Here is a 69404-nt window from a genome sequence, read left to right on the forward strand (position 1 = left end):
GCCCCTCTACTCTGTGCCCCTCTCCCGGCGCCCCTCTACTCTGTGCCCCTCTCCCGGCGCCCCTCTACTCTGCGCCCGTCTACTCTGCGCCCCGCTCCCGGCGCCCCTCTACTCTGTGCCCCTCTCCCGGCGCCCCTCTACTCTGCGCCCGTCTACTCTGCGCCCCGCTCCCGGCGCCCCTCTACTCTGTGCCCCTCTCCCGGCGCCCCTCTACTCTGTGCCCCTCTCCCGGCGCCCCTCTACTCTGTGCCCCTCTCCCGGCGCCCCTCTACTCTGTGCCCCTCTACTCTGCGCCCCGCTCCCGGCGCCCCTCTACTCTGCGCCTCTCTACTCTGTGCCCCTCTCCCGGCGCCCCTCTACTCTGTGCCCCTCTCCCGGCGCCCCTCCGCGCCTGGCGCCCTACGTGGACCCGCGGGGGTCCGGACATCTGCGCAGGGCGGCGCGCGGTCAACCGTGGGAACGGAGGCGGCCTCGCGCTGGGCTGGGCTCCGGGGCTCGGGCAACTTGTGTCTGGGCGGGCGGCGCCGCAGGGCCGCGGTGCTCTATGGACACTGCCGGCCTCAGGGAACGCGTCTGCAGCGGCTCGGAAGCCGGGCGGCTGGGAACGGAGCGGGTCTTCGGCGTCCCGCGCCCGCTCCCTGGAAACCATGCCCCTTTGCCGCGGCTCCTGGGAGCGGAGCCGCCTCCTCGGGCTTCCTGGGGCTGATGGGACGCGGAGGAATGTTAAACTCAAAATGTCACGAGACGCTGGAACTTAGAGTCCATTCAGAATAACTCCAAGACTGGCATCAGATTTATTATTATCTCTTGTTAAATATTTTCGATCTTTTCTGAGAACGTGGCCTACAAGGGCGCAGTAGTAGGTTTGCTTCCCGGTACATGCTTGGGCGGGTAGTGAAGAGAAGGAAGGAGAGGTGCGCACCGGGCCGGGCTCACATGCCAGTCCCACGTCGGGCGACGTGCAGAGAAAGGGGGAGGTCACGGGGACCACGAGGATGACGTCATACGTGCACTCAACGTTTCCCGGAGTAACGCGCACGGTGTGGGGGGAAGGGGCGGACGAGCAAACCTCTGCTCGCTGCGCGGCGCCTGTCCTGCAAGCGTCTTGTGGGGTGGGCTTGGAGGGTCGGGGTGGTGTCAGTCTCCGTGGTTCTAACGGGGACGAGGGTCTCTCTGGGTGGGCAGTGTGAGCTGGGATGGGGTCCTGAGCAGAATGGCCCCAGCCTTCAGGGGAGCTCGCTGCTGCTCCCCCGGAAGGGTGCCATGACCAGCCAGGGTGATGTCAGGCACAGGCCAGGAGAAGGCCAAAGCAGAGCCTCGAGAACGTCCACTGAGTGCGGGGTGGCACCGGGCAATGCTGGGTGGTCCTTTGTGCCAGCCCCAAGCCTTCCCGTGTGGATCCCATGGTGCTCACCTCTCGGGAGCTGGTTCATAGCTTGGGAGGGGCCGCAGGTGGCAGATCCAGGTTCTGAAGGGAGGAACCAGACCAGCAGCTCCAGACCCGGGTTCCTGGGAGTCTGGGCCAGGTGGGCAGAGCGGGAGGCCTTCTCCAGAGGCGGTGTCTGCCCTGCTGGCCCCGACCTGGGGCAGGGGCAAGAGTCATCTAGATTCAGGACGACTGTCCCTGGGCACCTTCCAGGCTGAATTTGGAAAGCAAATTCTTCACAGCAGCTAAAACAGTCTTGGAAGTTCTGTTGAGAAAGACCTGCTAAATGGCTCTCAACACCCAGGCCCAGGTGTGTGGGCGGCCTCTCTGTTGCGGGTTAGTCATATAGGCGGCCGCCTGGGGGGGGGGGGCTAATTAGCTGTTTGGTCAGGCCCTCCCTTGTTTTTCTGAGATGGAAACATGGCCCCTCCTTCCAACTGTGCAGGGGTGGGTGAGGCCAGCCAGCCCCAGGGGTAAGAGCAGCTGGTGCATGTGGAGGATGGGGCATTTGGGAGACATCGCTCCAGTCTGCCTTGACCTCCATCACTGTGTGACTGCCAGACCTACAGATTCCTCATCAGAAAATAGGGACCAGGCCACCACGCACTGTGATGAAAGGAGGTCATCAAAGAGACATTCCCATGGAAGTGCTAGCCCCAGGACCAGCACCTGTGGACACTGAACTAAATGACATCTGAATCTGAGGGGGAGGGGCTGGAGTGGCTGGAGGGTGGCCCTGGACAGGCGTGGTGACAGAATTCCGGGAGCCTTAGGCCTGGAGTTCTGCTCTTCCTAGCTGGGAAGCCTGCAGAGAGGGAAGAGGACACTCCCGTGCGGCCAGAGTGAAACCAGACGAGTTCCCAACCTGCCTCCAGCCCTCTGCCCACCCCACCGGGCCTGAACCCAAGTGCTGGGGCCCAGGGGCAGCACAGAGCAGGGGCCTTGTCCAGTGCTGCTTAGTAGCTGTTGTCTGTGAAGAAGGGCACGTGGGCAGACGGGGAGCAGGGGTCCTCGCTTGGCTCCAACAGCTCCCCATACTCGCTGTTGTAAAACACCTGGCCTCCTCGGGCCCCCCGGTCAGGCCGCCGCCTCCTCCCTTGGGAGTCAGGGTGTGCCCTGGTCACATCCACATTCTGGCCAGGTCCTTTACAACTGCCAAGACAGGGAAGGTGGTGTTAGTAAGAAAAGAAGTCCGGGCGCGGTGGTGCATGCCTGTAATCCCCGTGCTTTGGGAGCCCGAGGCAGGTGGATCGCTTGAGGCCAGGAGTTAGAGACCAGCCCTGGCAACATGGCGAAACCAAGTCTCTTCAAAAAATACAAAAATTAGCCAGGTGTGGTGGTGCATGCTGTGGTCCCAGCTAAGTGAAAGAACTGCTTGAGCCCACGAGGTGGAGGCTGCAGTGAGCCAAGATTGTGCCACTGAAAAACACGCACAAAACAAGGAGGGACTGGACCCCTGTAAGGGTCTTATGGGAACCACCAAGGACATAGCGGAGCATAAGACACGCTCAGACTTCGAAAAACACACACAGACTGGACTCGAACAGCAAAGCTGATTGATGTGACTCAGCACTCACTGGAGCTTTGTCCCTGGCCTGGACACGACTGCGAAGAATGTCCAACTTCATCCTCTAGCCCACCTCTACGGCCTTGCCCATCTCAGCGAATGGCACCAACATCCCCTCGGCTGCTCAAGCCAAGCACCCTGGGGTTCTCCCTGCTTCCTGCTTGCCCTCACTCTCCTTATCCCATCCGTCCAGAAGTCCTGTCCATTCTAACTCCAGAACACATCCGCACATCTCCATTCCTGCCCCTCCTGCGGAGCCAGCTGCGTCCCTGCCAGCTCTGTGACATCCCCCTGCGGACTGCTCTGCTTCCGCCCCGGCCTCCCCGTGGTCCAACCTTCAGGGAGGTCCTTCAAGTTACACTATGTCATTCTCCTGACACATCCTCCAACGGCTTCCCAACACTCCTGAAGGAAATCCAAGCTGCTCAACCCGGCACGGGAGGTGGTTCCTGTCACTGCTCTCCCCTGTGCGTGCCCCATCATGCACCACCCTCGGTGCTCACTTTCTTTGCATTTTTTGAAGATGTTGATTTATTGTTTGGTGCTTTGCATGGTGCTATTGAAAACTCCTGATCATAAGTTTAAAATATTAGTTCTCTTTTTTTTAAATTAGAGACAGAGTCTTGCTCTGTTCGTCAGGCTGGAGTACAGTGGCGACTGCAGCCTCCATCTCCCGGGTCCAAGCAATTCTCCTGCCTCAGCCTCCCAAGTAGCTGAGATTACAGGCGTGTGCCACCACACCCATCTAATTATTTAAATTACTATTTATAGAGACAGGGTCTCACTCTGTTGCCCAGGCTGGTCTCGAACGCCAGGCCTCAAGTGATCCTCCTGCCTCAGCCTCCCAAGGAGCTGCGATCACAGGTGAGAGCCACTGCCTGGCCAAATTTCTCTTTTCTTTCTTTCCTGAATTTAGTTGGCTCCCATTTGTATCTTCACATTGTCCATTTCTATTCTGAAATTTTGAATTTCAGATTCATGGTGCTGCTGCTTGTTTCATTATATGTGCAATTCATGTTGGAGCATTTTGTTCATTTTCCTGTTTCATTTAAACAATTTTCTACTGGGAAGTTTTAAGTCTAATGTTCGGTTTTAGTCCTATAACTTTGTATGGATAGTGCTTTTTGGGGGGTTCATGATTATTCATGTTGGGATTTCCTACACCAGAAATAGCCACTTATCCTGTGGATGGGATAGGGATTTTGGTGGCATCCTACGATTCTTCACTCAAAGTGCCACATCAAACCTGTATCTTTGGCATCATCTCAAGTTCCTTCGAGTGCATTCTTCCTTCTGAAGGCTCCAATCACGTCCTGTCTCATCCTGCTACCAGGGGCCAGCCAGTCTCTTACCCAGGAGAGCTGGGCCTTCCAATGGCACCATGCAGCCCCGCTGACCGGTCACAAGCCCAGCATTTCCCGATCTCCTTTCACCCACAGATGCAGATGAAAAGCCACATCTACAGGGCGTGGTCTCTGGCATCCTAAGTGGCCACTGAAGGCACTGGATGATGCGACCCAGGAGTGAGGAGGAGGTCACCCCCCGTGGGATGAGGCTGACCAGAGGCTAACAGGAGACAGCGAAGGACCAGGCAGACAGATTCCTCCTTCTTCCCCTCACAGACCCCCCGCCATGGAACAGTCTCTCCTTGCACCTGTTTGGAGAGCGTTCTGTACGCCAAGCAAATGCACTGGCCAGTGACCTGTGGCACCTCTTCGTGGCTCGTGATGAACAGAGGGCAAAGAACAGCGCCCTCTGCTGCCGCTATAGGGAGGTGCAGTTTCTCAGATGAACAAATCCATCACGTGTGCTCATCTGTCTTCTGGATACTATCCTGCTTCCTTAGGACCCTTCTCTTCTGGAATTTTCTTCTTCCTCCACCACTAAGCATCTGAGAGGCTGCACTCCCTTCTGGCTTGCTGCACTTTCAGAAGCAAGACGGCTGCCCAGTGCCTTGGACTTGACAGGGAACTTTGCTGTCCTCACAGCCCCGTCTCCTCCATCACCCCCGGTCTGTGTCGCCGCAGCCCCAAGGACCTTGTCACGCTCTCCTCTCACGGGACGGCCCTCATCTGACTCTGACGCAGGTTCAGCCGTGCTGGTCCTGGTGTTGAGTTTCCAACTCATGCTTACACGGAGTCTGTCTCCTGGGAGAGCCACAGGCATGGGCTGAGTGGCCTTCTTTGATCTCAAGGAGCTGTGCTGTTTTCCAAGGTGTGCAGAGGCTTGAATTAAAGTAGCAGTCACCCTCTGCTATACCTGTTACTTAATTACCTTGTTTTTTGAATGTCAAAATGCTGTTTGGTAAAGAAAAATTAGCCCAAAACTATTTCCATAAATGTAACCACCATGAATTTTTCAAAACCAGGTACTAACAGGAGTCACCTGATGAGCCAGGCATGGTGACTGGCGCCTGTAATCCCAGTACTCTGGGAGGCTGACGCGGGCAGATCACTTGAAGCCAGGAGTTCAAGACCAACCTGGCCAACGTGGTGAAATCCAGTCTCTACTAAGAATATAAAAATTAGCTGGGCATGGTGGGACACGTCTATAATCCCAGCTACTCAGGAGACTGAGGCAAGAGAATCGCTTGAACCTGGGAGGCAGAGGTTGCGGTGAGCTGAGATCACGCCACTGCACTCCAGCCTGGGTGACAGAGTAAGACCCTGTCTCAAAAATAAATAAATAAATAAATAAGTGAATCTTTTAAGTAGACACTAAAGTCTTCGTTTAATCTATACCCCTAAAAGTTTCAGTGTTCAAGTTGGCCAAAACTTTTCTCCCTTGGCTATCATGCTGAGCAAATGGAGTTCACTTTCTATCCAGGTCACCCTCTGGACAGGCATACGTGCGTATTTATTTCTCTGTTGCCATAAGATATCCCAGCCAGTTCAGATGACAGTATCTACCTGGCTTCTATGGCTACTGGATGAAGTTCAGGGGTTTTGGGGCTGGGGCACCCTACCCCGCCTAGAGAAGGGTGTGCGTGCCCAGGGCATGGTGGGTTACGTGTGGTGTCAGAAAGACGCAGCACCTGAGCTCTGTCAGATGACAGGGAGGTGTCGGGACCAGCACCCAGGTGCTCAGCATGTGACGAGGGGGGGCTCCTGTGGTGCTGGGTGAGAAGGGGTGTCTCAGAGCTGCTCACCTTGAACATACGAAAAGGTCATAGGGAGCCATGAAAGGTTCCAGGAAGAGGGCTAGGCCCATCCAGGCCCCAGCCTTCCTCCTCCAGGGGAGGGCAGTGCCCACGCTGCAGAGCAGGAGGCTCACGAAGCCCTTACCTGAAGCCGCTTTCTTGTCTATGCCTGCTCTCGATCTGCTCAAACTCCTCTGAGGCCAGCACCATCCCACTGTCCGTCTGGTTGTCCTGTGTGGAGGACAAGCCAGGCTTTGGGTCCTGCCTGAGGCCCTCCTGCAGGGCAGCCACCGCCAGCCAAGATATGCAGCATGACCTTGTGCCACTGCTGACCTAACACCTGTCCCCGGGAAACTGAGCTGGAAACGAGGCATCCATTCCATCCCAGGGTGAGGGTCACATGCCTCTGCCATGGAGGGAGACACTGAGATCAGGGGGCTGTGGCTGGCCCGTGGGAACTCCATGGTGTCTGAGCGTGTGCTCAGGGCGTGGTGGAGCTCTGGAAGAACCAGGGAGAGGGCCCAGAACCTGGCAGCTCATACTTCAAAAAAATGATCAGCTGCCTCCTGGTTTGAGGGGCTTTGTTACCCTTTGACTGTGGCTTGGCGTGGTTTTTATTTTGAATCACACGAGAGGGGAACTGTAATCTTTTCAGAGTCCCCCAGCATCTCCAAGTGGCCCTGGAGGCAGGAATCCAGATGCCTGTGCTCTGGCCAAGAGCTCGTAAGGGGCCCTTCTGCCCAGCGCTCACTGACCAGGCCCAGGGCCCCTGACCCTGATACCAAGGAGCAGCTGTCCTTCCACTGGGGTTTCTTCGCTGCTGAGGAGGGGAGGCCTTGGGTGGGGGTGATGAGGGCATAGGACAGACAGCAGCGATGACACGTGGCATCGCAGGAGGGCCCGAATGTGCCCAAGGCTCTCCCTGGACTTGCACTTTCGAGGGACAGTCTTCTCTGTTAAAGAGCTGCAACTGGATTCTGCCGCCTGCTTAGGAACTCTTGGTGCTGCCTCCCCTGAGGCGGCCCCGGTCCTGACCCGAGAGCACCGCCCCACCCTTCCTGTGAAGTACCACAGAGGCTTTGAAGGTCGTTGGGGTCATGGGGAATTCTTCAAATGTCTTCATCCTGGAGGAACCATGGGTCTGAGTCCCTCTGGCCAGGCACCCGGGAAAGGACACACAGTTGTAATACCTGTGGGGAGAAGTCAGAAGGTGCTAAGGAATGCAACCTTCCTCGAAGCTCTGTCCACTGTCCCTGTGGCCCCTCTTCCCCTGGGAAGGACCCCCAGCCTGGGGCAGGAGTACCGGGGCCTGGATCTGAGTGCTGGCGGGGGTCCTCGTCCTCCTCGGGCCTGGCCTCAGACGTCTGCCCCGCAGCCCCAGCAGCAGGGCCTGGGTGAGCACCCCCACCCTGGGCCATGCTTCCTCCCGAGTCCACTGCTGAGCTCTGCGATGGGAAGTGAGGGGATACCCAGCCCGGTGTGGCATGGAGCTCCTCAGAGCATGGGCCACCCTGGGCCAGGAGGACGGCCCTGGGGCTACGAGCCGCCGACTGCCCTGCCCCTACACGTGTGCACTAAGGCATGTGTTGCAAGGTTGGTGGAAGGAGCCTGGCCAAATCCAGCCCACTGTTCTTGTCCCCACAGGCCCGGCCCTGTCCTGTGCTGGGGCAGAGGGACAGGACACAGAGCCTGCATCTCAGCAAGGGTTCTGTCAATGTGGCGGCACAGCGTCCTGAGTGTGAACCGCCGGGGATAGGAGAGCCTGGGCAGAGTTCTGGGAATTAGGCTGCGTTCTCTTCCTGACCATGCCTCAGTGGGAGGCCTTCCCTGCTCCCAAGGACTCTGAGGACTCACCCCCAGACTCATCAGTGATTTAGCTCCTGGGAGGAATCTGGGCCCTGGGCCCAAACGCAGTCCACTGCACCTCTCCCTGTGAGAAAATGTGCCCTTGATGTTGGGGTGAGGGGACACCGGTGAGTGGACAGAAGGGACTCAGAACAGCATGTGGCCAGGTCACATGGCCTTGGAGGGGCCCTGCAGTGGGTCGTTTAAAGTCACTCTGCGCTCTGAGTTGGTGCACACTTGTCTCTGAAGTCGCATGGTTCGCTTTTCCCCGATGGCGCAGAGGATAAAATGCACCCTGTCCACACGGCTTTCTCCCGCCCCATTCCCGGACCGGAGGACAGCTGACCTGGCAGCCAGGCTGTGGTGCTGCAGGCTTGGCGGGCTGTCCTCAGCGTCAGCCTTGGTGATATGTAGGGCCGTGGTGGATGCCTGCGAGAAGCTGCCCTCTTCTGAGCTCTGAGAACCTCGAGGGGCCACGTGGGCCTCCTCCTCTTCCTGGCGGGAACAGGAGAGGCAGCCGGGCCAGGAACCACCAGGTACTGCCCTCAGCTCTCGCCCCTGCACTCGGGACTGCTTGGGCTCCTGACCCCTGAAATATGGTCCTAACAGGCCATGCTGGCACGTGAGCACTCCAAGGAGGAAACGAGCACATGCCAGGAGCCAGCACACTTCAGCCATCAAGGCAGGGGAGGGGCCACGGCAGCAGACTGCTGGCTGTGCCAGCTTCTCTAAATTCTCCAAACAGCCCTTCCAGGTACCTCATTTATGGATGAGGCAGGTGGGGCATGCCAGAGCTCAGCTGGATCCTCCTTCCTCCAGTCCCTGGCTGAGCCTGCAGCCTCAGGAACTAGGGCCAGCACTTCCCACCTTCTTCTTTGGATGGAACCAGACTCAAAGCACCCATCCCAGTCCCTAAGGTCTGGGCAACAGGCCGCTCCCTGGTCCCTCCTCCAGGCCCCACCTTGAGTTGGGTCACAAGCTGGCTCCATCCCCCACCCTGGAGGAGCACCAGGTGGGGAGGGAGATGTCAGGACACACAGGTCAAGGTCCATGTGCTCAGTGAAGTCGGGGACAGAAAAGGCACCAGGTGAAGGAATGCCTCATGATGATGCCAGGGAGACAGGGCTCCCTCGAAGGCTAGTGAGGACCAGCCTGGGATTCCCCTTGTGCAGGGACAGGCTCTGACCATCCACACAGCATCTGGAGCAGACACCGTGGGTATGGAGTGGGTGTGTGCTCAATAGAAAGACGCGAGGGTGTGGAAAGGAGGTGTGGGTAGGGGCCCAGGACCACACACCGTAGCCTAGCAGCTGAGAGGTGGGCAGAGCCCAGAGGGGAAGCCGGGGCCAGGGACACAGGGCAGGGGCCAAAGGGTGGGGAAGGGGCTCACTTGCAGGCCCCCGCCCTGGAGCAGGTCCCCCAGAATCTCCACCAGCTCCGAGAATGCAGGTCTCGCCTTGGGGTCTCCAGACCAGCAGCTCAGCATGACGCGGCGTCTGCAGGGGTCAAGCGGGCTGCTGGACTGCGTGCACCCCACCCCACCCCTGCACCTTCAGCTCCCCAGCCTTCCTGGACCCTCCCACCCACTCTGCCCTCCTCCTGACACACGCCCCACCTTTGTCCACCTGTCCTGGCTCTCCAGTCAAGTGTGAGTGCAGCGTCCCCTCCCGGTGATGCTTTCCCTGAGCACGTGGCTCTGTCTGTCCCTACAGCGCCCGGCCTCCCGCTTGGTGCCCGTCGCAGTTATGCTACAGACTACCCGTGTGCCTTGAGGGTGGTGTCCAGGCCTGTCCTGCTGGCCCTGGCCTCCGTGATGCTGCCTTCTTATGGCCACAACCCCCACAGCCCCCAGGCTTGCTGCCCCTAACACCTGCAGGGCTACAGGGAGGCTCACATGGCGGGAGTGGCCAGCTCTGGGGCCCTCATCCTCGTGCCGTCTCTCAGCTGCTGGCAGAACTCCTCATTGATCTGCACCCCAGGGTATGGGGAGGCCCCTGACAAGGAGAAGAGGAGTTGGGTGGGGAGCAAGCCACCTGCTGCTCAGCCCAGCGCCCCAAGTCACCCCGTCCTGTTCCTTCCCCCAACCCCGTGGTGGGGTGGAGACGGCTCACCCGACTATCTGGGGGCCTGGGCAAGTCACCGCCCTCCCAGCTCTAGTTCTTCATTTGGTCAAGCTGCCTGCTTGCTAGGGTTGCCAAGAGCACCCGCACGTTGGCGACACGGTAGACATCATGGCTCCTGGATCATCAGCGGCGGGGGAGCCGCCTGCGGTCAGTTTCAACAAAGCCTCTCTTGCCTCTCACTGCTCCTCCTGATGCTCCCCCTGTCCTGGACTGCTGCACTCGCTCCCTGGGCCCTCGGGCTTACCCAGGCTCCCACGCCTCCTGTACTCGGCCTGGACTGCTGCACTCGCTCCCTGGGCCCTCGGGCTTACCCAGGCTCCCACGCCTCCTGTACTCGGCCTGGACTGCTGCACTCGCTCCCTGGGCCCTCGGGCTTACCCAGGCTCCCACGCCTCCTGTACTCGGCCTGGACTGCTGCACTCGCTCCCTGGGCCCTCGGGCTTACCCAGGCTCCCACGCCTCCTGTACTCGGCCTGGACTGCTGCACTCGCTCCCCGGGCCCTCGGGCTTACCCAGGCTCCCACGCCTCCTGTACTCGGCCTGGACTGCTGCACTCGCTCCCTGGGCCCTCGGGCTTACCCAGGCTCCCACGCCTCCTGTACTCGGCCTGGACTGCTGCACTCGCTCCCCGGGCCCTCGGGCTTACCCAGGCTCCCACGCCTCCTGTACTCTGCCTGCTCCTTTAGCTTCCATAGCAGCATGTATCACTGTTGCCACGTGGTGACATTTTAACTTATTCAGGATCATTGCCCTATCCCGGCCTGGGGACTTCATCATGTTGGCAGTGGGGCCTGAGTTCCCACGTGGGACTCCCGTAGTAGGCATGCCCGCTGACCGAGCCCTGAGGTCCCTCTGGGACTCACATGCACGGGCTCAGCCCTGGCACACGCTTCAGCTTGCACTCCCCCCAAGAGGGTGGCCCACGTTGGAGGCAAAGTCCTCTTGGAGGTTGGGCCAAGCTGGGGAGGAGCGGGGTCTCTTGGTGGCCCACAAACCACCTGCTTCAGAATGATCCAGCACACACCTCCATGTGCCCAGTCCCTTGCTCCAGGAGGGCTGGTCGTGTAACCTGCAGCCGGCGACCTCGCCTCCTCTCCCCACCAGCACCCCATCCTGCACTCACCCAGAGAGAAGATCTCCCAGAGCAGCACCCCGAAGGACCACACGTCACTCTGCGTGGTGTACACCTTGTCAAAGATGCTTTCGGGGGCCATCCACTTCAGGGGCAGCCGGGCCTGGGCAGGTGGAGGGAAGAATGTCCCGCATGGATGGGAAGAGAGGGCCGAGGCCAGGAGCTCTGGCACCCCCTTTACAGGGCCCTCTGCCTGGATTGAAGGTGTCTCCCTGCTTCTGTTCTCCTGGGTCTGTCTGGGCCCCTCTCTTCTCCCGAGCTCTCTGGGGAGGGGTATCGGAGGAGACGGCATGCCTTCTTCCAGCCCTAGACCCTCAGCCCAGCCTCTGATAAAACTCATCCCTGCATACCCTCACCGTCTCCCCTGACAGGCACGCTCTATCCACTCACTGTCCCCACCCTAGAAGCCCAGCCATCACTCCTGACACCTTCCTCCTGGGCTCCTGAGGCATCTCTGCCACTGGCTGTCTCTCTCCTCCTCATGGCCTCCAACCTGGGAGCCCAGATGGCCAGGGCCCTTCTGGACTGGCCTCTATCTCCACCCCAGGACCCCCACTCCCTTCTCTTCCCAGTTTATGCCATCAGGGTGATTTCTGTAAATGCACACCTGACCCTTCTCTCCAACCAATGGCCACACTGGGCTGGATGGCCCATCATGCCCAGGCCCTGGGCCTGTGCTGCTCCCCACCCCCTTGACACTCTTCCTGCCTCTCCCAGGGGCAGAACCCTAACCCGCCCTGGGGGCTCATCCAGGCATCTGCTACCCTGCCTCATCTCCACTCAGAGACACACTCCGCCTCCTGAGTTCCACGTACTGCACCAAGCTGGTCCATCTCCAGGACAGGCGCCACACAACGCCTTGCACACACAGGCCCCACAGGGCAGGCCCTGGGAGTCAGGGCCCACTGCACAGACCAAGGCATTGGGCAAAGTGCAAGTTCCAGTTAGAGGACTGGGCCCCACTTGTCAACTCCCGTCTCTACTTCTTTGCCTCAGGATGTCTAAATATGGGGGGGTCCTAGGGTCCCCTGGGAAAAGGGAGTGAGTGCCCCAGCAGCGGGGCAGGTGGATGGCCAACCGGGGAGGTCACGCCACCCTGCACCGGCACTCCCTCTCCTGGACAGGCAGTCTGTGGTAGCACTCCCTTGCCTAGTGGGCCCCACATGCCCTCTCCTGGATGGCCGCACTCACACTGCCCTTGCGGACGTAGTCAGGGTCTTTGTAGATGTCCCGGGCAAGGCCAAAGTCACAGATCTTTACCACGTCGCTTTCTGACAGCAGAATGTTCCGAGCAGCCAGGTCTCTGTGGATGCACTGGGGTGCAGGAAGGTGGAAGGAGGGCTGTCAGTGCAGGCCCCTGGGGTAAAAGCCACAGCTGAAGTTCCAGGGTGCCCAAGCAGTGGGGACTCGTGGGGTGCCCTGCCTGAACTATGCTCCTTTGAGGAAAGATTTCTGTCCCTCTCTGGGACTCATCACGGAGAGGGCTTGTGGAATTGTGGGGACAGCATAGAAAGTTGTAGAATCAGACAGACTCTGCCGCTGAGCAGCCAAGAGGCCTTGGGAGGTCAACTCCATGCTTGGGGCAGAGTTTCCGCCTCTACAAAGTCAGAGAGACACTAACGGACCACAGAGCCTTTGCACGGTGAAGTCAGAACCAAGCACATCTTGGCAACTGGTGGGGTTGCACCCTTTTCTCCTCTTAAGGGCCTTCCAGGGAAGCTCACCTTTCGGGAAGCCAGGAACTCCATCCCTCTGGCCACCTGGAAGCTGTAACAGACAAGGTCTTCCATGGTCAGCGGGCTCAGCCACAGGTCCTCGGCTGCACAGTGGAGCAAGGTGGGCTCAGGAGGCGCCTCCTCCGTGGCCTCCATCTACCCAGCCCCAGGAAACGATTCTTTGCCCAACCCTGACTGCGTCCCTGCCACAGCTAACAAGCGTGTCAGCCCCTCTCCTGCCCCTCAGCCTCTGGGACACCCACGTCCTACTCCCAGAGCAATAAATCCTGTTGTCTGTCGGGGCTTGGCACCTGCTGCTTGGCCCTGGACTGCCTGCCTGGTCTGCAGGGCAATTTCCTATTCATCCTGTAATGATCAAGCCAATCATAAAACACTGGCATGGAAATCGTCCCCAGAGTGTCTTCCCTTCCTAAGGCAGAACCCATTCCACACTCCCCCATGAAAGCTCCCACCGAGGGCCCCAGGCTGGGTTATCCTAGGGTGCCTGATCATGGGATATAACCGGGCTTGTCAGGCACTGGGAAAGGGGAAGAAGCCAGGCTCTAACCTTCTCGGTCTGGAGAAGCCCGCCCTGCTCCGCCCTTGCCCGTTAGGAACCGTGCAAGGAGGGCCCCGTCGCTGCTCCCTGGCCTCCTCCGATCCGCCCTGGCGCCCTCCACCATGGCGCGGAAGCGTCTGCGCTGCTCAGGGGACTTCTCCTGCGGATGCATGAAGCTAGTTCGACGGCGCCCCGTCGTCCACGGCAGAGGCGCCTCCATTCCTCCGCCGCCCGCGGCGCCCCGCAGGCTTAGGAGCAGAGCTCGCGCCCCGGCGGCCGCCCACTCACTGCATAGGCGCTGAAGGTCTCCCGCTTGGCGCGCAGGAAGTTGGAGAGGTTGCCGTACTTGCAGTACTCCACGATCACCATGAGGGGGCCTGCGGCGGGACGGGGCAGGGGCCGCGCGCTCGGGACACTGCGCGCACCGAAGGCACGCCCCGCCCTCGCCCCCGCGCCCACGCGCGCCTCCCAGTCCCGGCCCTGCGCCCCTCCCTCCCGGAGCGCCCAGCCCCACCAGGCCTCGCCGTCCGCACGGGCCGCCCCGCTCCGTACCGTTGGGCTTGGTGCACGCCCCCAGGAGGTTGACCACGTTGAGGTGGTTGCCGATGTGAATTAGGATCTTGAGCTCCGACATCAGCGCACGGTGCTCGCTGGCTGTGGCGCCCTCTGGAGGAGACACAGGCCTGACGTCCGCCCCAATCCCGGGACGTCCCCGTCCCCTGCCACTGGCTGCTTAGCTAAGGCGCAGTCAGCGCTTCTGGGAGGGGAGGGGTGCCCAGGACATCCTGCTGGTCCCACGGAGGCAGGGGTTAAGGTGGGGGCTTGGCTCTGACTCCCGCAGCCTCCCTGTAGAACCTTGGATGAGACTGGCTTCCGGCCCGTTTTCCCTCCTGAATCGCCGTCCCACCGGCCCACCCGGAGCTGCTGCTCCTCGCCAGCTAGGCTGCCTCTTCCGCCCGCTGACCCCACACCTTTCAGCATTTTCACGGCCACGGTGTCACAGCTGCTGCCCTTGTTGATGCCGAAAGCGGAGGCTTCCACCACCTTCCCGAAGGCGCCGTGGCCGAGCACTCTCCCTGTAGGGGCAGGGAGCCAGCTGCAGGTGAGCTGTATGGGGTGAGGGTAGAGAAAGGTGGGCGGCAGGGGCGCCCCGTCCAGAGGTCCAAGAGGACAGGCTCGGCAGCAGGAGGAACGTGGGGAGCCTCTCTGCCAAACAGGAAGAGCGTGGGAGCCACAGCGGGAAGAGAGGGAGAGAGGAGGACAGGAAGCCGACCATCCTCTTGAGCAGGTGCGACAGATCCACCTTGCTCAGGGTGGCAGCAGGTGACCTCGGGGAGCCTAGGAACCGGGAAGCTTGGCTAAGGTTCTGGGTACCCAGGCCCAGAGGGACAGGTCAGGCCAGGCGGGCCTTCCTGGCACAAGTTCTGAGAACGGAGGGGTTCAGGCACTCCAGCCTGCAGCAGGTGGGTGGGGAAGGCTGGGTGCTGGCCTCACCCAGGTGCAGCCGTTCTCGGGGAAACTCCCACTGGCTGGCGTCGTAGGACAGGTATTCACATTGCTCCTCCAGAGGCACTTCCCCGGGATCCATGATGATGGACAGGTAGCCGGTTTTGATGTCTGCGTGGGCCGGCTGCGGGGCAGGACAGGGAGGAGTGGGGCAGCTTATTGATTCCGCCACACCACTGTGGCTTGGGCAGAACTTTGCCCAAGACAGATGGCATTTCCTGCTGGGCTCTCAGTCAAGGAGGGGGCAGAGTAAGAGGTGGACAACCTCTGCGGGGATGGAGCCCAGGGTGAAGGACTGGGAGGCTTCCCAGGAGACAAGGCTGCCAGGTGAACTGGGCTGGCACCTTGTTCTTTATTTTAAGGGTGGCTAGTGGGGGGAAGGCCTGACAGAGACCCTATCAGGAGCAGGGAAGGGGCACTCACCCTCCTCATGTTACAGAAGATGAGGAGGAGGAGGACCCAGAAGAAGACAGCGATGACCCCAGTACCAACAAGGATCACGATCTCCATGTTGCCTTTATCCTCGGAGCCTGCGTGGGCAGAAGGGGGCTGGCGTGTGTGTGTGGAAGAGGGTGCACCTGCAGGCAGTTCCCCTTCTGGTGGGCACGACTTGCCCGAGGTGGCCACAAGAAGGCGCTAATTGGGGGCGGGAAGGGGGTTGAGAGGTGCAGGCTGAGGCCAGACCTTCCACGGCCACACTGGCTGAGGAGTTGACACAGCCCTTGGCGTTGCACACGCTGCACAGATAGCGTCCCGCGTCCTCCTCGCGCACGCGCTGGATGCTCAGCTTCTGGTTGGAGTCCGCCAAGTCGACTCCTGCAGGGGTGGGGTGGAGGGGGGGTCCACCTGGGTTTGGGGTCCTTGGCGTCGCGGGCCTCTGGACCGCCCTTCGCCTGGGCCACCCTCCCTACCAGACTTTTCCTCCAGCGGCCTCTCGTCTTTGTACCACATAATGCTGGGCACGTGCGCTCCGGCCACCAAGCACTGCATCTCCAGGGAGTCACTCACGTTCACCAGGAGGTCAGTCAAGTTCTGTGTGAGTCGAGGGGCTTCCAGGGCTGGGGGCAGGGGTGGAGAGGGAGCTAAGTGGAGCTGCACTTAGCAGGAGGGCCCTCTCTGGTCTGGAAGCAGAGGTGGGGAAGGATCCCTGGAAGCCCGACTAAGGGTTTGTGTGAGGGGCAGGAGGCAGATAGTCAGGAGAGGGTGTTCCCGCAGACCAGGGCTGCGAATGGACCTCCCAGGGGCGCGCTCTGCCTCGGCAAAGTCGCAGGCAGTCACAGCCAGAAGGGCGCACAGTCCTCCCCGCGGCGGCCTCACCCTGCACCGACAGGTACTTCTTCTGGCAGTGCTTGTCGTGGTTGCGCCGGTCCTGCACCTCGCACACATAGTGGCCCTCATGCTCGGGCGCCACGCGGGGGATGCTCAGGTTGAGCGTGGCATGGCCTGGCGCCACCTCCTCCAGGCTGGCGGCCAGGGGCGTGGCGAACAGGTGCAGGTTCTTGCAGTCGAGCAGCAGCGGGTTCCCGTGCGCGTCGTGCAGCGTGGACAGGTTGAGGCGGTACCAGCGCAGATGCTCGTACTTGTAGCTGTCGGCTTGGCAGCTCAGGAGCACCGGCTGGCCCTCTAGCAGCTCCTCGGATGGCTTGGATTCGATGCTGAAGCCGTCGGGGATGGCTGTGAAGGGAGGAGGAAGCCTGGTGACATTGCTCACCCATCCACCTGCTGCGGTGGGCCCTCTGAGTCAGTCCTGGGGTCTCCTCCTGCCTCCCTCCTTCTCTTTCTCTCTTGTAGGAGCCCTAGCTGGACTGCTTGCCCCCACCCCTCCCAGAAACCCAGGTCATCTAGAGTTCCTCGTCACCACTCAGTGGGACTTCAGTCCTCATTCTCTCTTGAAGCTTGCCACATCCCACCCCGTGCTCAGCTTGAAACAATGTCTGCACTGGCTTTTGCCATGCGCCCATTTTCCTTTGTCTCTGATCACTTCTGGTCAGGCTCCTGTGGCCTCCCCAGCCACCAGGTGTTCTCTTGGGCTCCATCTCTCTGCTGGCACCCTGACCTACATTCTGGGACCCAGTGATGTCTGCTCCTGGGCTCAGCTCTCCTGAGGTCACCAGCACATTTGATAATCTGAGTAAACCACAGACCTTCTCCCCAGGGCAAAATTCACAGGTGAGGCACAAGGTCCCAGGGCTTGGGAAAGCGGGGTTGGGAGTGAGGATAGCTAGGAGGAGCTGCAGTGAGCCAAGGGCAGCCTGGGGCAGGAGCCTCAGGACTGGGGACAGAGAATGCCATTCCATCCCAGTGCACCAGCACCCAGGCCCTATGCGGGTGGCCCTCAAAGCTATTTTTCCTTCCCACAACTGGTGGGCCTTGCATCTCTCTCCTGGGTGCCCCACGGACCCTGGAAACTCAATGAGCCCAAACCTGCCCCCTCCTGACCCTGTACCCAGGCCTGCCCGCCCTGGTCTGGTCACTCACTGGTCACATAGAAGTAGATGAGCCGCTCGTCCTGGCCCACCTTGTTGGAGACCACGCACTTGTACATGGCGGACACATTGGCATTCTGGATCACCAGCTTGCTCACGGTCTAGGGGAGCACAGGCACGGGGATCCATTTCCTGCCCAAGTTCTTCCAACCTGGGCCTTCCCTTTCTGCAAGGAGGTCGCTGTGCCCACGAGTCAGGGGGAAACTGAGGCTTTGGGCTAGAGAAGACTAAAACTCACAGGACCAGGGATGGCGAGGCAGGGAAGAGAAGGCCCCCGGGCAGCAGCGAGAGGCAGCTGCCCGGAGGAGTCAAGGGATAGTGTATGGACTGCTGGCATAGGCTGTGGTGACGTCAGAGGGTAGCCTTTGGCAGGACCAGAGAGACCTCTGGCTGTGGCTGGGCTCAGTCTGGCTATGTTGAGGGGGCACCAGGGTGAGTCCAAGCCAGGCTTAGAATTCAGGCTCTGGTCACAGCAAAGGCCAGTCACTTCTGGATGGGGTCAGGCCCAATCCAGTCGCTGCTTGCTGAGATCCTCATGAGATGCCTCCTCGGCCCAGGCCTGTCCACAGCAGCTCTCCCTAGGCTTGGTGATTGCGAGGGGTGGGGATGGCTCCCAGAAGGACCGAGGCCTCAGGGAGTAGGAAGCCCGAGACACAGCGTAGGAGAGAGGGCCCCAGGCCCTGCTTACCATCCATAGACCCCCCACCCCCACCCCACCCCCAGCCGGGCACTTCCTGTCCAGGACTGGAACAGGAAGAGGCTCTGGAGGTGTGTAGGAAAACAGGAAGTGACCGTAGGAAGTAGGTGCCTTTGTTCAGTACCCCCCTTCTCGGCGTTGCCCCCAGGCCGCGCCAGCCGCTCAGCAGCCCTCTGTGCAGACCTCGTCAGTCTCCAGTCCTGTCCCCTCCTGGCCCTGGAGTCTGTGGGCCGCAGGGGCTCGTGCCTGGCCAGGTGGCCTTGGATCTTAGCTTCCTTGTCTGGGAAGCCGCTGGAGGTCTGCCCTCCATCACAAAGCTGGAGGCTGGCCCTCTGACCTTTCTGCAGGCAGGGTGGCTGAGGCCTGAGGACTGCGGGGAGGCTACTCGCTCTCGGCCGCCCTGCCCAGCACTCTGGAAGCCAGGTGGAAATCAGAGGACAGGAGTGGCCTCTCTCTCCTCCCTTCTCCTTCTCCCCGGGCACTCAGGGACATGGCTGGCCCGTACCTTATTCTTCCCCTCCACAAACTCGGTCCAAGTGTCCAGGCTCTCGATGGGGTTCACGGCGTCCTGCGTGGTCACCTCCTTCCAGTCGCCGCACTGTGGCATGAGGTCTTGCTGCCGCCGCCGCCGCCGCTGGCTGCCGTGACCAGAAGAGGCAAGGGCAGGTCAGGGATACAGGCAGGAAGGGCCACTTGGGGGGGTGGGGTCAAGCCCTCGTCATACTCAGTCACCTTCTCATACTGGCTAGTGGGCGAGGCTGGCCCTCGGGCCTGGATGAAGGAGAAGGGGAGGGGGCCTTGTTTCTGGAGGGCTGCCCCCTGCCCTTCAGGCTCAGGGCCTGGCAACCCATCCTACACAGGCTGCCGACACCACCTTCCTGTGCCCACTGTCCCCCACGCGCATGTGCACGGCTGTCCTGCTTCTCTGTGCTCCTTCCTGCAGAGGCCACCTGGGACCTGCCCACATGGCTGCAGGGGCAGCACAGGCCCATTCTGCCCCAGGAGGCGTCTCTGCCCAGCCTCTCCCTCTCTCCCACTTTGGGAGCTGCTGCCTCCCTATGGGCTGGGTGTGCATCCCCAGCAACCTTGGCCTCCTGCCAGGATTGGGGGGCTGGTCTCAGGGCCCTAAGGGAGGCTCCTGTCTTCCCCTCTGGAGGAGCCAAGCAGGGATGCCCCAAGGGCTCCATCACTTGGCACAGAGCATAAAGGTGGCACACCCAGAGGGAAGGACATTTGGAGGTACTGGCAGTGAGCTGCAGGCCACGTGATCTAGAAGAATACCTATGAACCTTGGACATCTGGGGCTGACACAGGCCACCCTTACTGACCACACCTCAGCCACAGCCTGTGGGGTTGCCCTCATCACCTGCCTAGGTTCCCAGCTCCCACTCCTCCCCAGCTCAACACCGGGATCTCTTGCTAAAAGGCAAACCTGAGCCATGTCTCCACTGTTCAACAGCCTTTGCTGGCTCCCTGGTGCCTTCAAGCCCTGTCTACCTGGGCACCCTCCCCTCATCCCCTGCTTCTCTGTGTCCTGTGATGCCTGTCTGTCCTGCTGGCATCCTGCTCAGTGGAGGGGAACATGGCTCAGCAGGGGGGTGGGTTCTGTTGCTTACAGCTGTGACCCTGGGAAAGCCACCTCCCTTCTCTGACCCTCTTTCCGTCTATAAGTGGGTGATGTGAGTGCTGCACAGATGAGCTGGGGCACGTGAGCATGCGTGGTGTGCCATGGGGCTCAGTGCAACCATCCCAGGGGCTCAGATGACACCCTCGCAGGACCCTGCCCCGCCAGGTGTCCTGCTGGGTGCCCAGAGGCACACGCTTCCGTCTCCCTCCAGATGATGCAGTTACGTGTCCAGAGGTCTTCACTCTTGAGGGAGGTGGGTGGGGGCGGGACCCATCCTGTGTCCAGCCTGACCAGCTGGTGGAGGACTAGTGCAAGGGAGGCTCTGAGCCTCAGTCAGCGAGGCGAGCCCAGGGATTGGCTATAGCTGAAGGTAGGGTTCAAGTTCAGGGCCCTGGGGAGGCATACAGGGAAGGCCTGGGCTGGAAAGGGGGTCCCTGACGGCTGAGGTTGGGGGCTGCTGCTGTACTCACAGACTGCGCTGGGCAAACATCTTGCAGGGTGTCCAGGGCCGCCAGTGCCACTGGACACTGAGAGGCGGGGGCACCCCGTAGGCCGTGCAGGTGAGGGCCTGGCGGCTGTGGCGCGAGTAGATGCTTGGGGAGGAGGCCTCCTTCTCGTGTATGTGGGGGGGCACTGGGGGCACAGCAGATGGCCGGTCAGCTGGCCCCCAAAGCCATGCCACCCACCTGTGTACTCTCCCGTCCCTGGTCCCTGGCCGTACCATTCACCACCAGCTCCAGGCTGATGTTGCACCTCAGGCCAGCAGCGGAGTTCCACAAGGCGAGGGTGTAGATGCCCGTGCTGGCCTCTGTCACCTCCTTGAGCACCAGGGCATGTGGACTGTGGCGCCCAGACACCGCCTTTCCATCCTTGTACCTGGCCAAGGAAGGGTGGTCAGGGCCCATACGAATCCCACCTCAGCCCCCTGCTAGAATACACTGTCAGGAGGAGGTGGGGGCTGGCAGAGTACAGTGGGGATTCGGGGGATACTGGTCTGCAAAGGGACAGCCTAAGTCCCTGGAGATGGTCTCCAGGCCGCATCGGCCAGGTGTGACAACCCTGTCAGGTGGCTGGCTCAGGAGCATCAGTCACTGAGGTGTGCAGTAACACCTCTTGCCTTGCCACAAAGCCTCTGTGGTCTCTCCACAAGTAGCGAGATGACCACGTCACTGCTAGGGCAGCTGCCTTCTCTCTCCCCGCCTGTGGCTGCAGACTTTGGCCAGGCTTGCCCAGCCCAACCCAGGAGGGTCCTGCACACCTCTGGCTCCTCCACCCAGCTCGGCATGGCGTGGAGACCCCGTCAAGCTTCCTTTTTTTTTTTTTTTTTTTATGAATGAGAGGGTCTCATATTGCCCAGCTTGGCCTTGAACGCATAGCCTCGCCTCCTCAAGCGCCAGGACAACTGGCCGGAGCCACCGCGGCTCCCCTCAGCTTCCTTACAGACATTTGAAGGAGTGGAGGTGCAGTCCCTGCAAGCAGTCTGGCTCCTGCTGTGTGTGGGCCCCTCCAGACACATGGGTTTCCTGCTGCCTGCCCCCTGCCCCAACGCCTTGCTCTCACTGCCTGCCTCACCTGGACACTCATTTCTGTAGCCAGGAATCTGCAGGGTTCCCTGCCTCCTTCATTTGGGTGGGGGTGTGCCACCTTCCTGCCTGTTCTATGCCGTGGCCTGGCCCTGCCTTGCTGTGTCTGTTGACCGCCCATCTTCCCCCTGGGCTGGGAGCCCCTCAAGGGAAGGGCTGATTTCTGTAGAGTTGCGGCCAGCTCCCTACACGTCTGCTGCACACATGAGGAAGCAGATGTCTCAGCCCCAGAGGGTATGCTGGGGCTCCCTCAGACACCTGCCTCTGTGCCTGGACTCTGTATGGAGATGCTCCTCCTTCGGACAGGTGCCTACCCTGGTGCTGGGTATGGCAGGCCAGAGAGACACTGCGGTGTGGCCCAGGAGAGGCATGTTCCTCAGGCAGAGACCAGCAGAGAAGGGGATACAGGGACCCATTCTCAACTGGGACACCACAGTGGGGACCACCTGCCTGGCCTGGGGTCACAGCATGAGGCAGGGCATGACAGGGGTGGAACTGAGGTGGTGCCGTCTGTGTGACTGTGGTCCTGAGTCTGCCACTTGCCAGATCTCAGACTCTAGGCAAAACCCCTTCACTGCTCCAGGCCTCAGTGGAGATGACGCACCTTGCAGTTGTCGTGAAGTTAACCCAGACAGTGCCAGCAGCATGCTGCACACACTACGGGTGCTTCGGAACCCACGGACCAGCCTGTCTGTGTTTGCTAGACCATCTACCCCGTCACTGCTCCCTGTCATCTTGTGATGGTGCCATAGGAAGGGTGGGCACTCGAGCCCCTCTTGGAGGCAGGGCTTGGCCAAGTGGGAAGAGGGCCAGATGTGGCAGGTGTGATCCAGTGGAAAGCTGCTCTGAGAGGCAGCTGCCTGAGAATCAGGTCGACTCTGGATGCAACAGAGCTGCCACCTGCCGAAGGCAGGCTCGGTCCTGCTGGCATTGGAGGAAGGGTACAGGGCCCAGGCATCTCCAAGAGCTGCACCTATGAGTGGGGCTCCAGGATCTACCGGAGCCCCAAGGGCTTTGGCACTGACTAGGTGCCTTGGATGGACCCCAAAGTCTGTGCCCTCAGTGGGAGGGTCACACTGGGCTCAGGGCCAGGACACCCTGGACCTTTGCAGGAGACTAGCCCCCAGCTAGTTCAGGGGACCCTGGCTGAGGACACCCTGAGCCTCTGCTTGCCCAGCTCCAGGAAAAGTTGCCCTGTCAGGAGAGAGGTGCCAGGCTGAGAAGGAGGAGGCTCCTGGGCTAGCTGGAAAAGCACAGAGCAGAGACCCCCTCCTGGGGACTTAGGGCTCAGGTAGGAATACCCTTCTCCTTTCCTGGCCCTTGCTTCCTATGCAATGGGGACTCAGACTAGAGTGTGACCGACCATGCATGAGCCATGTGGGCTACTCAGACGGCCTGAGGATGTGTTTGTGGTGGGTGCTGTGTCCCCCAGAACCTGCAGGGAGCAGCCAGCAGAGGCAGAGCCACCCCTGGGCCTTGGCACATCCAGCTTGCCAACTGGGGGTCTGCAGGGGCTCCGGCAGCCTGTGGACCTCCTAGAAGCTCTCTCCGCTCACTGCCATATAGCACAGGCCCAGCCCGGGCAATCTGTCAGTTCCCTGTGGCACCGCCACATCTCTGGACAGGAGGGTCCTGGGAGAGGCAGCCTCGTTGGAAGGAGGCACGGGGAACCCTAAGACATTGCTGCAGGGCAGGCCCTGGAGATTCGGTCCAGCTGTCAGGAGGCAGTTAGGAAAAGCCCCTTGCTGTGCCCACCACACCCACACATAACAGAAGGCCGGTATTGAAACCTTTCACGGTTTGGCAGGAACACAGGTTGACCTTCCATCTGAAATACCGCATTATATGTGGGCTCCTCAGAGAGGCCCCTGCCATGCCCGGACTGCGTGCAGGCCCCGATAGGGAGGACGCTGCGTTTCTTCCCCCATGATCTTTTCTTCCTCTGGGCTTGGCAGGGTAGCAGTGGAGTTGGGGGAGCCAGGGCTGTTACCATTGGAACTCAGGCAGGGGGTACGCTGCCAGCTTCACGGGCAGCTTCACCAGTTCATCTCCTGCCGTGGCCTCCAGAATGGGTCCTTTGAGCCACTCGACGCTGATGAAGGGCTTTTCTGCCAGACAGGAGAAGTCAGTGTAAACTCAGGGCTGGCTGACTCATCACTGACAGACCAGGGATTCCCACCATGGCTCCCGCAGCCCCGGCACCCGGACACCTGCGGACTGGGGCTGGCCATGCCGCCCCGGTGCAGGAGCTGGGCAGCTCCTCTGCTCATGGCCCTCCCTTCCCTCTGGCTGGACTCCCAACTGCTCAAGTGCACCATGACCTCTGGGCCCAGGCCCACATGGCACAAGGACTCTTGTTTCCCAGGCTTGATGGCACCTGACCCACCCCAGGCCATACCATGCACAATGACATCAGTGCTGTCCCGAAATTTCTCGATGCCGTTGTTGGCCTCACACACATACGAGCCCAGGTCGTGCTGGCTGACGTTGTGGATGGTCAGGATGCTGGAGAGCTCTGTGTGGGTCTGCTGGGAGCGTCGTTCGGGCACCCACTTACCCCGCTCTGCCTGCCCGCACCCAGGGAAGCCCCACGTCAGCAGGCGGGCCCCTGCACAGCTACCCCACCAAAGGCGCACCTCCCACCCGGGCCAGCCAGAAGCCTTGGACCCAGACCCTGAGTTTTCTTTGGGTGGAAAACTTGCCCATCAGACTGGGGCCTCACCTGCTTCCCGGGGTAGTCCCAATCGAAAGTGACACCTGAGTCGAACTCAGCCCACACGGTGCAGTTCAGGAGCAGCTTCTCCCCTGCTAGCAGCTCCAGTGACTTCTTGGGGAACAGCTGGATGTCATAGAGCTCGTTGCCTGGTGACACATGAACAGTGACTCCCACGCCCTCACAGGACAGCACCCAATGAGGCCAGCGAGGCAGTGACAGCCCCGTTACTGTGAATGGGGTGCTGGAAGCAGCCCCTACCTGTGATGTGCACGAGGAAGGGGTTGGAAAGGAAGTCCTGGTCCCCCCAGGTGGTCTGGCACTGCAGGTACAGGGCATCACGCAGCAGCTGTGTGGGCACCCGCATGCCCCGCCGGTCGTCCCACACCACCTCCTGCCCGTCTGGCCACAGCACCGAGCTTTGCTGGAGGGACAAGGCCACCATCAGCGCCCAGCTGCCCCCTTGCTCCTGGCCAGACGGGTGGCTGCCTTTCCCAGGGGTGGGCTGGGAGGGCTGGATCCTGGGGTGGGGGTGGGGCCGTACCGAGCGCAGAGTGATGTTGAGGCCGGGGATGGACACCAGACAGGGCACCCACATGGCGTCCTTCTTGTTGACCAGGAGTGTGTCAGCCTTGTTGATGAATGGCTGCTTGAAGTCTATGGAGAAGGAGTGAGGTGTTGGGGAAGGGACGCAGAGGCCAGGCTGGGGCAGGGCTCCACGGGCCTGGGCGGTGCTGGTCCTAAATCGGCTGCTTGCTGGAGCAGGAAGGGCCCCATCCTCTCCTCCTGCCAGCCCAGGGTCCACAGGCTGGGGGCGGCGTGGGCCCCCCGTCTCCAGGTCTCACCTCTCACGAACACATAGGAGCTGGCGGCCGTGGTGCCCTCGACGCGGGCCTTGATGTACTTGTAGTAGCAGAGGTAGCAGCCCGTGTTGTTGGCGTGCACCGCTTCCAGCAGCAGCACCTTGCAGTAGGGCCTGGCTTCTGTGCCCTCGCAGTCTTGCACCACGCCGGTGTCCTCGCTGTCCTTGTCCCCAGTGGCTGGTGCCGCCTGAGCTCCTGGCCAGGCCCACTCGAGGGGGTGCTGTCCCCTGGCAGAGGACAGGAGAGGTCAGGGCGGCCCCAGCGGCACCCCATGGGGATTATCCCTGAGGAGCCTCCCTCCGGCTGAGCCGGAGCAGGTGACTGCCTAGGTTTTGGGCGCACACTACGGACCTTGCCCGGGCCAGGGTGCTCCTGGACCCCCTGGCCTCTACCAGGCTCCCAGGGCTGGGTGTGACAGGCTGGCCTGCAGAGAAGCACAGGCCTTAGATCACAGCTGGGAAGCTGGGGAGGGTGCCATCTCTGGAGCCCCAGAGGGAGGGCCTGGGGTCAGTGATGGGTGGCTGGGAGTGGGTGCAGGTGACCTGTGAGGTGCCCTGGGGTCAGTGTGAGGTGTCTGGAGTGGGGTACAGGGTGATGGTGCCCCATATGAAATGCCAATGGGGATGTGTGGGTGAAGCTGAGCTGGGGAAGGCCAAAGTCACCCACAGCCCAGAAGACCACACAGCCCCGAAGCCACTCTGCCCTGGGGGGGCTGCCGTCTGGGCCCTCAGCCACCACTTCCTGCCGGGCTTCTGTAGCCTTCCTGGCCTGCCAGGTGGGAGAGGGACCCAGTACCTGCAGGAGATGGACAGGCTGTCACCGGTGTCAATGACGTATGACTCCTCTGTGATGTTCAAGGTCGGGGGGGTCATGGAGTAGCCACTCGCCAGGCCTGGGGTGGGAGACAGGGTCAGAGTGGTGCTGGGTGGTGAGTTCACATGACGTTAACCTGGCATGGTTGGGCCTTCCACATCATGAGAGCAGAGCCCCTGCAGGGCTGGAGCAGCCCAGGTACTCAGCCAGCACCTCGTGGCCTGGCCTCACATTTGCACTGTGAACAGCACCAGTCCCCAGGCTCCAAGACAGCTGGGAACCTCTTCCACAGGCTCACCCTGCCTTGCCCCACAGCCTCCATCCTCGCCTACACACCGCCCCTGGGCCAAACCCCGACCTCTGACCATGGTGAGCCGAGCTGCTGGCCTGAAGGAGCAGGGGGAGGGGTGCCGGAGCATGTCACCTCCGCACCACAGCCCTGCGGTGCTGCTGCCCCAGGCCTCACTCCTGCATTGCAGACCCACACCTGCTGCTTCCCAGGGGCCCTGCACATCCCAGGCCCCCCACACATGCAGGCCTTGGCCCTCATGCCTGCGCTCTGCCAGTGACCTCGCCCCCTCCCAGCCCACATGGTGTTATCTCACAGGTGTCTTTGGGTCCTTAGCTTCTCGCCCCCTCGCAGGCCCGGGCTGCTGCCCCAGCTTCCTCTGGGCTCTCCCTGCCCAGGCCTCCCTAGACACCCCAGCCCTCGTACAGGGCTCTTCCTCAGACACACAAATAAACCCGCCTCACCTGGCTGAAACCGACCCTCAGCCAGAGACTGCAGGCTGGCCGAGCTGGCCCTTCTGTGCTGCAGGACCCAGGGTGTGGGCCGCTCCCACACCCTCCTCCCAGTGAGGTGGGGGGTGTGTGTGTGTTCCCCCATGTGCGTCTGTAACTGCAGGCCTGGGTGTGTGAGTCTGTGCGTACCTATGTCTGAGTGGTGTGGCTTTGTGTGCATGTGCAAGCATGCATGTTTGTGTGTCTCTGACATGCTAGTGTGGGTACACACATGGGTGTGTATGTGGTGGGATCCCGGTGTGGGTGGTAGCAGGCCCGGGGGGTGTCTGGGCCTGGAACTCTGGCAGATGCATCCTGCCGGGACCGTCCTGAGACAACAGGAAGGGAGGGCTGCATGGCCGGAGGCCCAGGGCCGTGTCCTGTCCCTCCCCCAAGTCCCTGTCCTGCTGGGGGCACAGCCCACTATTCTGCCACCAGGCCCCTCCAGTCCTGCAGGTCCTGGGGGTTTGGGGCAGCAGTAGTCTAGCTCTCCTGCCCTCCCCAGGACAGCTCCCTGAGGCCCCAGAGTCCCGCCCTGAAGCTAATGGGGGTGGGGTGGAGCCCAGGGAATCCTTGAACCCAAGCTGCCCTAGGAAGCGGCACCAGGGTCTCATTTCTTCTGCACACGAAGATCTCATTTCAGTATCACATGGACAATACAGTCACCAGTCAATGACCTCTCGTCTCTCCCTTCTATTCCTTTCTCCTGGCCAAACCCTTCCAGACACCACTTCACTATGGGTACAGAACAGGAAGGGCTTTAAGCCATGAATCTAGACCCACTGTGCAGACTGGCACACTGGGGCCCTCCAGCCACCTTCAGAAGGTAGCGTCTCACCTGTCCGCTGCTGTGACTGTCACCAAATCTTTGCTTTGCCAACCCTCCCTTGGGGCCCCGAGGTGGAAGGGGGTTGTGGGCTCTGCAGCCCTTTCCCCTTGGGTGGTGCCGGGCCTTCATGTGCACAGCAGCAGGGCCTGGGCACTACCAGCCCCTGCCTTGCACCCCTGGGGCTGCTATGAGAGGAGTCTGGGCCAGGAGCTGGGGGATCCCTGCAGAGAAGAGGCTCCCTCAGGTGGTGGGGGGCTAAGAAGGAATCCCTGGGACGGTACCTCTGAGCTGGGCTTTGATGGAGGGGGATTTTTTCCCAGGTAGTGGAAAGTGAGTAAGTCCATGCCAGGAAGACAGCTGGGCATGTACGAGGGCACCAGAGTGGGTGGTGGTCTGTCCTCAGAGCTAAGAGAAGGGAAGATGATGAGCATGGGGCTAGACCTATTGGGATGAGTAGACTCCGCCTTCCCAGTGAGTGGTCAGGAGGAGACCAGGCTTGAGACCAGTGCCCACCTGCCCAGCCTGATGCACGCCCTTACTGAGGGAAAGAGAACACTCCCCACACCCACTGAGGTCTGGAGTGTTGAGCTGGTGACTCCCCCTTCTCAAGAGTGCACATCCAGCACACCCCTGTCAGATGCACCGTGTGGCAGCTGTCACCCAGATTCCCTGGATGGCTCCCCTCCGTTCCCAAGACAAAGCAGGGCGAGCTGGGCCTCTGCCCTCTAGCAGCTCCCTCTCTCCAGCTTCTCTCCTGGGAGGCATGGCCCTCCTCCTCCTGTCCTCCCAAAGTGCCTGCTGTTTTCCTATCTTGAACATTGTCCTTTTTCCTGGGACATCCCCCTCCTCCCTTCTTTCCTTCCTGAGGGCCTCCCTCTTTAGGGTCTAGTCCTCATGACTCAGGCATCACCCACCGCCTCCTCCTCAAGCGCCTGCTAGAACACGATCAGACTGAACTGTGGTTTTGTGATCACATCTGAACAGAGGCTTGATTCTATTCATCTTCCTAAGCCCAAGACAGAGGAGGTGTGCAAAGGAGGTTCAAAAGGTGGATCCATCCGAGGAATCAAGATGGATGGATGATTGATGGAAACGGGATGGATGAATGATGGATCACCAGATGAATAAATGGACAGATTTATTCAGACAGATGGGTAGGTGGGTGGGTGGGTGGATGGATGGATGGATGCAAGTATGGGTGGGTGGGTGAGTGGATGGACGGAAGTCTGGGTGGATGGGTGGTTAAGCTGGTGGACAGATGGATGGGTGGGTGGAGGAGTGGGTGGACGGGTGAAGGGTAGGCGCTTCCTTCTGAGGCACCGTACCACCAAAGGAAGCAGCTGCATCACTGCTAAGTGGGACCGTCCATCGTGCTTGCCAACCCTTTTTGCCCAACTATGCAAGCTCTCCTTTGTCGTGACATGCCCTGACTTACTCCAGTGCCCCCCTCTGCCTTCACCAACTTTCCACTGTGCCCTGTGTGATCAGCACACTTTCCTGTAGACCTCACTGTCCACTCCAAATGTCCCTTCCTATCTTACCTGAAGCCTAGCTTTCTGGCCACACCACTGCCCCCGGGTGGTTACTGCTCTCTGCCCCACACGCCTGAGGGCAGAACTCCTTGCAGCCACCTGCCCCCCCCAGCAGTCCCTTTGGGGGTCTCGCTCTTCGGCAGCACCGCCCTCTTCCCCACTAAAGCTGTCATCAGCTGCACCCCCCATCACTTCCCCTCATTCTCTGCTGACCATAGCTCCTGGCTCACCATCCCCGCCCCACCCCAGCTCCTGTCCTTCTCCATGACTTCACCTTCCACAGGGCTGACTCACAGCACTCTGGCCTCTGGGACCCCCCTGCACGGTCCTCCCCTCTGCTCCTCAGTCACTCAGTTCTGTGGGCGCACCCTGGACCTGCTCATCACCAGAGGCCGAGCCATCCCGGAATGCCCGTCTCCTACGTCTCTCTCTCCTCTTCCTCTGTTCTTGCTCCGCAGCAGCCACATCCTTCAGCCTCATCAAAGCCCCCACCGCTTCCTCCCCAGCCCTCGGTGCCCTCCTGGTGCTGCCCTGTCCTGGTGCATGGAGCCCGCAGCCTCCCTCTCTGCTTGTCCTCCATCCAACCCAGAGACAGCATGCGTCCCGGACAGCACGACGTGGCAGCACAAAGCCCCTCTGCACGGGCTTCTCCCCCTCATTTTCCTGGGTGTGCACAGTTCAGGGTGCTTCTCCTCTCTCACTCTCAGCATCGACAGGGCAAAACTAAGAGACGGAAACACCCTATCTTCCCACATCCCAACCTATACTGCCAGCCAGGGCCTCAGAAACCCTCTGACATGCCTGCCCCCAAACCAGGCCCTCTATCATGCCCAGGGTCCACCCGCCACAGATTCTCTTCTGATCATCAATCTTTCTGTATGCAATCATCTTCCATCTTAAAAACAAAACAAAATAATTCCTTGGTTCCACACTCTCTTCCAGCCACTGCCCCTTTTCCTATCCCCCTTCATGGCCACAGCTGTTCACTGTCCCCACTGCTGGTATCCCCTCATCCACCCATGGGGTGCAGCTCCTCCACTTCATGGAGCCATTGGGCGGGGCCTCCCATGACCTCCATACTGCAGACCTCGTGGGCACACAGGGCAGGGAGCACGCATCCTCTCCCCTGGGCAGTATCTGGGACCCACCTCTCCCCACCTCCCCTCTGCCCAACACGCAGTGCTGGCCCTGGCCACCACCCTCTCTCGAGTCCAGACACCTCCCAGGTCTCTAGACCCAGCCAGGACGACGACTGTTTGCAACTTCAGCTTTAAGCATCCAGCTGCCCACTGGACTCGGACACCCACAGACACGCCGAGGTCTGCGTTTCCAATGCCAAACTCCAGACTCGCACCAAAGGCTCCTCCCTCGATAGCTCGCTCTCCGCAGATCCTCTCCCAGCCCATCCATTGACCAGACCACTGAAGCCTGTTAGGCTGAACGCACCTTAGGGCCTGCCCCTGCTCTCCCACGGGGGCCAGCACAGCTGCACTCACCCCAAAGTGGCTTCCTGGGCCTGCTCCTGTCCTCCTCCAGGCCTGCCTCTGGGCCCCCCCCCCGCAGTAGTGATGTTTTACAAAGCGCAGGCCTGATCACACTTGTGCTTCAATCTCGTCAGTGACTTCCCTTGTGATTTCAAGAAAATCCACACTCCTGGTCTTTGCTTCTCTCTCCACACCCTTGTGGTTCATCCCCTTCATGTTCACGTCCTCCAGTCACCGTAGCCTCCAGACTGTTCTGTGCCCTCAGGCTGGCTTCTCACACTCAGGACTCAGCTTAGACATGGCCTCCTCACCCCTTCAAAAAGGCTCCATCCTAACCTCCTGGCTGCTTACGGCATCCTTCCTGTCACAACTTGGAATTATTTGTTTATGTGTTTGTTTAAGTTATGTCTGTCCATGTCCTCTACTAGGCAGTAAGTTTCAATGGGGTAAGGACCAAGATAGCTCTTTTTTACCCCACCCCATGCTTCCCTGATTAAATGAAAAAAAAAAAAAAAGGAGGGATGGAAGAAGTGTGGATGGATAAATGGATGGATGGATGGATGGATGGATGGATGGATAGGTAGGTGGGTGGATGGGTGGATGGGTGGGTGTGTGGATGGATGGATGGATGGCTGGATGAGTAGATGGGTGGGTGGTGGATGGGTGGATGGGTGGGTGTGTGGATGGATGGATGGATGGCTGGATGAGTAGATGGCTGGGTGGTGGATGGGTGGATGTGTGGATGGATGGATGGATGGCTGGATGAGTAGATGGGTGGGTGGGTGAATAGGTCAAAGGGTGGATGGATAGGTGGAGAAGTGGATGGGTGGGTGGATGGATGGGTGAGTAGAAGGGTGGATGAGAGATAAATGGATGGATGGACAGGTAGATGAGTGGATGGATAGATGGATAGATGGGTAGATGGATGAGTGAGTGGAAAGATGGATCAACAGATGGAAGGATGCATGGATGGGTAGATGAACAGAAGGACAGATGGATGGATGGGCAGATGGAAGGATGGGTGAATGGCTGAATAGAAGGATGGATGGATGGTGGAAAGGTGGGTGCATGGTGAAGGGTGGATGGGTGGATGGTTAGATGGTCGGATGGATGGATAGATGGATAGAAAGAAGAATAGATGGATGGATGGCTAAACAGACCTCTGAGACCTCAGAGACTCTTGTCAGACCTGGTTGTTCCTTTGGAAAACATGCTTCCTGTTTTATAGAATGGGCTCCCCTGGGCAGCTTCAGGACTGCAGGCTGCCACTTCCAGAGGCTCCACGACTGCCCAGCCCCCACCTGCAGCCCTGAAGAGGGCGCATCCTTCCTGCCTGGCTGTTGTCTGTCTCTGCTGTCCTTCCCTTCCCGCAGCAGGAAGCGCTGTCATCCTGGCCTCTGCCGCGCTCCCCCTGCCTTCCTGTTCCTGGCCCGGGAACTGGCTTCTTCCTTCCCTGAGGCCCCGCAAAGCCCTGGCCCCCAAGCCTGCAGCAGCACGGTTGGGGAAGGCACCGGGCCAAGGTCAGCAAGGCCAGAGTGCACACCTCCTCTTCTCTGTGCTGTCAGCAGCCCCAGGATACCCTCCGGCCTTGGACCATGGGGCCCTGGCGTCAGTCACAGGCGTGGTGGACGTGGGAGCAGCGCAGGAGGGACCCGCACCTCCCCTGGGCAGTGCTGGCACCCCTCTGTGAGGGCCAGGCGGGGTAAGGGAACGTCCCATGGGTTAGGTGCCAGCAACGAGCCAGGCAGCAGAGAGCCGGCGGCTGCGACTGCCTCATTTGATCCTCACAACAGCCTGGGAGAGAGGGCTCAACAGTCAGGTCAGCGAGGGAGGAAACTGAGGCTCCAGGCCTCACAGCAGCAGGTGGCCATGCGGGAGCCCAGTCAGGTTGAGTCCAGGACGGTCCCTGCCCCAGGCCCAGGCTTCTGTCCAAAGGCTGGGGGCAGAGGTTCAGGCCAGACCCCAGCCCGGCCTTCCTCCTAGTCCGCTAGCCTGAAGCCTCAGAGACCCCTGCAGGCAGGAAGGCCCACTAGGAGGCATGTGGCTACCTGGGCCTGCACCCCCAGTGGCCTCCAGGACGCCCCTCCTTGGGGCCTGCACCCCAGTCGCCTCCAGGACGCCCCTCCTTGGGGCCTGCACCCCAGTGGCCTCCAGGATGCCCCTCCTTGGGGCCTGCACCCCAGTGGCCTCCAGGACGCCCCTCCTTGGGGCCTGCACCCCAGTGGCCTCCAGGACGCCCCTCCTTGGGGCCTGCACCCCAGTGGCCTCCAGGACGCCCCTCCTTGGGGCCTGCACCCCAGTGGCCTCCAGGACGCCCCTCCTTGGGGCCTGGCCTCCATGCGGCCTCCAGGACGCCCCTCCTTGGGGCCTGGCCTCCATGCGGCCTCCAGGACGCCCCTCCTTGGGGCCTGGCCTCCATGCGGCCTCCAGGACGCCCCTCCTTGGGGCCTGGCCTCCATGCGGCCTCCAGGACGCCCCTCCTTGGGGCCTGGCCTCCATGCGGCCTCCAGGACGCCCCTCCTTGGGGCCTGGCCTCCATGCGGCCTCCAGGACGCCCCTCCTTGGGGCCTGGCCTCCATGCGGCCTCCAGGACGCCCCTCCTTGGGGCCTGGCCTCCATGTGGCCTCCAGGACGCCCCTCCTTGGGGCCTGCACCCCAGTGGCCTCCAGGACGCCCCTCCTTGGGGCCTGCACCCCAGTGGCCTCCAGGACGCCCCTCCTTGGGGCCTGGCCTCCATGTGGCCTCCAGGACGCCCCTCCTTGGGGCCTGGCCTCCATGCGGCCTCCAGGACGCCCCTCCTTGGGGCCTGGCCTCCATGCGGCCTCCAGGACGCCCCTCCTTGGGGCCTGGCCTCCATGTGGCCTCCAGGACGCCCCTCCTTGGGGCCTGGCCTCCATGTGGCCTCCAGGACGCCCCTCCTTGGGGCCTGGCCTCCATGTGGCCTCCAGGACGCCCCTCCTCGGGGCCTGGCCTCCATGTGGCTCCACGCTCTAATTGGCTGCAGGCAAAGCCCTTTAAGCCAATGATGCGTTTTTTTTTTTTTTTTTTTTTTCTTCCAAAAGCTTCTTTCCTGAGAAACGGAGGGAAAACCAGCCCAGCCCAGTGAAAGCTGCTGGGAGAGCCAGGCTTGCCTTCCTCCCATGATACGTGAGTCAGTCCCTCCCTCGGCTCCACACCTGCGTGTCCTGTGTCCCTTGCTTCGTACAGAATCCATGTTTTCGCATCAAATCCTCTCTGGGCCCACCAGGATGGGAGTGAGGTGGGCCGGCTGTGTCACATCCTGATGAGACAGGGTCCCGGCCCTCTCTGCAGGGCAGTGTGGGTGAGAGTTGGCCTTAGCTGGTATCTGGGAGCTGCCCTCAGACTGATGTCTGAATCCACAGGGCATGGCTGGGCCCAGGTCCCGGTGCAGAGGTGAGGGGGCCGGCATGAGAGAGTGAGGGTAAAACCAGCTGCTTCTTTGTAGCCGTGCCCCATGCTCGTCCTGCCGTCTCTCTTAACCACCACCCTGAGCGCCAGCCTCCCGGACTCCTGCTCTCCAGCAGCCTCCTCCCTGCCCGGCTGGACTGAGCCCCTGTCCTCCCTCTCCCTCTCTGCCTGGCAAAGTGCTGCCCCAGCTCCCGGGCTTGTGTGGCTTGCCCTGCAGCCCGCAGCTGAGCATGTCATCCCCACTGTGGCCCTGACCTACAGTACGTGGAGGGTCTGTGTCATCAAGCAGATCCTCAGTGGGGGTGTCATCAGCTCATGGCTCTGTCCTCAGGCCCAGCACGGCTGGCACAAGGATGGCACCGGGAATATCCGTGAGCTTGGGCCCCCCTCCGCGTTGGCAGAGAGCATGGCTCTGCTGTGGCCACCCCGGGTGCAGCTCTTTTTCTCCCTCTCCCTGGGCTGCTTGGGAAGACGGGGGCTGTGTGGCGGGCCTACCAGCTGGACACACACGCTCTGGGCAGCTGAGCCCAGGAGGACAAAGGCAGCCAGGAGCCAGGCTACAGACTGGAGGGAGCTGGCGGGGAGCAAAGGGGCTGCTGCTGGGCTTGGGCTGGGCAGAGGGGGTCACCTGCACCCTCTCTCTTCACTCCTGGGGCCGGGCCTCTGCAGAGACCTGGGGGGAGGTGGCAGGAGTGTTCTGCCTGATGGCACCCCTAACCTGGCCTGCAGCCCCTGTGCCTCCAGAGATTAAGGGGCTGTCGGTCCTCACTGCACATCCTGCGGGCCTGAGAAAGCTGAGCCTGCATGTCCTGCTGGGCACCCCACACGTCCTGCTGGGCACCCCACACGTCCTGCTGGGCACCTCACACGTCCTGCTGGGCGCCCCACACTGCTGCTCTCTGCTGTGTGGTCTTGGGCAAATCACTTCCGCTCTCTCCAAGCCCCAGTTTTCCCACTTGGGAGATGTGGACTGGTCCTAGGATCACTAAGAACTACAGCCCACAGGCTGGGCGCGGTGGCTCACACCTGTAATCCCAGCACTTTGGGAGGCTGAGGCGATGGATCACAAGGTCAGGAGTTCGAGACCAGCCTGGGCAACATCGTGAAATCCCGTCTCTGCTAAAAAATACAAAAATTAGCTGAGCATGGTGGCATGCACCTGTAGTCCCAGCTATTCGGGAGGCTGAGGCAGGAGAATTGCTTAAACCCGGGAGGTGGGGGTTGCAGTGAGCCAAGATCACGCCACTGCACTCCAGCCTGGGTGACAGAGCGAGACCCTGTCTCAAAAATAAATAAATAAATGAACGGTTGGCCGGGTGTGGTGGCTCACGCCTGTAATCTCAGCACTTTGGGAGGCCAAAGTGGGAGGATCACCTGAGGTCAGGAGTTCAAGACCAGCCTGGCCGACATGGTGAAAATCCATGTCTACTAAAAATACAAAAAATTATCCGGGCCTGGTGGCAGGCACCTATAATCCCACCTACTCAGGAGGCTGAGGCAGGAGAATCACTTGAACCTGGGGCGGGCAGAGATTTCAGTAAGCAGAGATCACGCCATTGCACTCCAGCCTGGGTGACAAGAGTGAAATTCCGTCTCAGAAATAAAAACAAACAAGAAGAATAAACGGTCTGGCTCATGCACACGGAGCCCTCTGCTGTCACCTGCCTCCTGAATGCTTGGTTTGCTACAGCTGCTGTCTCACTGTGACCCTGTGTTATCGTCACAGCACAGGGGGCAAGCCTCAGTGGTGGGAGGGGATGCATATGAGCTGAAAGGGGCATTGTAGACTGAGCAGGAGCTTGCTGGCCCAGGAGGAGGGCACACAGGCCAGAGCCAGTGACTTTGGGCCCTCAGATAGATGGGACAGATGGAGCATCGTGTGGGCGATGAGGCCGTGGAAGCAGGCTCAGGTCCCCACCCGCCTCAGGCCCCGGTCCTGCTCCCTGGATGTACTCTCTCTCGATGGTGGCACACCGAGAGCTTCAACCCCACTCTGTGCTCCCACCCTTCCTGACAGCTCTTCTGGGCTCCAGTCCCGGGGGACCCCAGCCCTCAAGCCCAGCCCACATCCAACACTGGGGAGGATGACTGGAACCACGGAGCTCACAACCGTACACCTGCCAGAGAAGCAAGAACCACAAAGAATGAGAATTCCCAGCACTGGCAAGGATGTGACAGTAATGACAGACAGCGTCCAGACACCGGTGGCGAATCCTCCTTTCTCAGTACCTCCGGCTACAACAGGAACAGCAAGCGTGCACTTCACTGTCTGTGAGAGCACAGTCATGCACACGTGCATTCCACGTGCCTTCACACCCCTGTGGTAGGTTCCCTATTGCCACTGTACAGATAGAAAGCTAGCATACAGAGGTTAATGTGCTCCAAAACACACGACCATTAAGAGATTGTCTTGGGAAGACAGGATTATGGGAAGCTACTATTTATTCTACGGATGTCTGTATAATTTGCATTTCTGCATTTTATAAAATGTAATCCTCTTTCTTCCATCAGCCCTGGAAACACTGCTCTCCCTCCTCCTAGGTTGGCTGTCCAAGTGATTCTCACCCCCACCAGACGCTCCTGACCCTACTCATCCCCCACAGCCAGTTGGTCACCGAGTGGCCTCCATTCTCAGAGCTGAAATGGGCTTTGCAGACTGAGTAGGAGCTGCTGGTCTAGGAGGAGGTTACCAAGGGTGGGGTGGCTGGGAGTCCCAGGCCCCTGCCCCCACCTCTCCTCACCATCCTGCCAAGTACTCTGCATCCTTGCCGTGGACACCTTCTGGCTGCAGAGCCCTTCCTGGGCATTCCAGGGCTGCTTTCCCTCCACCCGTCCTCCTCCCCACCCCACTGCTGGCCAGCCTCAACGGCTCTCCCCTGGATCACAATACCAGTGTCTCCCCACTGGCCCAGTCCTTGCTCAGGGGTCAGACTATCTTTCTAGAACGCAAGTCCCTCTCCTGCTTAAAACCGTCTCCTACCTCTTTGCTGCTCTGGGCAGAATCTGGAGCCTCCTCGGCCTCCCCGCCACTCAGCCGGTGCGGCTCCAGACCTCCATGGGCCGATGACCTGGAACACTCCCTCCCCACCTCTGACATTTGAGCTCCTGTGCGGCTTCCCCAGCCTCTCACGCCAAGGCTTCCCACCCGGGACTCCTGCACTTTTCCATAGCTTCGTGGAGCAGCTGCTCATTATCACTTTTTTTTTTTTCGAGACCCAGTTTCGCTCTGTTTCTCTGTGTAGTGGCGCGATCTTGGCTCACTACAACCTCCGCCTCCTGGGTTCAAGCAATTCTCCTGCCTCAGCCTCCCAAGTAGCTGGGACTACAGGCACCTGCCACCACGCCTGGCTAATTTTTTGTATTTTGAGTAAAGCCAAGGTTTCACTATGTTGGTCAGGCTGGTCTCGACCTCCTAACCTCATGGCCTCAGCCTCCCAAAGTGCTGAGATTTACAGGCATGAGCCACTGTGCCGGGCCTCATTACCACTTTTGACAGTTCTTTAGTTCGAGACAAGGGCTTCTGTTTGTCCTTTCATAGTGGCATTCGCAGCATTGGACTTGGCCGGCAATCTACCTGTGACTGGCTTTGAGGATCCAAGGTACAGAAAGACACCATAGAATATGTGGGCAGGGCCCGGCGCGGTGGCTCACACCCCTAATCCCAGCACTTTGGGAGGCCGAGGCGGGCGGATCACGAAGTCAAGAGATCAAGACCATCCTGGCCGACATAGTGAAACACCATCTCTACTAAAAATACAAAAGTTAGCTGGGTGTGGTGGCGCGAGCCTGTAGTCCCAGCTACTCGGGAGGCTGAGGCAGGAGAATCGCTTGAACCCAGGAGGTGGAGGTTGCAGTGAGCTGAGATGTTGCCACTGCACTCCAGCCTGGTGACAGAGCAAGACTTTTGTCTCAAAAAAAAAAAAAAAAAAGAATGTGTGGGCAGGTGTGGGGGTGAGGGGAAGAGAGACACAGGGTACCAGGAGGGTGAAGAGGCTGTGCACGGAGGGAAATGCCGGGCGAGCGGTGGACCCTAGGGGAGCTGTCTGGGACATGCTGCTTTGGAAAGGTCTCTGGGACAGCAAAGTAAAAACGGCGCCAAGGTACCCAGAAATGGAAGATTTCACCTGGCCAGCCCTCTAGGGCATTTCCTGGGGAATGTGGACAATGGCTTGTGTGCCTGTCCTTCTTTCCCACTTGGCCTCCATGCTGTTTGAAACCAGATACCAGACACCTATTACCTCCCTGAAATGAGCCATCTATCATCTAGAGGGCCGTTTCACCCTTCTGGCCTTAATTTCCTAATCTCCAAAACAAGCACGATAAGGTCTGTGTCGTAAAGTTAAAACCTGTACATGCCGTGCTGTGAAGCAATTTAAGAAACCATTTTACACTGAGGCATGGCTCACTGCCGGACACTGCGCATCTGTGCGTGTGCGTGTGCATGCATGTGCCAGTGCACGCTTGCTACTTAACACAAATCAACCTCCAGTAGAATTTAGGGTGGCTTTGAAGCTACTGTGTTGAGTGGGTGATGATAAGGGCTTCCCCTAAATCCACCTGAAAGTCTGAATTTTGTCCTCCAACAGGAAGGGCCTGTACCACTAGCCCAAGAAGCTCGTGCTTATATTGCGGGTGGGTGGGTGGGGGGTGCTGAAGGCTCAGATCCTGTATTTTATAGCAGTACCTTTGGGGCAGAATGGAGACAAATTTCTGGAAGATGCTGGAAGCAGGGAATGGTGATGAGGTTGAGAGGGGCTGGACCTGCTGGGAGCATGGGCTGCCTGAGTACCCCCAGCGGGTGGAGACCGGGAGGATGGGGCCTGAGCAGATGCTAAGCTCCTAGCACAGGGCTGCCGTAGGACAGCCAGCTGTGCCAGGCAGTCTTCCTGGCTTCTGTGGGGTCAGGGCTCTGCTTGCTGGCCGGCAGGACGAGCGGTGTTATCAGACAGCCCAGCTGGCGCAGAGGTGGCCCCCCAGTGCTGCTAAATTGGGGCCACCAGCTCCTGTCGCAGGAAGAGGGAAATGCAGGCAGGATGTCCTCTTCTGTGGCCGACAAGTCCTTTCCCATGAACCCCTGCTGACCTTGCCGGCCACGTGGCGGGGTTCCCGTACTCGCCACCTGGATCTGCCCAGGCCTGGCCGAGGGCAAGGGTGGAGTGGGCCTCAGACAGGCCCCGGGGGTGTGCCTGCTGTTTGCCCCGTGCAGCCCGGCCACGGCTGGTGCCGTGCACCTCCTCCGGCAACGAATGCCCGAACCTTCCCGCTCCCAGACTTGTCTCCTCAGTGTAACCGGAAAACCCAGATTCCAGAGGAAGCCAGTGTCTGAAAAGGAATCCCTGGCTCCAGCTGGACACATGGACTGAATCTTGCTCTGAGTCTACGGGGTGTGAGAGGCTCTCCAGACCCCTCTCCCTGCCCACCCCCAACTCCGAGGGGCATCTCAGAGGGACGTGGGACACAGGCCTTGGTGCAGAGAAAACTGCCCTGTGGAGGAAAATACCCAAACTACAGCAGGACGGTGTAAGCCAGACGCAGAGAAGAACCTCCCTTTCGCAGCCGATTGCACTTAATTTCCCTGGGTTCCCCAATTCCCCTCTGCCCCATCACACTAGAGTGCTCCCAACTCTCCTCCTTCCTTATCTGGCTGGTTGTATCAGCGGGGGTCTCCCAGGAAATCCCATTCGACACCTCCAGCCTGAGTCCCTGCTCCTCTCCCAGGGTCTCCCTCTGAAAAACTGTTCTTGAAGCCAGAGACCTGGGACCTCCCCCATCCCCACCATCCCCAGCTTCGACCTGCCTCCACCCCAGTTTATCCCCTGGGTTAATCTACTTGCAGTTCCCGGCTCCTGTCTCCCCGGACACCAGCCTCCTTGCTGCTGGCGCTGCCCCGTCTCCAGCCTCGTCTCCCGCTACCTCCCATCCACTCCTCCCAGACGCTACCCTCGCCGGACCACTCATTCGTCCACATTCACCATCTGGACTTTCCTGTCTCGCGGCCTCTGCAGGGTTCTTCGCCCTGCTTGGAATTCCCTGTCCTGGAGTTCTGCAGACCTCTCCAAGAAACTTTTAGCTGGAAGCAACACTGCCTTCCTGTGCAGCTTCCAGCCACCAGCTGTGCCTCACCAGGGCCCCTGGGCACTTTTCATCCCTGGGTGATAGACATCTGATGCCATGTCTGTGTCCCCGCAAGGCACAGGAAACCCCTGTGAGATGAGGCCAAGTCCAGATCCTCCCCGGGCCACCTGAGCAGACACTATGCTGCAGTCTTGCATAGACCTGCAGGCTCCTTCCCTAGGGAGGGGCGCCACTGCTGGGGGTCACAGTGGAGAATTCACCAGACAGACCACATGTTATACCTCATACCCTGTCTGGGCCCAGACATGCGGGCCCTATGCTCTGGGAGGGCACAGGACCCCTTCGGCCACACTGGCTCCGTACTGCAGACCTGGTGGCTGAGGAAACAGCACCTGCATTTGAGTCCCCAGAGCCCTGAGCTGAAGAAGAAGGTCCCCAGGTCCAAGTAAGGTGGGTCTGGCACCCACATCCTGCCTGCACTGACTTGCGTCCCTGGGCCACACACCTGTCCATATCCGGGTGTGTGACTCAGCCCATAGAAAGGGCAAAGGTCCTGAGACCAGGCCACTCCACATTCCCAGCAGTTCCTGCTCCTGCGTGTGTCTGAGCTGGTGGCAAGGGTGCCAATGGCCTCTCTCTAGACTAAGCCCCAAGAGACATCGGCGACCTACCCTCTCCACCCGGGGAAGCTGTGGAACTGGAGCAGGAAAGTGGGTCTTGGAGTCCAGCCCAAGCACACACAACCCCTTGTCAGCTTGTGCCATGGCTATGCTTGGGGAAACTGAGGTGCAGGGAGCAGAAAGGAGGGGACTCAGGTCACACAGAAAGGATTTTAGGGGAAGAGGCAGGACAAGAGTCTGGTTCTATGACCAACAGCACACTTTTAAGGGGTCAGCTTCAGGGTGCTCGGGCTTGAGGCCTGCTCCTACCCCCGGCTGCAGCTGAGGGACTGTGCTCCCGCCGTGAAATCCCGTCAGGCTGGGAAGTCCCAGGGTCTTCAGCTTAGCAGGAGGTAGGGCAAAGCGCACGGCTCAGGGAGGGATGACCTCTGTCTCCACTGCCATCTCCCCACCAGCCAAACCCAGGTCCAGCCCCGGACACCCTGCTCCATGGGCCCCCCAGCTAACATCCTCTCTCCACCTCTTCATAACTGGGTGGGAGTCACTGCACTTAGCGGAGGGAATGGCCTCATCTCCCTTCACCCCAAAACCATGTGGGAGCACCAGGATACTGGCCTCGCCTGGTTCTCCTTATACCTGCAGAATGTTCCCTGGATCCCTGGAAGCCCCCTGGCCCTCTGGCCCCCTCCCCCAGGGTCCCCTCCTGGGTCTGTCTTCTGCTTCCTCTCCAGCTACTCAGCCCAGCCGCAGACACTGCACCCAGGGGCCTGTCCCATGTTTCCTCCAGGTTAAGTGTCTCTCATTCTACAGCCCTGTCAGCCACTCAACAAACACATATTGAGCCCTTGTGAGAGCCTGGACCTGGGCTGGGTACAGGAAGGTCAAGGGCAGTGCTCTGATCAGACCTGTCAGACTCAGAGGCCCAGACCGATGTTCTCCTCCCTACTCCCCTGGTTGAGCCAGACCTGCCCCTCCCCTGCCCTCTGCTCTTCCGCCAGCGGATGTACAGGTGGTAGACAGAAGGCAGGCTTTGTCAGGCTTTCTTTGGGCCTCCTGGGGACCTTGGGGGAGTGACCCATGTCCTTGGTCTAAGTTTCTCCATGTGTCAAATGGGTCTGACACTCCCTGTGAGAACTTAAGCATGTAAAGCCACTGTTTACTTCCTATGGGGTGCAGAAATGTTGAGGTCCCCATCGCTGGCCTCAGGGCTCCCGGCACTCCCCGCTCAGACACTGGGAAACCCTGACCCCGCCCTTCCACCTTTAGATATGCAGGGACACCAGCTCCGTGTGGACTCGCAGCTCGTCCTCTCAGCTTCCTTCCTGACATCTCTATCCAGCTCGTCTCCCCCACCTCATCCCCCCAGTCCCTCTCTCCAGCCCTTTCGCCTTTGCCTTAGGTCTGGGTCTCTCCCCGCCAGCCACAGCGGCTGGAACACAACACAACCCGAACCCTGCCTCTCTTGTGCAGGGGACCCTCCCGTGGGGGCCTCGGCTCCCCGGCAGGCCTTCAAGGCCCCCGTCCCCTCAGATCCGGAGAGCCCCGGCCTTCCGCCCCTTCTGCGGCGCTGATAGCCCTCGACTCGCCTCCTGAAGATTCGCCTTCAGTTGCAGCGTGCACCTGCACCCGTCCGCCCCAGCCCCTGCCCCCGAAGTCCCCGGCCCCGGGAAGGTGGAGGCCCATCTTGAGCGCCCTCTGGGGGACCGACCGCGAGCGCGGACGCCGGGCGTCGGGAAGTGCGCACCCAGGTCTGGGGCCGGGCCGGGATGGCCGGGATGGCCGGGATCTCCGGTGCGCGTGGGTCGGTACCAAGGGGCGCGCCGCGGGGATTCCGCGGGGAAGCGAGTGAGGGCACGAAGGATCCAGGCCCAGGGCGCAGCCCGACGGGGCCCGGCTCCGAGGACGCCGAGCCACCTACAGAGAAGCGGATTCGGGGCTGGGAAGGCTACCCCTGCGCCGAGGCGCGGCCCTGCCGCCCTGGCCTGACCCGGCTGCAGTCCCCGCCCGCCTTTTCCTCATCCCGAGGTCCCGGGCCCCGAGCGTCGTGCTCCCTCCGGCGACCGCGCTCCCGGGCCACCGTGTCCCCTGCCCGTGCCCCGGTCGGTGCGGTCGCAGCGCCCGCCCCGGGCGCGCGGTACCCGTCCCGCGGCCAGCCCCGCTCTCGGGCGGACGGCCAGCTCGCCGCGCTCACCGTCCAGGAGTCCCAGGCAGAGCCACAGTCGCAGGCACGGCGCGGCGCCCCGCTGCATCTCCGGCCGCTGCGCGCAGGTCCGACCTGAGCGGCCGCGGTTGAGGCTGAGACTGTCCGCGCGGGCGCGGGCGCGGGCGGGCCCGGGACGGGGCGGGGCGGGGTTCCGGGGAGGCGGGACAGGGATTCAGGCCGCCCCCCGCGCCCCTCAGTCCCTCCCAGCCCTCCGCGGGGCGTCCGGCCCACCCGAGCAGCGTGCGCACGGCACCGCGGCGTCCGGGCCCCCTCCAGGCCGCTCCCGGCGCGGGGACGCGGGGAACGCAGACGGCCTCGGTGTGCGCTGCAGACAGAGTGGAGCCTGGTGGGCAAGGAGGGGACGAAATGCGGCACGCGCTCTTTTCTGCCCTTTCCATCAATAAAAACTGGCTTAGAGTAAGCAAAAAGCGATACATGTAAAAATAGCAGTATGTTAAATCTTTGAAAACTTTGGCACCAGCCTGGGCAACATAGGGAGACCCAGTCTCAAAAATAAATAAGCAAAAAATAAATAAATAAAAATAAAAAAATAAATAAATAAAAAAATCCGAGCTTGGTTGTGCGCGCCTATAATCCCAGCTACTTGGGAGACTGAGGCAGGAGAATCGCCTGAACCCGGGAGGCGGAGGTTGCAGTGAGCTGAGATGTTGCCGCTGCACTCCAGCCTGGGAGGCAGAGTGAGACTCCAGCTCAAAAAAACAAAAACAAACGCAAAAACAAACAAACAAAAGCCATTCAGCAGTCTTTAACTACCTGCACAGTGTGGGTGGAAGCTGCACCCTATCCCGGGTCCCCCACCCTGCAGGCCTGGCCTCCGCTGTAGGAACCCATCAGGACGGCGGCCCCCGCCCCGCTCCGCCCCAGCTTTTTAATAAAGCGACAATTTACTTTTGCTTTCTGACTTGGCAACGCTCTGTCAGACTTCCGTTCTCTTCTCAGTTTGTCTCTAGAATTTTCCTGTTTAATAACAAGTCCCATGACGATGACCGTCTCATCGTCCCTCCCCGCTTTTTGTTTCATTCACATTTTCTGTCCCCCTTACCTCCACCCCACAAAGCACATTCATCCTCGCAAAAACCGAGTAGACTTTTGATAACCACTATCAGCTCTCTCAAATCCAAGTAAGAATTGGCTACATTATTAAGTTGGAATCACAAATCAGTGAGAATAGTTTAGATAATTTAATAAATAAGGTTGAAGAAACTAGGTAATCAAATGATACATGAAGTTAGGTATTTATCAATCATGTATTTATTTTCTTCTTTGGCCTTGAAAGATCTATTGTGAGATGTAACACACTTATGGAAAGTGCATAATACATCAGCACACTACAAATGCGAATGGCAAAGCAGCAAACACCTGCGTTTCCATTCCCCAGGCCAAGGGCCACAGTGACATCCCCACATCCCCTCACCTCACCATCACAAACGACTCTCCTGCCTCAGCCTCCCAAGTAGCTGGGATTACAGGTGCCTGCCACCACGCCCAGCTAATTTTTGTATCTTTAGTAGAGACAAGGGTTTGACCATGTTGGTCAGGCCAGCTAATTTTTGTATCTTTAGTAGAGACGGGGGGTTAACCATGTTGGCCAGGCTGGTCTCGAAGTCCTGACTTCACGTGATGCACCCACATCTGCCTCCCAAAGTGCTGGGATTACAGGAATGAGCCACCATGCCTGGCCCAGAATATACTTTTTTTCCTTTTTGAGATAGGGTCTCACTTTGTCACCCAGCCTGGAGTGCAGTGGCATGATCTCTACTCACTGCAGTCTCGATGCCCTGGGCTCAAAGGATCCTCCCACATCAGCCTCCCAAATAGCTAGGACTAAAGGAGGGAGCCACCACGCCCAGTGAATTTTTTGTAGAGATGGATTTTCGCCATGTTACCCAAGCTAGTCTTGAACTCCTGGGCTCAAGAGATCCACCTGCCTTGGCCTCGCAGAGTACTGGCATGACAGGCGTAAACCGCCGCATCCAGCCGGAATATATTTAAAAAATTTTTAAAGTATATTTACAGGACATACGTTCAGACTTCTTAATTCATATATTGCGTACAAGTGAAGCCTGGGCTTGTAGTGTACCCATCACCTGAATAGTGGACACCGTACCCAAAAGGTAATCTTTCAGCCCCTGTTCCTTTCCCTCCCTCCCCGTTTTTGGAGGCTCCAATGTCTATTATTCTTCTCTGTGTGTTCATGTGTCCCTACTGTTTAGCTCACATTTTGCTTGTTTTTTTAAACTTTATCTTAATGCATTTCTACCATTCATATTTATCGGCTCAACACCATTAGTGAGATGCATCTATGTTGCTATGATAACCTGTACATTGCTCATTTTCATAGCTTCGTAGTTTGTCACTGTATAATACACCACAGTTTGTCTATGTACTATTAATGGAGGTTTGAGTGGTTACAGTTTCCAGCTTTTGCCACCACACACTTGTATATGTATATACAAGCTATCTTCATATGTGTATATAAGCTTCATATGTGTATACAAGCTATCTTCATATGTGTATATAAGCTTCATATGTGTACACAAGCTGTCCTCGTATGCGTATATGAGCTTCATATGTGTACACAAGCTGTCCTCGTATGCGTATATGAGCTTCACGTGTGTACACAGGCTGTCCTCGTATGCGCATATGAGCTTCACGTGTGCACACAGGCTGTCCTCGTATGCGTATATGAGCTTCACGTGTGCACACAGGCTGTCCTCGTCTGCGCATATGAGCTTCACGTGTGCACACAGGCTGTCCTCGTCTGCGCATATGAGCTTCACGTGTGCACACAGGCTGTCCTCGTCTGCGCATATGAGCTTCACGTGTGCACACAGGCTGTCCTCGTCTGCGCATATGAGCTTCACGTGTGCACACAGGCTGTCCTCGTCTGCGCATATGAGCTTCACGTGTGCACACAGGCTGTCCTCGTCTGCGCATATGAGCTTCACGTGTGCACACAGGCTGTCCTCGTCTGCGCATATGAGCTTCACGTGTGCACACAGGCTGTCCTCGTCTGCGCATATGAGCTTCACGTGTGCACACAGGCTGTCCTCGTCTGCGCATATACGCTTCACGTGTGCACACAGGCTGTCCTCGTGTGCGCATATGAGCTTCACATGTGCACACAGGCTGTCCTCATGTGCGCATATACGCTTCACGTGTGCACACAGGCTGTCCTCGTATGCGTATATAAGCTTCACGTTTGAACACAGGCTGTCCTCGTGTGCGCATATAAGCTTCATATGTGCACACAAGCTGTCCTCGTGTGCGTATATAAGCTTCATGTGTGGGCTGTCCTCGTGTGCGTATATAAGCTTCATGTGTGTACACCGCCTGTCCTCATGTGCGTATAGAAGCTTCATGTGTGCACACCGGCTGGCCTCATGTGCGTATAGAAGCTTCATGGGTGCACACCGGCTGACCTCGTGTGCGTATAGAAGCTTCTTGGGTGCACACCGCCTGTCCTCATGTGCGTATAGAAGCTTCATGTGTGCACACCGGCTGTCCTCATGTGCGTATAGAAGCTTCTTGGGTGCACACCGGCTGGCCTCATGTGCGTATAGAAGCTTCTTGGGTGCACACCGGCTGGCCTCATGTGCGTATAGAAGCTTCATGTGTGCACACCGGCTGTCCTCATGTGCGTATAGAAGCTTCTTGGGTGCACACCGGCTGTCCTCATGTGCGTATAGAAGCTTCTTGGGTGCACACCGGCTGTCCTCGTGTGCGTATAGAAGCTTCTTGGGTGCACACCGGCTGTCCTCGTGTGCGTATAGAAGCTTCTTGGGTGCACACCGGCTGTCCTCGTGTGCGTATAGAAGCTTCTTGGGTGCACACCGGCTGTCCTCGTGTGCGTATAGAAGCTTCTTGGGTGCACACCGGCTGTCCTCGTGTGCATATAGAAGCTTCATGTGTGCACACCGGCTGGCCTCGTGTGCGTATAGAAGCTTCTTGGGTGCACACCGGCTGTCCTCATGTGCGTATAGAAGCTTCTTGGGTGCACACCGGCTGTCCTCGTGTGCGTATAGAAGCTTCTTGGGTGCACACCGGCTGTCCTCATGTGCGTATAGAAGCTTCATGTGTGCACACCGGCTGGCCTCGTGTGCGTATAGAAGCTTCTTGGGTGCACACCGGCTGTCCTCGTGTGCGTATAGAAGCTTCTTGGGTGCACACCGGCTGTCCTCGTGTGCGTATAGAAGCTTCTTGGGTGCACACCGGCTGGCCTCGTGTGCGTATAGAAGCTTCTTGGGTGCACACCGGCTGTCCTCATGTGCGTATAGAAGCTTCATGTGTGCAGACCGGCTGGCCTCGTGTGCGTATAGAAGCTTCTTGGGTGCACACCGGCTGTCCTCGTGTGCGTACAGAAGCTTCATGTGTGCACACCGGCTGGCCTCGTGTGCGTATAGAAGCTTCTTGGGTGCACACCGGCTGTCCTCATGTGCGTATAGAAGCTTCATGTGTGCACACCGGCTGGCCTCGTGTGCGTATAGAAGCTTCTTGGGTGCACACCGGCTGGCCTCGTGTGCGTATAGAAGCTTCATGTGTGCACACCGGCTGTCCTCGTGTGCGTATAGAAGCTTCATGTGTGCACACCGGCTGTCCTCATGTGCGTATAGAAGCTTCATGTGTGCACACCGGCTGTCCTCATGTGCGTATAGAAGCTTCATGTGTGCACAGCGGCTGGCCTCATGTGCGTATAGAAGCTTCTTGGGTGCACACCGGCTGTCCTCATGTGCGTATAGAAGCTTCATGTGTGCACACCGGCTGCCCTCGTGTGCGTATAGAAGCTTCTTGGGTGCACACCGGCTGTCCTCGTGTGCGTATAGAAGCTTCATGTGTGCACACCGGCTGGCCTCGTGTGCGTATAGAAGCTTCATGGGTGCACACCGGCTGGCCTCATGTGCGTATAGAAGCTTCATGTGTGCACACCGGCTGGCCTCGTGTGCGTATAGAAGCTTCATGGGTGCACACCGGCTGGCCTCGTGTGCGTATAGAAGCTTCTTGGGTGCACACTGGCTGTCCTCGTGTGCGTATAGAAGCTTCATGTGTGCACACCGGCTGGCCTCGTGTGCGTATAGAAGCTTCATGTGTGCACACCGGCTGGCCTCGTGTGCGTATAGAAGCTTCTTGGGTGCACACCGGCTGGCCTCGTGTGCGTATAGAAGCTTCATGGGTGCACACCGGCTGGCCTCATGTGCGTATAGAAGCTTCATGTGTGCACACCGGCTGGCCTCGTGTGCGTATAGAAGCTTCATGGGTGCACACCGGCTGGCCTCATGTGCGTATAGAAGCTTCATGTGTGCACACCGGCTGGCCTCGTGTGCGTATAGAAGCTTCTTGGGTGCACACCGGCTGTCCTCGTGTGCGTATAGAAGCTTCATGTGTGCACACCGGCTGGCCTCGTGTGCGTATAGAAGCTTCATGGGTGCACACCGGCTGGCCTCGTGTGCGTATAGAAGCTTCTTGGGTGCACACCGGCTGTCCTCATGTGCGTATAGAAGCTTTATGTGTGCACACCGGCTGTCCTCGTGTGTGTATAGAAGCTTCTTTGGTGCACACCGGCTGTCCTCATGTGCGTATAGAAGCTTCTTGGGTGCACACCGGCTGTCCTCGTGTGCGTATAGAAGCTTCTTGGGTGCACACCGGCTGGCCTCATGTGCGTATAGAAGCTTCATGGGTGCACACCGGCTGACCTCGTGTGCGTATAGAAGCTTCATGTGTGCACACCGGCTGGCCTCGTGTGCGTATAGAAGCTTCATGGGTGCACACCGGCTGGCCTCGTGTGCGTATAGAAGCTTCTTGGGTGCACACCGGCTGTCCTCATGTGCGTATAGAAGCTTTATGTGTGCACACCGGCTGTCCTCGTGTGTGTATAGAAGCTTCTTTGGTGCACACCGGCTGTCCTCATGTGCGTATAGAAGCTTCTTGGGTGCACACCGGCTGTCCTCGTGTGCGTATAGAAGCTTCTTGGGTGCACACCGGCTTGCCTCATGTGCGTATAGAAGCTTCATGGGTGCACACCGGCTGACCTCGTGTGCGTATAGAAGCTTCTTGGGTGCACACCGCCTGTCCTCATGTGCGTATAGAAGCTTCATGTGTGCACACCGGCTGTCCTCATGTGCGTATAGAAGCTTCTTGGGTGCACACCGGCTGGCCTCATGTGCGTATAGAAGCTTCTTGGGTGCACACCGGCTGGCCTCATGTGCGTATAGAAGCTTCATGTGTGCACACCGGCTGTCCTCATGTGCGTATAGAAGCTTCTTGGGTGCACACCGGCTGTCCTCATGTGCGTATAGAAGCTTCTTGGGTGCACACCGGCTGTCCTCGTGTGCGTATAGAAGCTTCTTGGGTGCACACCGGCTGTCCTCGTGTGCGTATAGAAGCTTCTTGGGTGCACACCGGCTGTCCTCGTGTGCGTATAGAAGCTTCTTGGGTGCACACCGGCTGTCCTCGTGTGCGTATAGAAGCTTCTTGGGTGCACACCGGCTGTCCTCGTGTGCATATAGAAGCTTCATGTGTGCACACCGGCTGGCCTCGTGTGCGTATAGAAGCTTCTTGGGTGCACACCGGCTGTCCTCATGTGCGTATAGAAGCTTCTTGGGTGCACACCGGCTGTCCTCGTGTGCGTATAGAAGCTTCTTGGGTGCACACCGGCTGTCCTCATGTGCGTATAGAAGCTTCATGTGTGCACACCGGCTGGCCTCGTGTGCGTATAGAAGCTTCTTGGGTGCACACCGGCTGTCCTCGTGTGCGTATAGAAGCTTCTTGGGTGCACACCGGCTGTCCTCGTGTGCGTATAGAAGCTTCTTGGGTGCACACCGGCTGGCCTCGTGTGCGTATAGAAGCTTCTTGGGTGCACACCGGCTGTCCTCATGTGCGTATAGAAGCTTCATGTGTGCAGACCGGCTGGCCTCGTGTGCGTATAGAAGCTTCTTGGGTGCACACCGGCTGTCCTCGTGTGCGTACAGAAGCTTCATGTGTGCACACCGGCTGGCCTCGTGTGCGTATAGAAGCTTCTTGGGTGCACACCGGCTGTCCTCATGTGCGTATAGAAGCTTCATGTGTGCACACCGGCTGGCCTCGTGTGCGTATAGAAGCTTCTTGGGTGCACACCGGCTGGCCTCGTGTGCGTATAGAAGCTTCATGTGTGCACACCGGCTGTCCTCGTGTGCGTATAGAAGCTTCATGTGTGCACACCGGCTGTCCTCATGTGCGTATAGAAGCTTCATGTGTGCACACCGGCTGTCCTCATGTGCGTATAGAAGCTTCATGTGTGCACAGCGGCTGGCCTCATGTGCGTATAGAAGCTTCTTGGGTGCACACCGGCTGTCCTCATGTGCGTATAGAAGCTTCATGTGTGCACACCGGCTGCCCTCGTGTGCGTATAGAAGCTTCTTGGGTGCACACCGGCTGTCCTCGTGTGCGTATAGAAGCTTCATGTGTGCACACCGGCTGGCCTCGTGTGCGTATAGAAGCTTCATGGGTGCACACCGGCTGGCCTCATGTGCGTATAGAAGCTTCATGTGTGCACACCGGCTGGCCTCGTGTGCGTATAGAAGCTTCATGGGTGCACACCGGCTGGCCTCGTGTGCGTATAGAAGCTTCTTGGGTGCACACTGGCTGTCCTCGTGTGCGTATAGAAGCTTCATGTGTGCACACCGGCTGGCCTCGTGTGCGTATAGAAGCTTCATGTGTGCACACCGGCTGGCCTCGTGTGCGTATAGAAGCTTCATGTGTGCACACCGGCTGGCCTCGTGTGCGTATAGAAGCTTCATGGGTGCACACCGGCTGGCCTCATGTGCGTATAGAAGCTTCATGTGTGCACACCGGCTGGCCTCGTGTGCGTATAGAAGCTTCATGGGTGCACACCGGCTGGCCTCATGTGCGTATAGAAGCTTCATGTGTGCACACCGGCTGGCCTCGTGTGCGTATAGAAGCTTCTTGGGTGCACACCGGCTGTCCTCGTGTGCATATAGAAGCTTCATGTGTGCACACCGGCTGGCCTCGTGTGCGTATAGAAGCTTCATGGGTGCACACCGGCTGGCCTCGTGTGCGTATAGAAGCTTCTTGGGTGCACACCGGCTGTCCTCATGTGCGTATAGAAGCTTTATGTGTGCACACCGGCTGTCCTCGTGTGTGTATAGAAGCTTCTTTGGTGCACACCGGCTGTCCTCATGTGCGTATAGAAGCTTCTTGGGTGCACACCGGCTGTCCTCGTGTGCGTATAGAAGCTTCTTGGGTGCACACCGGCTGTCCTCATGTGCGTATAGAAGCTTCTTGGGTGCACACCGGCTGACCTCATGTGCGTATAGAAGCTTCTTGGGTGCACACCGGCTGGCCTCGTGTGCGTATAGAAGCTTCATGGGTGCACACCGGCTGGCCTCATGTGCGTATAGAAGCTTCATGTGTGCACACCGGCTGGCCTCGTGTGCGTATAGAAGCTTCATGGGTGCACACCGGCTGGCCTCATGTGCGTATAGAAGCTTCATGTTTGCACACCGGCTGGCCTCGTGTGCGTATAGAAGCTTCTTGGGTGCACACCGGCTGTCCTCGTGTGCGTATAGAAGCTTCATGTGTGCACACCGGCTGGCCTCGTGTGCGTATAGAAGCTTCTTGGGTGCACACCGGCTGTCCTCATGTGCGTATAGAAGCTTCATGTGTGCACACCGGCTGGCCTCGTGTGCGTATAGAAGCTTCTTGGGTGCACACCGGCTGTCCTCATGTGCGTATAGAAGCTTCTTGGGTGCACACCGGCTGTCCTCGTGTGCGTATAGAAGCTTCATGTGTGCACACCGGCTGGCCTCGTGTGCGTATAGAAGCTTCTTGGGTGCACACCGGCTGTCCTCATGTGCGTATAGAAGCTTCATGTGTGCACACCGGCTGGCCTCGTGTGCGTATAGAAGCTTCTTGGGTGCACACCGGCTGTCCTCGTGTGCGTATAGAAGCTTCATGTGTGCACACCGGCTGGCCTCATGTGCGTATAGAAGCTTCATGTGTGCACACCGGCTGGCCTCGTGTGCGTATAGAAGCTTCTTGGGTGCACACCGGCTGGCCTCATGTGCGTATAGAAGCTTTATGTGTGCACACCGGCTGTCCTCGTGTGTGTATAGAAGCTTTTTGGTGCACACCGGCTGTCCTCATGTGCGTATAGAAGCTTCTTGGGTGCACACCGGCTGGCCTCGTGTGCGTATAGAAGCTTCTTGGGTGCACACCGGCTGGCCTCATGTGCGTATAGAAGCTTCTTGGGTGCACACCGGCTGACCTCATGTGCGTATAGAAGCTTCTTGGGTGCACACCGGCTGGCCTCGTGTGCGTATAGAAGCTTCATGTGTGCACACCGGCTGTCCTCATGTGCGTATAGAAGCTTCTTGGGTGCACACCGGCTGACCTCATGTGCGTATAGAAGCTTCTTGGGTGCACACCGGCTGGCCTCGTGTGCGTATAGAAGCTTCATGTGTGCACACCGGCTGGCCTCATGTGCGTATTGAAGCTTCATGTGTGCACACCGGCTGGCCTCATGTGCGTATAGAAGCTTCATGGGTGCACACCGGCTGTCCTCGTGTGCGTATAGAAGCTTCTTGGGTGCACACCGGCTGGCCTCGTGTGCGTATAGAAGCTTCATGTGTGCACACCGGCTGACCTCATGTGCGTATAGAAGCTTCTTGGGTGCACACCGGCTGTCCTCATGTGCGTATAGAAGCTTCATGTGTGCAGACCGGCTGTCCTCATGTGCGTATAGAAGCTTCTTGGGTGCACACCGGCTGTCCTCGTGTGCGTATAGAAGCTTCTTGGGTGCACACCGGCTGGCCTCGTGTGCGTATAGAAGCTTCTTGGGTGCACACCGGCTGGCCTCATGTGCGTATAGAAGCTTCATGTGTGCACACCGGCTGGCCTCATGTGCGTATAGAAGCTTCTTGGGTGCACACCGGCTGTCCTCGTGTGCGTATAGAAGCTTCATGTGTGCACACCGGCTGACCTCATGTGCGTATAGAAGCTTCTTGGGTGAACACCGGCTGGCCTCATGTGCGTATAGAAGCTTCTTGGGTGCACACCGGCTGTCCTCATGTGCGTATATAAGCTTCTTGGGTGCACACCGGCTGTCCTCATGTGCGTATAGAAGCTTCTTGGGTGCACACCGGCTGTCCTCATGTGCGTATATAAGCTTCTTGGGTGCACACCGGCTGTCCTCATGTGCGTATATAAGCTTCTTGGGTGCACACCGGCTGGCCTCATGTGCGTATATTATCTTCTTATGTGTACACAAGCTATCTTCAACTTTGGTAGGCAGTGCCAAGTATTTTTTCGAGTTCTTTCTACCATTTTGCATGCTCGTAACAGTGTAAGCAGTTACCATTGCTCCACATCTTTACCCACAAGATATTGTCACTTTTGGTTTCTAAAATGTGGCCATTCTAGTTGGTTTGCATTGGAATCTCATTGTGTGTTTTTCCTTCCCTTCCTCCTTCCTTCCTTCCTTCCTTCTTTCTTTCTCTGTCTCTTTCATTCTTTCTTTACTCTTTTTTTGAGACAGAGCCTGGCTCTGTTGCCCAGGCTGGAGAACAGTGGCACAATCCTGGCTCACTGCAACCTCCACCTCTCAGGTTCAAGCAATTCTGCCTCAGCCTCTGGAGTAGCTGGGATTACAGGCATGCAGCACCACGCCTGGCTAATTTTTCTATTTTTAGTAGAGATGGGGTTTCACCATGCTGGCCAGGCTGGTCTTGAACTCTTGACCTCAGGTACCCACCTGCCTCAGCCTCCCAAAGTGCTGGGATTAGCAGAGGTGAGCCACCGTGCCCAGCCTATTAGCTTTTCTTTACCATTGAGGTTTAGCACGATTTTATAATTGGCCATTTGGATTTCCAGTGTTTTGCTCTTTACCACTCCCCATCTATCTTTTTCTTATTGATTTGTAGGAGATCTTTATATATTCTGGATAAGAGTCCTTTGTCAGTTCCTTCATAATTGCTGTGTAACAAAGTACTCCAAGATGTTGTGGGGAAAAGCAGCAGCTATATCGTTTGACTCGTGCTTTTGAGAGTCAGGAATTTGAGATGGGCTTACTTGGCTGGGTTGGATGCCTGGTGGTTGGTGCTGGCTGTTGTCTGGAAGCTCAGCTGGGGCTGCCAACCAGCGCATCCATTCCTTGTCTTTCCAGCATGACAATCCCACACTACTTGAAATTCTCATGTAGCAGGTGGTTTCCCCAGAGTGACCATCCCAGAGAACTAAGTGGAAACTACATGGTCTCAAAGAAGTCACAGCCTCCCCAGGGACATGTGCCCCAGCAATTATTAGAGAGAGGCAAGGTCACATGCAGAATGGCATGTGGGATAGCAGACACCGCTGAGGCCATCTTTGGAAAAGGTACTTGACCACGTTGTGCTACAAATCTCCTCTCTCCTTCAGTGTCTGACTTTTCACTTCCTTAATGCTATCTTTTTGGGAGGAGGGGTTGGGATAGAAGATTTTATTTTTTATTTTAATTTTTTTTTGAGACGGAGTCTTGCTCTGTCACCAGGCTGGAGTACAGTGGCATCATCTCGGCTCATTGCAACCTCAGTCTCCTGAGCGATTCTCCTGCTTCAGCCTCCCAAGTAGCTGGAGGCTGCCACCACACCCGGCTAGTTTTTTGTATTTTAGTAGAGATGGGGTTTCACCATGTTGGCCAGGATGGTCTCGATCTCCTGACCTCGTGAGCCGTCTGCCTCGACCTCCCAAAGTGCTGGAATTACAGGCGTGAGCCATTGCGCCCGGACAGAAGATTTTCATTTTAACATAGCACCCTTATGAATTAGTTTCCTTATGGTTGGTGTTGTGTTCTTTTGTTATTTTATTATTATTATTTGTTTGAGATAGAGTCTTGCTCTGTTGCCCAGGCTGGAGTGTAGTGGCGAGATCTTAGATCACTGCAACCTCCGCCACCTGGATTCAAGTGATTCTCCTGCCTCAGCCTCCTGATTATCTGGGATTACAGGCATGTCCTACCATGCCTGGCTACTTTTTGTATTTTTAGTAGAGACGGTTTTGCCATGTTGTCCAGGGTGGTCTTGAACTCCTGACCTAAGGTGATCCATCCACCTCGGCCCCCCAAAATTCTGAGGTTACAGGCGTGAGCCACTGTGCCCAGTCTTGTGGGTTTTTTTTTTTTTTTTTGAGACGGACTTTCCTTTTGCCTTTCTGTTGCTCACCGCAACCTCTGCCTCCCAGGTTCAAACAGTTCTCGTGCCTCAGCCTCCTTAGTAGCTGGGATTACAGGTGCATGCCACCATGCCTGGCTATTTTTTTTGTATTTTTAGTAGAGATGGGGTTTCATCATGTTGGCCAGGCTGGTCTGGAACTCCTGACCTCAAGTGATCTGCCCACCTTGGCCTCCCAAAGTACTGGTATTACAAGCATGAGCCACTGCACCCAGCATTGTGTTCTTTTAAAGAAACTTTTCCCTATCTTGATGTCATAAAGATATTTACTATTTTTATCATTTATAAATTTTATTTTTTTCTTTCCTGTTTAGACCTCTGGACCCTGCTATTGCCTTACCTGTGTAATGTGGAGTAGGTGTGTGTGCTGAGCTTGTCTTTCTCCCCCGCAAAGATGCGTTGCTATCCTATGACCGTCCTTTCTACACTCTCTTCTAGTTCCGCCTCAGTCATAGATTAAGGATCTACACTGAATGGCTCATTTTCTGGGCTTTGTCTGTTTTTGTGCTGATACTGTCACCAAAACATCAGCGGTTCAGCCTGGGTCTAGCTGCACACTGCCCAGAAAGCCAGTGACGGAGGCGACAAGTATTGTCAAAGAGGAACGTTTTATTTAATCGGCGTTGCAGCTGACAAATCCATCTCCCTGACCAAGGAAAACTAGGGTTTTATGTAGCAAGGAAGAAATGAAACAATGTGTCACAAAATAGAAACCAAGGCGCGGCAAGGAAGCAATAATGATGAATGAAGGGTCCAGCATCTCATCACATGGAAGTTGCAATCTGGTGATTTTCAGTTCTTTGATACTTTTTTTTGTTTTTTGGAGAGGCCTGAGGTTGTTTCCTGAGAAACTCAGAAAAAAACAAATGTAAGGTTCAAACTCTAAGACCAGAAGTGTCCATTTCTATGTTTATCCACAAAAAGTATCTATGGGACCATTGGGTCGGTTTCAATACCACCAAGTCTTTTTTTTTTCTTTTTTTTTGTGAGAGGAAATCTCACTCTGTGACCAGGCTGAAGTGCAGTGGTGCAATCTCGGCTCACTGCAACCTCCGAGTCCCAGGTTCAAGCGATTCTCCTGCCTCAGACTTCTGAGCAGCTGAGACTACAGGTGCGCCACGACACCCAGCTAATTTTTTTTTCTTTTTGTATTTTTAGTAAAGAAGGGGTTTCACCATGTTGGCCAAGATGGTCTCAATCTCTTGACCCGGTGATCCGCCCACCTTGGCCTACCAAAGTGCTGGGATTACAGGCGTGAGCCACTGCGCCCAGCCTCAATACCACCATTTCTTAATTACCTTAGTTATATAAAACTCTACATATCTGGAAGCATAAGTCTTTCCAACTTGTTCCTCAAAAGTGACTTTGTAATTTTTCACAAGGTGAATTTTCATTTAAATTTTAGACTTATTTTTAATCGGTTTACACACATACACGATATGCTGGGATTTTTATTAGAGCTACAATTAATCTAGGAGCAATTTGGGGCAAACCGACTTTCTTTTAATCCGTAAACATGGAATATGTCTTCATTTTTATTTTTAATATATGTGATGGTTAATATTGAGTGTCAACTTGATTGTATTGAAGGATGCGAAGCATTGTTCCTGGGTGTGTCTGTGAAGGTGTTGTCAAGGGAGGTTAACATTTGAGTCTCTGGACTGGGAGAGGCAGATCCACCCTCAGTCCGGGTGGGCGCCATCTAATCAGCTGCCAGCGAGGCTGAAATAAAGCGAGCAGAAGAACGTGGAAGGACTTGACTCGCTGAGTCTTCTCGGCTCCATCTTTCTCCCGTGCTGGATGCTTCCTGCCCTTGGACATCAGACTCCAGGTTCCTCAGCTTTTGGACCTTGGACTTAGACCCGTGGTTTGCAGGGGCTCTCAGACCTTTGGCTACAGACTGAAGCTGCACCGTCGGCTTTTCTGCTTCTGAGGTTTTGGGACTTGGAATGGTCCACCACTGGCTTCCTTGCTCCTCACCTAGCAGACGGCCTGTCATGGGACTTTACCTTGTGATTGTGTGAGTCACTTCTTAATAAACTCCCTTTAGGCTGGGCACAGTAGCTCACGCCTGTAATCCCAGCACTCTGGGAGGCTGAGGCGGGTGGATCATGAGGTAAAGAGATCGAGACCATCCTGGCCAACATGGTGAAACCTCGTCTCTACTAAAAAATACAAAAATTAGCCAGGTGTTTGGTACGTGCCTGTAGTCCCAGCTACTCAGGAGGCTGAGGTGGAAGAATCGCTTGAATCCGGGAGGCGGAGTTTGCAGCGAGCAGAGAGTACACCACTGTGCTGCAGCCTGGCGACCGAGCAAGACTCTGTCTCAAAAAAAAAAAAACTCCCTTTAATATATACATATATCCTATTCTTTCCCTCTGAAGAACCTCGACTAATACAATATATAACTCTTTTTTTAAAAATTGAAATGAGATCACTGTACATGTGTGGGGGGTACGTGTGATGCTTTCATACATATAGACCATGAGTGTGTCGTCATCAGGGCGACATCCATCACCTCTAACATTTGCCATTTCTTTGTGCTGGAAACATTCAAATTCCTCTATCTTAGGTACTTTGAAATACATGATCAGTTGTTAACTATAGTCATCCTATCGTGTTACGGAACACTAGAGTTTATCCCTCCTATGTAACTGCAATGCTTCATCCATTCACCAACCTCTCCCTATCTCCACCCACTATTCTGCTGGCTACTTCCATGAGATGAACTTTCTTAGCTCCCACATATGAGTAGGAACATGCAGTATTTGTCTTCCTGTGCCTGGCTTATTTTTCTTAACATAATATCCTCCAGGTTCATTCATATTTCCACCAATGATAGGATTTATTTTTCATGGTGAAATAATATTCCATTGTGTATATAAACCACGTTTTCTTTATCCGTTCATCCACTGATGGGCACTTAGGTTGATTTTATACCTTGGCTATTGTGCATAGTGCTGTGGTTTTGATTTGCATTTTCCTGGTGATTAGTGATGCTGAGCCTTTTTTCATATGCCTGTTGGCCATTTGTATGTATTATTTTGGAGAATGTCTATTTTTTTTTTTTAGATGGAGACTCCCTCTGTTGCCCAGGCTGGAGTGCAGTGGCACAATAACAACTCACTGCAACCTCTGCCTCCTGGGTTCAAGCAATCCTCCCGCCTTGCCTCCTGAGTAGCTGGGATTATAGGCGCACGCCAACAGACCCAGCTAACTTTTGTATTTTTAGTAGAGATGGGGGTTTCACTTTGTTGGCCAGGCTGGTCTCGAACTTCTGGCCTCAAGTAAGCCACCAGCTTCGGCCTCTCAAAGTGTTGGGATTACAGGTGTGAGCCACCATGTCTAGCTCCTTTGCCCATTTCTTAATAGGATGATTTGTTTTTCCCTGTTGATTGGTTTGAGTTTCTTTTCTTTCTTTCTTTCTTTCTTTTTTTTTTTTTGAGATGGAGTTTTGCTTGTGTTACCCAGGCTGGAGTGCAATGGTGCTATCTTGGCTCACCGCAAGCTCCACCTCCTGAGTTCTAGCTATTCTCCTACCTCAGCTTCCTGAATAGCTGGGATTATAGGCATGTGCCACCATGCCTGGCTAATTTTTTGTATTTTTAGTAGAGATGGGGTTTCTCCATGTTGGTCAGGCTGGTCTCGAACTCCTGACCTCAGGTGATCCGTCTGCCTTGGCCTCCCAAAGTGCTAAGATTATAGGCATGAGCCACTGCGCCTGGCCGTTGAGTTTCTTGTATATTTCGGATATTAATCCCTTGTCAGATGGATAGTTTGCAAATATCTTCTCCCATTCTGAAAGTTCTGTCTTCGCTCTGCTGGTTGTTTCCTTTCTGTGCAGAAGCTTTTGGTTTGATATAAACCCACTTGTCTATTTATGTTTTGTTGCGTATGCTTTTGAATCTCGCCCAAAAAATCTTTGCACAGACCAAAGTCATGAAGCATTTCTTTTCTAGTAGTTTCAAATCGAATATGAAAATCTTTAATCCATTTAGAGTTGATTTTTTAATATGGTAAAAGATAGAGGCCTGATTTCATCCTTCTGCATATTCAGTTTTACCAGCATCATTTATCTAAGAGACTGTCTTCCCCTAATATGTTTTGGTGTCTTTGTCAAAAATCAGATGGCGTGGTTGGGCGCGGCGGCTCACGCCTGTAATCCCAGCACTTTGGGAGGCCGAGGTGGGGGGATCACGAGGTCAGGAGACTGAGACCATTCTGGCCAACATGGTGAAACCCCATCTCTACTAAAAATACAAAAATTAGCTGGGTGTGGTGGCGTGTGCCCGTAGTCCCAGCTACTAGGGAGACTGAGGCTGGAGAATCGCTTGAATCTGGAAGGCAGAGGTTGCAGTGAGCCAAGATTGCACCACTGCACTCTAGCCTGGCGACAGACTGAGACTCCATCTCAAAAATAAATAAATAAATAAATAAATAAATAAATAAATAAATATCAGCCAGATGTGGTGGTAGGCACCTGTAATCCCAGCTACCTGGGAGGTTGAGACAGGAGAATTGCTTAAACCCAGGACATAGAGGTTGCCGTGAGCTGAGATCATGCCACTGCACTCCAGCCTGGGTGACAGAGAGAAAAAAATTGAAGTCAATTTCTCCTCTCTTTGAAAATGAAACAGCCTCTTACTTTAGCCGAGTTAATTTAATTCAGCAAAAGTGAGAATGTGAAGACCTTGTCCCTTTACCGTCTTATGACACTGCCATTGGCATATGTACATACCTAGGTCAGCCTGCTGGAGGATGGGAAGCAGAGGAGGATCACAAAGGATCAATGACTCACTGAATTTCAGATTAAATGTTCCGAAGTGCAGAGCAGAGAAAACGTCCTAAAAGCTGAAGGCCTCTTGACCTGCAAGTGTCAGGTGACAGACAAAAGAAATAGTTTTGCTTTGAACTCTGAAAAAGTCAAGGGCCATTTCCCCTGGGAAAGTTGTGCATGCCACAGGTAGACAGGAAGAGGAGAATGAGACAGGACCCTAGGAGCAGACAGGTGAGGCCTGGGGCCTCTAAGGGACTCTGTGTGCCCAGTACTTGGGCCTAGGCCCAGGACGACACAAGGCGTGCGTGCGACAGTGGGTGGAGGCCATCTCAGGGTGTGGAGGGAGTGCTCCGTGTGCTTGGGGCTTATCACGTGAGCCCTGCACAGAACCCCACATCCCGCACCGTGCAGGAGCACCTGGCCAGGGAGAGCAGGCATCCGAGGGCCAACGGACGTGCCCACAGTGATAGGCCCAAGGACGCCTCCCAGAGAAAGCCCTGCTCAGTGCAGGCCGGGCAGGCTGGAGAGGGGTCTCTGGGCCAGTCCCCTCAGTACACACCCTGCAGTGGCGGCCTGGTAGAGCATCAGGCGGCCACACTGCCATGGTCAAAGACAGAGACCTCAACCCTACCTGGTGCTGGACGGTGAAATTTGAAGAGCCTGTGCCACGTCCAGACTTAGATCACTCAGAGAGGCAGGGAGACAATGAGGGTGGGGGGACCTGGACAGACCAGGCGTTGACCCACGGGAGCCCTGCTGGCCTCGGAGCCTCTCAGATCTAATCTAGAAACAGCTGAACAAACTGTAGGCACGAGTGTGTTTGTTGACACTACCTGTGGAAGTGGGGGATGGGGCCGACAGCAATTTCATTCAATGACGGACAAAGAACTTCTCTGCCTCTGAGTCGTAGTGTGTCAATGTCAGAACCTCCACATTTATGTGAGAGAGGAAAGCCCCAGCAGGGGATTTGGTCACATAACAGACTTCGCAGAGTGGACTCCCAGAGGCCATGGAGCGGAGGGGTCGGTCCTTGCGTGCTGAGGCGGAGAGATGGCCATGAGGTCTCGTTGGGTGAAAAGGCAAGTGACAGAACTAGAGGGACAGAGTAATCCCCCTCAAGTGAGAACGAGGGGAGAAAGAAGAAAGGAAGGGAGGAAGGGAGGGGCAGGCTAGAAGCAATGAATCTGGGGCCTGCCAGCTGAGCCATCTGCCTGTGTTCAGGGCAGCTGCCCGCCCAGGCTCAGGGCGCCCACCTGCATGAAGGAAGAGGAAGACTCAGGCAGTCTTCAGCACCACAGCACCCCACGGCCCAACCTCATTCCACCCCCACAGCTCAGGGCACGCCTGTCACTGACTTCCTTCCTCCTGAAATCTGCCCACCTGGGGCTATTGGCCCCTCCCCAAACATCTAAAAGGCTCTGTGGGAAACAGGGTTTGATTCCCTCTTTTGAGCTCTGGGACAGATTCCGGAACGGTGCACCCAAGGTTCAAGGTGGTTCCATTTTACCTGAAGCAAGGTCTTTCTGAAGATCCTACACAGTTCAATACATACGTTTATCAAGACGAGTCTTTCACTTAGGCATGTGTGTGTGTGTGTGTGTGTGTGTGTGTGTGTGTGTGTCTGTCGGATCTTTCCACTTTAAGAGCTTCTTTCATCTCCACGACCTTGTCTTCTACCTCACAGGTTCTCAGACATTGAGTGTTGTTGGAGTTTCTCAGCTCTGGCAGCAGCGCTGCGACTGAAAGCATGCCCATTTCTCACTGTGATAAGCGCTGAGAAACAGCGTGCTCACGGACAGCACTTGAAACCGAGCCGCTGGGACAGGGCTGCCAGGATTCGAGATGCTGAGGATGCAACTGTGGCAACGATGTGCTGACTGCTTGCATGGCGCCACCGTGTGGCCATATTGTGCCATGTGTCCACACGCCCAAGACCTGTCACCTTTAAGATCACTCCTCCAAGTAATTTTTTTTAAAATTGAAGTCATATCATTTTCAAAAATTGTGCTCAAAGTGAGGCTTTTTGAGAAGTTTTTGACATGCAATTTTAAATTCACATAATTTATGCCTATAGAAAAGAAGAGCACACCAGGAGGAAGGCGCTTCCTGGAGGAAGGCCTGGAGGAGGGCACAGGGCAGAGCTGGGTGCTTGCTGGGAGGCTTTAGAGATCCATGGCTTGGATCACTCATCGCTCTTAGAGAAAAAGCTTTTACGAGAGATGCGGATGTTGAATTCCAAAGCAGAGAGTGAGCTCTAGGTTGATGATGCTATGACAGCCGGGCTCCCTGGGCGGGTGTGGGGCCTCCCAGGGCTGGGGCAAGTACGGCCGAGACCAGCCTGTCTGAGCCTCTGAGAAGGGATCCTGCTTTCAACTCCCCCCACCGCCTGAGGTTGAGGCACGACCAGGATCCAGAAAGGCTCAAGGGACGCAGAATAGAGGGCATCTTCCCAGGTAGCGCCAGGAGCCAGGACTCCACTGGGAAGGCCAGGTCTAGCACCGCAGGCTAAAGTGCGGCAGGGCCCTGGGCCCATCCAGGAGGGGGGACCGGAGTGCAGCCTCTAGAGAAGCACATGGGCCGCCACCCAGAGCTCATGGGTGCCAGCAGGGAGACAGGGCGAGCAGGCCTGAAGGAACCTCCAAGGCGCAGAGTGAATTTCTGCTATTTAAACCACCCAGTTATGGCATTTTCTTTTAATAGCCCAGGCCCCCTCCTGTCCCATTACACACGTTTCCTTATGTATGTTTATAAATAAAGAGAGAAATTTGGTCAGGCATGGTGGCTCATGCTTATAATCCCGGCACTTTGGGAGGCCAAGGCAGGTGGATCACATGAGGTAAGGAGTTCGAGACCAGCCTGACCAACATAGTAAAACCTCATCTCTACTAAAAATACAAAAATTAGCCATGCGTGGTGGCATGTGCCTGTAATACCAGCTATTCGGGAGGCTGAGGCAGGAGAATGGCTTGAACTCGGGAGGCGGAGGTTGCAGTGAGCTGAGATCACGCCACTGATCTCTAGCCTGAGCAACAGAGCAAGACTCCAACTCAACTCACAAATAAATAAAGGGAGACATATTTCTCCCTATATTGATAGTATTTGTATATCTGTTATATAAAAATATGACATATATTTATATTTATAAAGCAATCTATATATATATAGTATATATGTATACACACACATATAAAAAGGAGTTTATTTCTTTGCTGCTCTGACACTTCCCTGCTCTTCTTTTCCTTGATGTCTCTGGCCTTTGTCTCTGATTCCTGGAGATGGCCTCTAGATCCTTAGACATTCTTGGGTGAGAGACCTGTCTGTTACTCATGGTGGGCTCCCCCAGGGTCACACCTGAGTTCATGCCAACCATACGACTTGGCCAGGGGACCAACCACACCAGAAAGACCAACCATGTGATTTGAAGGTTGCAACTTTGAGCCACATGGTGTCAGTCTGACCTCTAGAACAGAACTGGGGGTCTAGAGATTGACTCAACTGCCTGGCCAATGGTTGAATCAACCAGGCCAATGTAATAAAACCCCTGGACGTGGAAGCCCAGGTGAACTTCCCTGGTGGGTGATACACATCAGCGTGCTGAGAGGATGACACAGAAATGCCATCCTTGGGACCCTCTCAGAGTTTACACTATGTGTCTCTGCTTTTGGCTGGTCTTAACTTTTGTCAGTGTTTTTCTTATATAAAACAATAATGAAAGTATCATGCTCGGCCGGGAACGGTGACTCGTTGCCTGTAATCCCAGCACTTTGGGAGGTCAAGGCAGGCAGATCATCTGAAGTCAGGAGTTTGAGACCAACCTGGCCAACACGGTGAAACCCTGACTCTACTAAAAATACAAAAATTAGCCGGGTGTGATGGCACACGCTTGTTATCCCAGCTACTTGGGAGGCAGAGGTTGCAGTGAGCTGAGATTGTGCCACCGCACTTCCGTCTGGGTGACAGAGTGAGACTTCATCTGGAAAAAAAAAAAAAAAAAAAAAGAAAAAAAAAGAAAGAAAAGAAAAAGAAAGTATTATGCTTTTCTGAGTTCTTCGAGTTGTTATAGAGAATTACCAAACCTGAGAGCACTGTGGGAACCTCCGAATTTGTAGCCAGTTGTGAGAAGCGCATGTGGTCTGAGATTACCCACACTTGCAGCTCGTGTCTAAAGTGAGGGCACCCGAGTGAGGGCTTGTGGCCTTAACCTGTGGCATTTGATGTAACATCAAGGAGTTGACATCAGAATTGTGTCACACAGGCCGGGTGTGGTAGCTACTGCTTCTAATGCCAGCACTTTGGGAGGCGCGGTAAGAGGATCGTTTGAGCTTGCCTCTGAGGCTACAGCGAGCTACAGCTGCACCACTGCACCCAGTCTGGGTGACAGAGCAAGGCCCCAACTCCAAAAATAAAAAATAAAGATAAAAAAGAATTGCGTGGCAGGTTGCCTGTATTTAATGGCTTCAAATGTTGCAAGAACTTTCTTTTTTTTTTTTTTGGGATGGGGGAGACAGAGTCTTGCTCTGTCACCCAGGCTGGAGTGCAGTGGTGCCATCTCTGTTCACTCCAACCTCCACCTCCTGGGTTCAAGTGATTCTTCTGCCTCAGCCTCCCAAATAGCTGGAGTTACAGGCATGCACTACCATTCCAAGCTAATTTTTGTATTTTTAGTAGAGACAGGGTTTCGCCATGTTGGCCAGGCTGGTCTCGAACTCCTGTTGGGATCACAGGCATGAGCAACCATATTCAGCCACCTTTAGAGTTTTCTTACCAACTGGTTTTCCTCTCTCAGTATCTTTCCCTCATTTCCTGCTTTAAAACTCTAGCTTGGGGGCTGGGTGTGGTAGCTCATGTTATAATCCCAGCATTTTGGGAGTCTGAGGTGGGTAGATCACTTGAGGTCAGGAGTTTGAGACCAGCCTGGCCAATATGGTGCAACCCTGTCTCCACTAAAAATACAAACATTACCCCAGCATGGTGGCATGCACCTGTAGTCTGTAGTCCCAGCTACTCAGGAGGCTGAGGTAGAAGAATAACTAGAACACAGGAGACAGAGGTTGCAGTGAGCTGAGATCATGCCACTGCACTCCAGCATGGGCGACAGAGTGAGATTGCATCTCAAAAAAAAAAAAATACAAAAACAAACAAACAAACAAAAAACTTTAGCTTGGGATCAGGCTTCTCTTCTATTTTTTTTTTTTTAAATAGATGTAGACGCTATCTTGCCCAGGCTGGTCTCAAACGCCTGGGCTCCAGTGATCCTCCCGCCATGACCCCCAAAAGTGCTGGGATTATACGGATGAGCACTGCACCCAGCCTTACATTTTTTTTTAACATAAAAAATAATACAGGATTGTCTTCCAGAGCTAATAAATATGTTCAAACAACCACAGCCCCATTAAGGAAAAATGTTACTTCACAGCAAATAAGCAATCTAAGACCAACATGATCACACTCTCTGTGAAGGTGAGAACACTTGGTCTTTATCGCATGCCCCTAAGAGATGCACTGCACTGTTCTCTTGAGAACACACAGCTCTTGTCCTCCTTAAAAACACACATCCTCTTTAAAGTAACATACAAACATGTCAATACAAGGCCAAAAATCACATCCGAATTCTCACATTTCAAAAACATACACTTAACATCAAATAAAAATTTATTTTTCAAGAATTGAGAGGAACTACCCCGTAGCCATAAAGGTAATATATTCAGTAAGTATCATAGATAAAAAGAGTGCTTCCTCCAGCACCACAGGTAATAACAGATACAAAGATTTAGAGATAAAAGATTTAGGGTTAAAAGAATCCTCTCTTAAAAAGGAAAACAAAGTTATGTTTATGTGTATATAACAGCTATGGCACCCGTCATACAGCTTTATAGGAACAGCATCTATTCAAAATACCAGGATTTCCAAACCATTTAAAATACATGTAGTAATAATTCTATGCTCATCTTTTTCAAATAAACCAATAAAATGCATAGTATCTATTAGACAGATTAGTATGTATCTAAGACATGTTGAAAATCACAACGGAATTCTCACAGTTCAGTAACAAACACTAAATAGCAAATAGGAATTTCTATTGCAAGAATTTAGGGGAACGACCACAGCTATAAATGTAACAGATTATTATGTAAGTGTCAGGGATAAGAAGAGGGCTTGCTTCAGGAGCACATATAATAATAGAAAAAACAGTTGAAAGAAAATAGATTTAGGATAAAAATTCTTTCTTAAAAATGAATATTTATGTATATATAACAGCTATAACTCTCATCAAAAAACTCTACAGGAACGGCACGTTTTCAAAAGTACAACAATTTCCAAGCTATTTGAAATAAGCATATTAATAATTCAATGGCCAACATTTTCCAAACAAACCAATAAAATGCATAGTATGTGTTAAGCTATCTGTTAAAATCCTATTTCTGTGCCAATCTGAGCACCTGCACTGTGCCTTCAAATGCTCCTGGACTGTGGCAACCAAGTCCACAGGAAACAGAACTCCCAGGTTCCACCCCGGGGAGGCTGGAATTCAGCAATATAAAAAGGGAGTTGGAGCTGCAGGAAGGGGCGGAACCAGAAACAGCCCTGGCTTCCCACTGTCCCCCACAGAGGCTTAGAAGTACCCCCACCCACCCCCGCTCCTAGGTGGACAGCGTGATCACTCTATTCAGCTCCTTCTAGAACAGTCCAGGTTCTTCTAGTTGATCTGCACAAATGGCTGCTCTCGTCCTTAATGGTGTCTGCCATTAGCATTGGAGTAAACTTGCTGCTGAAAATCCACATCTCCCCTGGCTGGGCCTGGTGTTCTGGAAGGGAGAGAGAGAGGATGTCACACTTCAAGGCGGCAGTTCTCTAGACGGGAAGGTTATTCACATCCCACATCAGTTCTAACTAGAGTTCAGAGCAATTGATCAATCCAATTTTATCTCCTGCCCTTCATTCTCTACCCTGCTTCTGAGCCATCATGTTCAATTGCGATACTGACACTTTGGTGACCCTGACTCCAAAACTCACTCAATACACCCACGGTCAGCCCCAGTGATCTGCTTCAGGGCAAAGAATTTGGGTCGGTCTGCCAGGGCAGTAGCGCACCCTCAGAGAATGTGGCCTTGGACTTCATCACACCTGGGGCCTTTTGTGTCCCTTAAGATTACCGTAACCTTGCTAGCTATGTTTCCAATGTGACAACATCACGAACCACCAGTCCAGAAGCCTAATCCATAATCTCACTTCCTAATGTTCGGGCTCATGCTGAGTCCTCAGCGTGATTAGCTGCACAAGATGTAAATCAAATCTTCACTGAATCCTCTGCCTGCACCGGTAACTCAAGTGCTTCAATCATAATGAACCTCCGGAACTCAGTATTTATGATGATTTTTGAGACATGGTCTCACACTGTGGCAGGATCAGGGCTCCCTGAAGCCCCAAACTCCCAGGCTCCAGAGATCCTCCCTCCTCAGCCTCCTGAGTAGCAAGGAATAGAGATGCCTCCCACATTGCCCAGGTGATTTTTTTTTTTTTGAGACAGAGTCTCGCTCTAACGCCAGGCTGGAGTGCAGTGGTGCGATCCTGGTTCACTGCAACTTCCATTTTCTGGTTTCAAGCAATTCTCCTGCCTCAGCCTCCCGAGTAGCTGGGACAACTGGCACGCACCACCACGCCTGGCTAATTTTTTGTACTTTTAGTAGAGACAGGGTTTCCTCTCTACTGTTGGCCAGGACGGTCTCGATCTCTTGACCTCGTGCTCCACCCGCCTTGGCCTCCCAAGGTGCTGGGATTACAGGTGTGAGCCACTGCCTGTAATTTTTGTATTTTTGTGGAGAGGGGATCTCGCCACGTTGCCCAGGCTTGAAGCCAGATCAAGCAATTGGATTCCTCGGATTTCCTAAATAGACCACAATATTCTGCCTTTTTCCTGGAGGACGCAGATGTACCTTCCCTCAGGCCGATGACCTCAGGCCTCCACGGTCCCTGGACTCTGGGAAAGGAGGGTGCGATCTCGAGCCCACACCCAGTGCTCTGGGTCATAAGCCTGGATCTGGAAAAACAAATGCCCCTTGAGAAGACGGGGACTTCCCAGGATACTCCTCCCTCCCCTCGTCCAGCCTCCAACCCACCTGATCCCTTCCCACCTCCCCCACCTCCCCCACCTCCCCATGCTCCACCTACCTCCTCCAACTCCTCCATGGAAACCCGAATCCTCCAGCGCATGGAACAAACGAACTGGAGTCGAAGCTTGTGGAACAAGGGTCGCTGGGAGCGGTTCTTCCCATACAGGAAGTAGAAGATGTCTTGTTTGGGGGCCTGGTTATCCTCCTCCATGTCATTGGCCAGGTAGCTGGGGGCAGAAATCAGGTTGCTGCTCGGGGCATCACCAGGAGAGACCTCCGGCTGAGGTCAGCTTCCCAGAGAGGAGGGCAGGGGACCGTCCTCAGCTCAGGACTGGCACTCACCCTGCAGAGAGCCATTCCTTCCTCAGGAGGGCCTTTCTGGACAGAGACCACCTTCAGGGTGGACACAAAAACCCAACTGGTGGCCCAGAGTGGTGGCTCAAGCCTGGAATCCCAGCACTTTGGGAGGCTGAGACAGGAGGATTGCTTGAGGCCAGGAGTTTGAGACAAGCCTGGACAACATAGCAAGACCCTTGCCTCTATTAAAAATATAAAAAAAACTGGCCGGGCAAGGTGGCTCATGCCTGGAATCCCAGCACTTTGGGAGGCTGAAGCGGGTAGATTGCTTGGTTAATATGTGAAACCCCATCTCTACTAAAAATACAAAATCAGCCTGGTGCAGTGGCACACGGCTTAGTACTAGCTACTCAAGAGGTTGAGGCACAAGAATTGTCTGAACCCAGGAGGCGGAGATTGCAGTGAGCAGAGATCAGGCCACTGCATTCCAGCAATAAATAAATAAATAGGCCAGGTGCGGTGGCTCACGGCTGTAATCCCAGCACTTTGGAAAGCCAAGGCAGGTGGATCACAAGGTCAGGTGATTGAGACCATTCTGTTTAACATGGTGAAACTCCATCTCTATTAAAAATACACAAAATTAGCCGGGCATGGTGGCATGTGCCTGTAGTCCCAGCTACTCTGGAGGCTGGGCAGGAGAATTGCTTGAACCGAGGAGATAGAGGTTGCAATGAACCGAGATCATGCCATTGCCCTCCAGCCTGGGCAACAGAGCGAGACTTCATCTCAAAAAAATTTTTTTTTAAATAAATTAAACAAATGAATAAATAAATAACTGTCCAGGTGTGGTGGCACAGCCTTGTAGTCTGAGCTAATCAGGAGGCTGAGGTGGGAGGATGGCTTGAGCCCAGGACATGGAGGCTGCAGTGAGCTATGATCTCACCACTGCACTCCAGCTTGGGGGACACAGCAAATCTCTGTCTCAAAAAATAATAATAATAATAAAATAGGATACATTGACATTTTGCCAAACCCCGCCTTCTACAAGCATCTAGTCTAATGGGACTGGGAGAAATCAGGGCAGATCACCTAATCCCAATGTCACATGAATAGGCTGTAACTGGAGTGCTGTGGGCGTGCAGAGGTGGGAAGATGAGGGCAGGCACCACAGAGGCTGTGGGGTGAACTGACTTCAAGGAATGGGTCATTGTCTTCAAAACCACGTTCAGGACCCCAGACGGAGAACGCAGATGCA

The 69404-nt window shown here is 56.3% G+C and overlaps 2 protein-coding genes across 3 annotated transcripts in view; both read right to left on the reverse strand.

The window, feature by feature from the left end:
• Positions 1-775: 775 nt before the first annotated feature.
• Positions 776-42797, reverse strand: FLT4 (fms related receptor tyrosine kinase 4). 2 transcript variants are annotated; one of them, XM_021676306.2, is made up of 30 exons: positions 42735-42797; positions 25777-25873; positions 24964-25208; positions 24663-24775; positions 24380-24542; positions 24128-24267; positions 23804-23972; positions 23396-23513; positions 20544-20698; positions 20293-20455; positions 18701-18833; positions 17491-17599; positions 16330-16686; positions 15924-16070; positions 15697-15828; positions 15436-15542; positions 15001-15136; positions 14478-14582; positions 14059-14172; positions 13795-13883; positions 13516-13666; positions 12957-13051; positions 12424-12546; positions 11224-11335; positions 9872-9971; positions 9368-9473; positions 8324-8472; positions 7202-7322; positions 6278-6363; positions 776-2578 (listed from the first exon to the last, which is right to left on the reverse strand). In XM_021676306.2, the coding sequence occupies exons 1-30, from the start codon at positions 42790-42792 to the stop codon at positions 2383-2385; spliced, it is 4089 nt and encodes a 1362-aa protein (XP_021531981.2). In that variant the 5' UTR covers positions 42793-42797; the 3' UTR covers positions 776-2382. The 2 variants fall into 2 exon arrangements, with proteins under 2 accessions (XP_021531981.2, XP_064232703.1); XM_064376633.1 differs by lacking the exon at positions 776-2578 and adding an exon at positions 2592-5140.
• A 24898-nt stretch (positions 42798-67695) lies between these two features.
• The window catches only part of LOC105716765 (speedy protein E4-like), a 6892-nt gene continuing 5183 nt past the window's right edge, over positions 67696-69404 (reverse strand). Inside the window, exons 5-6 of the mRNA XM_012451562.3 lie at positions 67911-68079; positions 67696-67779 (exon numbers count right to left, since the gene is read on the reverse strand). Coding sequence (XP_012306985.2) covers positions 67696-67779; positions 67911-68079 — 253 coding nt within the window. The remainder of the gene's footprint in view (positions 67780-67910; positions 68080-69404) is intronic.

This window comes from Aotus nancymaae, unplaced genomic scaffold, assembly GCF_030222135.1.
Source record: "Aotus nancymaae isolate 86718 unplaced genomic scaffold, 86718_ANA_hifiasm-v0.15.2.pri h1tg000015l_1, whole genome shotgun sequence".
Classification (NCBI taxonomy): domain Eukaryota; kingdom Metazoa; phylum Chordata; class Mammalia; order Primates; family Aotidae; genus Aotus; species Aotus nancymaae.

What these genes read in the sequence shown, in the direction of transcription:
- FLT4 (XM_021676306.2), bottom strand. Translation starts at nt 42,792, where the DNA reads ATGCAGCGGGGCGCCGCGCCGTGCCTGCGACTGTGGCTCTGCCTGGGA. An exon ending in TTGTGGAGGGGAAGAATAAG is followed by an intron (nt 17,600 to 18,700) that starts GTACGGGCCAGC and finishes GTGCTCCCCTAG; the next exon opens with ACCGTGAGCAAGCTGGTGAT. An exon ending in AGACCTTCAGCGCCTATGCA is followed by an intron (nt 13,667 to 13,794) that starts GTGAGTGGGCGG and finishes ATGCATCCGCAG; the next exon opens with GAGAAGTCCCCTGAGCAGCG.